Source organism: Helianthus annuus, chromosome 7 (assembly GCF_002127325.2).
Source record: "Helianthus annuus cultivar XRQ/B chromosome 7, HanXRQr2.0-SUNRISE, whole genome shotgun sequence".
Taxonomy (NCBI): Eukaryota; Viridiplantae; Streptophyta; class Magnoliopsida; order Asterales; family Asteraceae; genus Helianthus; species Helianthus annuus.
Genome location: NC_035439.2, coordinates 125,833,988 through 125,906,076, shown reverse-complemented (window position 1 = coordinate 125,906,076; position 72,089 = coordinate 125,833,988). Strand labels below are relative to the sequence as shown.

The 72,089-nt window shown below is 38.0% G+C and overlaps 1 protein-coding gene and 2 long non-coding RNA genes across 3 annotated transcripts; 2 read left to right on the top strand and 1 right to left on the bottom strand.

The window, feature by feature from the left end:
* Positions 1-15,252: 15,252 nt before the first annotated feature.
* LOC110866873 (callose synthase 3) lies at positions 15,253-52,147 on the bottom strand. Its single transcript, XM_022116019.2, has 41 exons — positions 51,982-52,147; positions 30,673-30,773; positions 30,395-30,519; positions 30,183-30,276; positions 29,986-30,096; positions 29,779-29,895; positions 29,537-29,629; positions 29,140-29,231; positions 28,905-29,031; positions 28,672-28,809; positions 28,502-28,578; positions 28,325-28,418; positions 28,118-28,240; positions 26,508-26,625; positions 26,078-26,412; positions 25,909-25,961; positions 25,765-25,825; positions 25,598-25,679; positions 25,449-25,498; positions 25,281-25,367; positions 25,070-25,207; positions 24,808-24,902; positions 24,071-24,155; positions 23,831-23,991; positions 23,629-23,752; positions 23,457-23,545; positions 23,274-23,376; positions 23,052-23,203; positions 21,484-21,593; positions 21,282-21,407; positions 21,149-21,217; positions 20,268-20,605; positions 19,264-19,383; positions 19,070-19,188; positions 18,912-18,995; positions 18,336-18,448; positions 17,666-17,895; positions 16,103-16,900; positions 15,970-16,020; positions 15,700-15,885; positions 15,253-15,605 (listed from the first exon to the last, which is right to left on the bottom strand). The coding sequence occupies exons 1-41, from the start codon at positions 52,121-52,123 to the stop codon at positions 15,357-15,359; spliced, it is 5,760 nt and encodes a 1,919-aa protein (XP_021971711.2). The 5' UTR covers positions 52,124-52,147; the 3' UTR covers positions 15,253-15,356.
* On the top strand, positions 40,776-43,451 carry LOC118480415. The gene is made up of 3 exons (XR_004862636.1): positions 40,776-40,908; positions 41,857-41,946; positions 43,225-43,451. It is a non-coding gene; the product is annotated as an uncharacterized LOC118480415 (long non-coding RNA).
* On the top strand, positions 46,323-48,976 carry LOC118480414. Its single transcript, XR_004862634.1, has 3 exons — positions 46,323-46,455; positions 47,404-47,493; positions 48,750-48,976. It is a non-coding gene; the product is annotated as an uncharacterized LOC118480414 (long non-coding RNA).
* Positions 52,148-72,089: the final 19,942 nt, after the last annotated feature.

Here is a 72,089-nt window from a genome sequence, read left to right as displayed (position 1 = left end):
AAAAACGTACCGGCTATGACATCCGGAATGAGCTCTGCTTCTTGAGTGGTTAGCTGGAATGCTCTGGCATTCTTCTTAGTAGCTCCTTCGGCTGCCTTGGGTTTATTGTCTACTGGGTTAGCTAACTTAGGACATTCTGTTTTGAAATGTCCGGTTTCTCCACAATTGTAATAAATTATGGATTTCTTCCTGCAGTTTTCTTCACGATGTCCTATCGTTTTGCAAAAACTGCAAAGTTTGTTACATTTTCCAAAATGTTTCTTTTTGCAAATTTTGCAGAATGGCTGTGCTGAAGATTGCCCTGCTCCTTTTTTTTTTTTTGAAATTACTATTATTACCCACCCTAAATCCTTGGGTAATTTTCTGGGCTAGTTCCTTCTTCCTATCTTCATCTCTTGTGCGTATCAGTTCATCAGTTAGGGTGTTAGCTAATTCTACTGCATCGTCAATAGTGCGAGGTCTCGCAGCTTTAACGATATTTCGAATTTCGCTAATTAATCCCCAAATATAGCGAGAAATGAGTACCGGTTCTGGCGAAGCCAGGTTAGGTACCACTCTAGCATATTTGAAGAATGTCGAAGTATAACCACGACAATCCACATCTAACATCCGATGAGTTGGGAACTTATTTGCCATTTGTTCCTTTTCATATTCAGGACAGAATTTTCTTTCTACCAGACTCTTAAATTCTTCCCAAGTCATAGCATAAGCCCTATTTCTTCCTTTAGCTTGTAACACAGTGTTCCACCATTCGAGTGCTCCTTCTTTAAACAGATTTGATGCGTACATGACCTGATCATCTTTGGCACACTTACTTATTGCAATTACTGCTTCGGTTTTCTCTAACCAACGCAGTGATGCAGTTGCCCCTTCATTGCCTGCAAATTCAGTGGGTTTACAAGCAAGGAATTCTTTGAAAGTGCAACCAGGTGTTGCAGCCTTCTGTTTCTTAGGAAGCGGCGTGTGCTGGGATTCATTATCATGATTAACATGATTATGGCCACCGTTTATACTATTACTGAAGTTATCTTCAGTAGTACGTTTACTAGGAATGATATGTTGCGGTTCGATTGGACTTTTTACAGCAGCAACGAATGCTGGAATAGCATTGGCTATCCCTTGAGCAACAATATTTTCAATATCTTGTCGAGTCATATATTGATCCCCTGGATGTTGCTCCGACAGATTAACCTCATTTACTGGTTCATTACCACTATTTGCCATCTGATAATATATAATAATTTTTTTATTAGTATTTGATAACTAGCAATTTATACACAAACAATCAGACAATTCACAATGCACGTAAAGTCAAAACTATCGATTTCTCAATTCCATTTTATATCCGTTATAGTATGCATCACTACACACAGATATTTTACAAAGTTTTATTCGAAGTTATGTTACAGACTGATTTCACTATTTACTATACTATTACACAACTATAGTTTTACCACCTTCCTATCCCTCACCATTTGTTGTTCTAAAAACGCATTTCCCTTTCATCAGATTTCCAGGCAATCTGTCCCCCTATCTCCCTGATTCTATTTCCTGCATCCATCAATTCTTCACCGAAATGGCGAAGTTCAGCCATATTCTCAGTGCTCATTGGTGGATTAGGTAGGGGTTCTGGATCGAATTGCGGAAGGAAGGAATAAGGGTCGTTGACAATATTTTGAAATTGCCAATCATTCGTCCACCATTCTTCCATTTCTATAGGTTGAGCGTGAACTATTGGTTCTGGGATTGCTGGTGCAAAATTCATAGGGATTGGATTTTCGATAGGATATGTAAAAATATTAGTATTGACAGGTTGAATAGTCACACAGCTTTCTAATAAAAAAATCTATTTCATCTTGAAAAGTTGTTCCCTTATTTCGATTGGAGCTCTCTCCGATCTCTATCTGAGTTGGTCTAGAACCTTGTCCTACTTCCATTTCTATTTCTTTAGAATATTCCTCAAACTGTATCTCCATTTGCCTAGAATCTTTCTTAACTTCAATTTCCATTTCCGGCTGTTTACCAGTTTCTTTTGCTATTTCTAAAGGATTGTTTATTTTAGGAAGTTTTGGGACTGGCTTTTTCCTACGGATACGATGTTCCCACACGTAATTCTTCTTTTTCTTTCGTTTTGGCTTTGTCAAAGGTGGAGCATGGAATTCTACAGGTTGGTCCACATCAGCGAAGTATCCAGTAAACTCTTGGGAAACTTCTATATTCACCGGGTAAAGATTGAGGTTCTGAAAAGCTTCAGATGTCTCGCTCATGCTGTGTAGCATATATGCAAAATGCACAGAAATGCTAAGTTAAAACTTTGGAACAAAGTTTAACAAATAAACATTGAAGTTTTATTGCACACTATTTGTACAAAATAACAGGAAAGAACACACTCAGATTTATTTATTTATTTACTGAGAAGTGTTATTACTAGACTTAGGGTATTTTAAAGATTTGCATGTTCTGCTACAGTGGCTAGCATATATAAATTTGCCCATTTCTCATCTAGCTTATCTTCCCAAGGTGATTTATTAATGAACTCCTGGGTTTCCTTTTTAATCCTCTTTTCTCGGATTTGCTCTTTACTTTTCTTAATAATCATACTCCTTTTTCTAGGAGAAAGCGGTTTCTCATATTGTGGTTTTCGCACAAATATTCACAGTATTAAGAGTTTTTACATATGTTTATTATCAACCAACTACCCACAGTATTTGTCACTCGACCGGATCTGTGACTGTGGTCATATCACCATTGGCTGCCCCAATGAATGACGTATATCACTTAATTTTAGGTTCGCCCACCTAATGTGATTAAAACTGTAGTAATGTGCACAATACCCCACATACTGGCTGTAATTTGGTGATTACATAAACTTAATCACTGTAATTATAATTCTGAAAATAATTTGGAGTATTGTAAAACATTTGATGAAAAGAGAATGACTCACATTGCAGATTTAACACGGGCAGAATATGATTTAGCCTTGTTTAACCTAATTAAATAATAATGCACACAAAACCGGGTTAGTGATCAATACAGCAGTCACGATAACTCACGAAATCAAATTCTCACAATGAACGACAAAGTGCAATACTTAAACATTCATCGATTTAACGACGAACGACAAAGTATAACCCAATGTGGGCGGCACTTAAACATTCTTTGGATATATTGATCTCGGAAAATGAATTGTAATAGCGATCGAGTAATTACCCTGTTTTGCGGCAGTGATTCGAGTGCAGTGTGTGTTTAATTGTAGTATTTCTGTGCTAATTCGACGTATACAGAAAGTTGGGACGTCGTTTCAACTTCTAAAAGCTACTGCCAAGGTCTGCTATTTATAGTGAATTTTGGGACACTCTTACGGACAGTATGGCATTTCCCCTTACGGTCCGTAAGGGGTGCAGTCTATTTATGTAGACTTGCTGGCTACGGGACTAGCTTAGCTGATTCACTCAAAAATCGAATTTCATCTGTACAACGAAATTTTAAAGATAATTATCACTAGGGTTTAACCCCCCTTGAGTTTTAGGGGCCCTGATCCTAATTCCGATTGTTCCGAAAATTTTAGGGTTAGTGCAGAATTACTTGGGTGTCTCAATTAGGGTTTCCTTATTGACTAATTATCATTCTAATTATAAATTTTAATGAGAGTTGTTACACTAAACACTTGTCTTCACCAAGTGATGTAAGAGACTTAGGCAAACATGGCCTTGATTGTCAAGAACTCTTATGATCAATCTTGGATCCCGAGACGACTCACACACTCTACGATGGACAATGGATGATGGTGGTGGATGATGGTGTTATGGTGGTGGTGGGTGGTGGATGAAGTGTGAGAGAGGTGGTGTGCCAAGGGATGAGTTGAAATGGCTCCAAGCACTCCTATTTATAGGCTGAACAGAAGCCTGGGCATGGCCCCGTGTCCGCTGGACACGGCCCCGTGCCCGTCTGACACTCTCTCTCTTCATTAATTGTAATTCGCAATTACAATAAATGCACCTGCAGCACTCTGACCACGCCCCCGTGTCCGCTGGGCACGGCCCCGTGGTGGGCAGAAGAAGCTTCTACCACTTTGTCTTTTGTGCCAGGGCTGACCATTCTGGACACTGCCCCGTGCTCGCTGAGCACGGCCCCGTGTTGAGCTGGACACGCCCCGTGTCCGCTGGACATAACCCCGTGTTCATCTGGGCACAGCCCCATGCTCAGCTGGGCACAGCCCCATGCTCAGCTTTCTTCTTGTTTTTGCTTTGGGAGATGCTGTCGAGGAGTCGGGCATGCCACGTTTCTTCCTTTTCTTTGTATTTATGTTGGATTTGGCTGCATTTTTGCTTCTTTTGTTCATTTAAGCTCTTTTAACCCTGAAAATACAAAAGGAAGACAAAAGCACACTTTTTCCAACATTAGTACTTAAAAAGGGTTAGTTTTATGCCTCATTTGATGTAATTTATATGTTGCATTTTACACACATCAAATACCCCTACACTTGAATCTTTGCTTGTCCTCAAGCAAAACTCTTTAATATGTGGCTTACACTCCCAAATGGAATGGGTAGAAGAGAAGGTTTTGGGCTTGTCTCTGAGTGTCGGGAATCCAAGATCTTTATTGGGTTTTATTTTTATACAATTTACAATCCTATTCGTTATGATTTATTTAGAACGTTTCATAAGATAAATTACTTATTTGGGCATAGCATGCCTTTTTAAAATTCCATTTATACACAAGTTCACATACCTCACGGGGGATCACTCAACACTCGGCCGAAGGTGTATTTTTAGTGAATCACTCGAGAGCGGCATGGAACTTATTCCTACCATAAGCTTGCCAAGCAATCAATCTTCCTCCTTTTTAACTTTATACCTTTGTAAATATCAAGAGGACTTTTTTGGGTGAAGGGTTAGGCTTGGGCTAAAGGTGGGTGGTTGGGTTAGTGGTTAGTAAAAGGGCGAAAAGCGTAAAAAGCGTCGGTTTTCGTAAGACACTTTTTTTTTGACTTTTTATTTTAATGAAGCAATTTTTTTTTCAAACAAAGTTCTTTTTGATAAACTTGTTTGTTTATTTCTTTTGGCTTCATTATTATCATCATTTTTCTCTTTTTTTTTTTTTTTTTTTTGATAAGGAAGTCATAAGAAAAACCGCGCTTTGTTACTAAAATAAAGGGTTTAAAATGAAAAAGGGGTTTTGGTGGGAAAAAAGGGTGTTTGTTTTGGGTTAAGAAATGAAAAGGTTTAGGCTCAAAGGGGTTAACTAGGGGGATTTTGGGTAGGTGGTAAAAAAAATAATGGTGTAGAAATAAAAAGGGGTTAGTCCTAATGCCTCCATCATTTACTTACTCGGGTTTAAGTTGGTAAGGACCGGGAATGTATCGTCGTGGCAAGTTCTAGAGTCGTAAGAAACCAAGCGGCTATTCACACAAGAAACGAAAAATGAGCATTTAGTTTAAAGATGTATATTTGTATGCTCAATAAAGGCTCAAAACTCAATTTTTGTGGGAATGGGTTTTTATGTGATCAAGTATATATAATCAAATTTTAACTAGATTTGTCATGTCGTTTCATAATTTTCTTATGTTGGTTCTTTTTATCACGACGCTATCGGTTGTAAATTTGTAAAAATATAACCTTTTTAGAACTTGTTATTCCCAAATTAAACCAAGACAAGTAAAAAAAACGAAAAGTTTTTGAAAAAATTTGGGGTGATTAGCGGTTCCAATAGAGTTTTGTGAAAGGCTTGTAATTAGGACTTGCAAAATTCAAGGTTTTAGCATCCCCCCACACTTAAATTACACATTGTCCTCAATGTGTTCCAAAGAATAAGTTTTTCGGTTGATTAAAATGTGTAAAAGTGGGTTAAAAACAAGATTTTATGTTACTGGGTAGCTGAACACGGGGTGGTGTTGGCTGAGCACGGCCCCATGTCCAGACTGCCAGTACCAAAAGTAAACAGAAGGCTGGGCACGGGGGCGTGTTCAGTGAGCACGGCCCCGTGTCCAGGTACCTGAACTGGGCATTTCTGCAGAGTTTTGGGCACGGGGGCGTGTTGGGTTGAGCACGACCCCGTGCTGAACTTGCTGTAATGAAGAAAAATTGTCGAGAGGCTCTGTTTTTGTGCTTGGGGTGTTGGTTCAAGCTTCCCTTAGTGTCCTTCACCATCCCGAGTGTGTTTTATTCCTGAAAATTAAAAACTAAACTAGAAAACATAAAGGTTAATCTAAACTAAACTACGGATAGTTTCGCGGAATGCCTCCGTGGTGCGCCACGTTTATAAGGGTCCTTGGCTAGACCCACCTTATCAGGTGGCTCTGGCTCATCTTCAATTAGGGGGTCGTCATTGCCAAAAGGATATTTCATTGAGTGCTCAAGATCTATGCTCCTTTTGAATGCCCCTAATTAAAGAGGTAGATTGTTGTACTTCCGGTTTTTCAAAGCTTCATGAGTTTTGCAGCACGGGGGCGTGTTCAGCGAGCACGGCCCCGTGTTCAGGCTACTGTAAATGCAAACTAAACTAAAATGCAGAAAAATGTGCGCGCGTTTTGAAAAGGTTTTGAAAAAACTTATTAGGCCGTCGATTTTAAGCTTTCTTAAAATCCTTGTCTCCCCGGCAGCGGCGCCAAAAACTTGATGTGCGTGAAGTGTGTTATATTTTTAATATATATTTTAAGCCCTTTTACACTTTTAGCCAAGTTTTAAATTTATAAAACACGATATTTACTAACACTAAACACACATATGGGCAAGTGCACCCATCCTGGATGTAGTATAGTGTTGGTAAGATACCTAGCAATTTATACACAAACAATCAGACAATTCACAATGCACGTAAAGTCAAAACTATCGATTTCTCAATTCCATTTTATATCCGTTATAGTATGCATCACTACACACAGATATTTTACAAAGTTTTATTCGAAGTTATGTTACAGACTGATTTCACTATTTACTATACTATTACACAACTATAGTTTTACCACCTTCCTATCCCTCACCATTTGTTGTTCTAAAAACGCATTTCCCTTTCATCATATTTCCAGGCAATCTGTCCCCTTATCTCCCTGATTCTATTTCCTGCATCCATCAATTCTTCACCGAAATGGCGAAGTTCAGCCATATTCTCAGTGCTCATTGGTGGATTAGGTAGGGGTTCTGGATCGAATTACGGAAGGAAGGAATAAGGGTCGTTGACAATATTTTGAAATTACCAATCATTCGTCCACCATTCTTCCATTTCTATAGGTTGAGCGTGAACTATTGGTTCTGGGATTGCTGGTGCAAAATTCATAGGGATTGGATTTTCGATAGGATAGGTAAAAATATTAGTATTGACAGGTTGAATAGTCTCACAGCTTTCTAATAAAAAAATCTATTTCATCTTGAAAAGTTGTTCCCTGATTTCGATTGGAGCTCTCTCCGATCTCTATCTGAGTTGGTCTAGAACCTTGTCCTACTTCCATTTCCATTTCTTTAGAATATTCCTCAAACTGTATCTCCATTTGCCTAGAATCTTTCTTAACTTCAATTTCCATTTCCGGCTGTTTACCAGTTTCTTTTGCTATTTCTAAAGGATTGTTTATTTTAGGAAGTTTCGGGACTGGCTTTTTCCTACGGATACGATGTTCCCACACGTAATTCTTCTTTTTCTTTCGTTTTGGCTTTGTCAAAGGTGGAGCATGGAATTCTACAGGTTGGTCCACATCAGCGAAGTATCCAGTAAACTCTTGGGAAACTTCTATATTCATCGGGTAAAGATTGAGGTTCTGAAAAGCTTCAGATATCTCGCTCATGCTGTGTAGCATATATGCAAAATGCACAGAAATGCTAAGTTAAAACTTTGGAACAAAGTTTAACAAATAAACATCGAAGTTTTATTGCACACTATTTGTACAAAATAACAGGAAAGAACACACTCAGATTTATTTATTTATTTACTGAGAAGTGTTATTACTAGACTTAGGGTATTTTAAAGATTTGCATGTTCTGCTACAGTGGCTAGCATATATAAATTTGCCCATTTCGCATCTAGCTTATCTTCCCAAGGTGATTTATTGATGAACTCCTGGGTTTCCTTTTTAATCCTCTTTTCTCGGATTTGCTCTTTACTTTTCTTAATAATCATACTCCTTTTTCTAGGAGAAAGCGGTTTCTCATATTGTGCTTTTCGCACAAATATTCCTTCTTCAGGAATTGTAGGGAGCTTTGAAAATTTAGTTTTGGATGAACTTCCCTCTTCGTAGACTGACCTATCTAATTTAAGATAGATATCTTGCAACTTTTGCTTACCCATACTGTAACTAACAAATAGTCAGTTTAATAAAACACATAATCACATAATAGTAATCAGGAAAAATTAAGTATCTTTTAAATACTTAATTAGCTTAACTCAGTGGCTCTGATACCACCTTATTTCTGTCACGGCCCCCGACCCGGTTTGACCCGTTTCAGGAGTCGTGGGACAGAAATCCCGTGATATTTGTTTATGTGATTTTAGCAGCGGAATTCTTTAACATCAGGATCGTTATAAAGCTAAAAACTTTTCCCGATTATTTTATTTCACAATTTGGGCTAAAACCCCGATAATTTACAATAATAAGATTTTTCTGATAAATCTTTATTTCAAAACATGTTTCTTTATTTTATATTGAGCCACTATCGTAAGCTTGAAATGCTCTCCGGCACTTTTCCTGAATTACAGTAGAGCACCTGAAACATGTTTGAAAAAGGTTTTGTCAGCGGGGAAATACTGAGTGAATCATTCTATTTACTAAAAATGACATATTTGTTATAATTCACAGTATTAAGAGTTTTTACATATATTTATTATCAACCAGCTACCCACAGTATTTGTCACTCGACCGGATCTGTGACTGTGGTCATATCACCATTGGCTGCCCCAATGAATGACGTATATCACTTAATTTTAGGTTCGCCCACCTAATGTGATTAAAACTGTAGTAATGTGCACAATACCCCACATACTGGCTGTAATTTGGTGATTACATAAACTTAATCACTGTAATTATAATTCTGAAAATAATTTGGAGTATTGTAAAACATTTGATGAAAAGAGAATGACTCACATTGCAGATTTAACACGGGCAGAATATGATTTAGCCTTGTTTAACCTAATTAAATAATAATGCACACAAAACCGGGTTAGTGATCAATACAGCAGTCACGATAACTCACGAAATCAAATTCTCACAATGAACGACAAAGTGCAATACTTAAACATTCATCGATTTAACGACGAACGACAAAGTATAACCCAATGTGGGCGGCACTTAAACATTCTTTGGATATATTGATCTCGGAAAATGAATCGTAATAGCGATCGAGTAATTACCCTGTTTTGCGGCAGTGATTCGAGTGCAGTGTGTGTTTAATTGTAGTATTTCTGTGCTAATTCGACGTATACAGAAAGTTGGGACGTCGTTTCAACTTCTAAAAGCTACTGCCAAGGTCTGCTATTTATAGTGAATTTTGGGACACTCTTACGGACCGTATGGCATTTCCCCTTACGGTCCGTAAGGGGTGCAGTCTATTTATGTAGACTTGCTGGCTACGGGACTAGCTTAGCTGATTCACTCAAAAATCGAATTTCATCTGTACAACGAAATTTTAAAGATAATTATCACTAGGGTTTAACCCCCCTTGAGTTTTAGGGGCCCTGATCCTAATTCCGATTGTTCCGAAAATTTTAGGGTTAGTGCAGAATTACTTGGGTGTCTCAATTAGGGTTTTCTTATTGACTAATTATCATTCTAATTATAAATTTTAATGAGAGTTGTTACACTAAACACTTGTCTTCACCAAGTGATGTAAGAGACTTAGGCAAACATGGCCTTGATTGTCAAGAACTCTTACGATCAATCTTTGATCCCGAGACGACTCACACACTCTACGATGGACAATGGATGATGGTGGTGGATGATGGTGTTATAGTGGTGGTGGGTGGTGGATGAAGTGTGAGAGAGGTGGTGTGCCAAGGGATGAGTTGAAATGGCTCCAAGCACTCCTATTTATAGGCTGAACAGAAGCCTGGGCACGGCCCCGTGTCCGCTGGACACGGCCCCGTGCCCGTCTGACACTCTCTCTCTTCATTAATTGTAATTCGCAATTACAATAAATGCACCTGCAGCACTCTGACCACGCCCCCGTGTCCGCTGGGCACGGCCCCGTGGTGGGCAGTAGAAGCTTCTACCACTTTGTCTTTTGTGCCAGGGCTGACCATTCTGGACACTGCCCCGTGCTCGCTGAGCACGGCCCCGTGTTGAGCTGGACACGCCCCGTGTCCACTGGACATAACCCCGTGTTCATCTGGGCACAGCCCCATGCTCAGCTGGGCACAGCCCCATGCTCGGCTTTCTTCTTGTTTTTGCTTTGGGAGATGCTGTCGAGGAGTCGGGCATGCCACGTTTCTTCCTTTTCTTTGTATTTATGTTGGATTTGGCTGCATTTTTGCTTCTTTTGTTCATTTAAGCTCTTTTAACCCTGAAAATACAAAAGGAAGACAAAAGCACACTTTTTCCAACATTAGTACTTAAAAAGGGTTAGTTTTATGCCTCATTTGATGTAATTTATATGTTGCATTTTACACACATCAGCTGGTCGATCGAACGGCAGGTTCGATCGAACGGCCCGTTCGATCGGCCGGTAGGCTCGATCGGTTGAATCATTCGAGTGGATTGTTTCTTCCTCTGGTGTGTTTGTGTTAGAGGATTTGAACTTTTGAAGTTTTTGTTGTAGTATTTGAGAACACTGAAGTGTTCCTACCTTTCAAGTCGATCGATCGAACGGTTCGTTCGATCGGCTAGCTCGCTCGATCGATTAGCTCACTCGATCGGCTAGCTCACTCGATCGGCTAGGACTTCAGAGTTAGCCCTCAACTGAATGTCACTCGATCGAATAGTCTGTTCGATCGGCTGGCATTCCCTACTACAAACGAGTTGTGAAAACGATTAAGTGTTGAAGCATAGTATCTCATGATCCGAACAGTAATGTTCACCGATCGAGTGCCATACTCGATCGAACACTACTTCATCAATACTATACCTCAAAAGGTTGGAAAAGTGGGACGCCATGTGCTAGCCGATCGGCTGGCCCGGTCGATCGGCTGGTGTGTCCGATCGGCTGGGCTGTTCGAACAGCCTAGCCGTTCGGCCAGCATTTCTGACGTGGTCGGCCTTTCGTCTAACACTTGGCTGTTCGTTTATTTGTCATTATATCGAGGTAGTTTGATAACGAGTTGAACTATGATACCTCCGTCCTTACCCGTCTCTCTGGCTCGGACAGGGATCACCCAAATCCGTCCGTTGATTGGTTCGGAACGTCGGCTTAGAGTTTAATCCCGAAATCGATGAACCTTGTTCATAGAACCCGAATCTTGAACCTTTTAACTATTTGAATGATTAGTTAGCCGGTTCAAGCTCCGTTTCTATTGATTTGAAGGCATTGAGTGTAAAAGAGTTGAAAGAAAGTTGGAATTCCTTCTTTCAATCCTTCACAACTTGTGGATGTTTAGATCTTTGATAGATCTTAACTTGTTTATGTGGAAATCGGTTAGATCTAAGCTAATCATAGTGGAATGAGGCCAAAACATGATGTTCTTCAAGAACACCATGATGACATCACCCAAGAACACCTAGATCTTGGTGATTTCACGGTTAGAATTCAAGTTTTGTAGAATCAAGTAATGATCAAGATCGTACAAGAATTAGAGTGAAAACTTACCGGGATTGAGAGAAATCTGAGAAAAGGTGAAGAAGATGGCTGGTTCGGTCAGAGCTTTCTAAAAATGGAAAGTATGACAATGACAGCCTTATTTATTGGCTCCCAAAGAGGAAAGTGGAGCTTTCTAAAAATGGAAAGTATGACAATGACAGCCCTATTTATTGGCTCCCAAAGAGGAAAGTGGCAGCCGATCGGCCAGGAGCTCCGATCGAGTGGGCTGCTCGATCGGCTTGCAAGATGCTAGCCGATCGGCTGGCCTGTTCGATCAGGTTGCCTTCCTGTTCGATCCGCGACACACTTTGGGTATTTTGCGACGATTTTCGACGTTTCGATTTCGATGGACGATGATACGAAATACGATAGGGTTCCTAGTCAAATTACTTTCAGTCCCAACCGCTATATCTAACATACAATCTTCTATAAGTCACATTTCGATGTCGGTTCGATTGAGTTCGATTGCTTTACGAGTTTCGATTTGATTTTCGATTGATTACCACATCAAGCATAAAGTAAACACGCACAAGTAACACATAAGGCACACACACATGTATAACAATACCAAAATTCGCATAATTCGAGTCTCGAGTTCGATTGATTGTTAGACCGGTTTGATTACTGATTAGTTAACTTTATCGCATTGTTACTTCCTACTATTCACAGTCGTAGATCGGTTCGCGTTAAAACACATTCGATTACTTCGATTCTTGCTGATTACAACACTTACTCCACATAATACAATTAAAACATAAAATCGACTATTTACAGTCAAAGAAAGTCAAAGTTGACTTGGACTTTGACTTTGACTTTGACATTCGAAAACACGGGGTGTTACACCTGCATTTAATCTTTTTGGGAAAATACGTCAGTTTACACTGGTAAATACATTCAACCGACACTTTTGTAAAAGGTTTAATAAATTGATTTGAATGCACAAGGTACAAACTCTTTATAACTTGGGATAATTTATAATTTAATCTTGTAAAAGAATTACATGTTTACTATGCGTTCGGTCGCCCGGGTCGTGCCGGGTTAAAGGTTAATAGACACGCCACAAAGCATAAAGCCGTGGCGGGAAAACCAATGGTTATACCTTTAATTATATAGACACATTACGGGTGTACGCCTACACCCGTGTGTCGGGGTCGTGGCCATTTCGTAAAATGATGCCAAGGATATCCGGGACATGGTCATTAAGCTCCCAAAGGCGTAAAGCCAACAAAACAAGTTTTTAAACGGGTCACATTGATAATACCCAACTACTAATGAGTTGGGGTCAATTGCCCGACCAAGCGGTATTTTAAATACCGTAACCCAAGCCCGTATAACGGAAAATAAGTTAAAAGTATTTACCTTTGCAAGTAATATCCTCAATCAAATAAATGCAAGTATCTTTTACTGGTCTCCTATTCTGGAATGAAGGTTTATAACAATCTATTAGAATCCTAACGGGTCTTTAATGTAGCCTTAGCTAGACTGGTTGGTTTCGAAGGATAATTACGGTTTAATCGCGTGAAAGGCGAAAACCGGGAATGGAATGTGGTTTAGACCCAACAAGTTTGAAGACTTGTTTTATATGGGTAATATAACCACACTCTGGATTTTGAGGTCAAAACAATAAGGTTTGACCCATTTCGGCTAGTTTATGTAAACTAGTTACATAAACCGAACCGTGCGCGCAAAAGGCGTAACGGGTAACCGTAAGAGTCCTACACAAGTTTCCTAAGTCAATATGCTTTAAAGAGGTTGTGGTATCAGTAGGATACTTTCCATGATGCCCGTAACAAGTTTTAATCTAATATGTGCCCCGTAGGGGTATTTCGGTCATTTTAAAGATCATAAAAGAGGTTTCTGAGTTCTATAGGAAATCTGAGTTTTCCGAACATTTTATAAAGTCCAAAATACTTTATTTATTATTTAAAATCAGTAGCAACTGGAATCGGGTCAAAATACCTTGTAGAACTCAAGTTATGCTCGAAAAGGGTATATTCGGTATTTACCGAACGATGCCATAACCGCAGGTTATGAGCAGGCTAAAAATAATTAAAAATCTTTAAAAATTCTAAAATATTATTTTACATCAGTGTGTAAAAGGTTTGGTGTCGAAATTTGGGTTTAGATAGGCGTTATGCTAATTGCGCCATTTAATTACTAAAGTTTCCGTAATTGCGCTATTTAGCATATCTCCTATTCTGGACCTCGGATTAACGTGAAATTTTAGGGACATGCTTAGAAATCAGTGACTAAGGTTATTGTCCTTTCACATGTCAAAAATTCTCGTTTTAAATTGAAAAGGGCGTTACGGTCAACTTTTAAGCATTTAACGGAAATGTGCTAAAGACTCGGACAAACAACGAACCGGTCACAGAGGGTTATACCATCATGTAACCTGGTCCTAAGAAAGTCATAAGGCATATCTAAATCATACCTTAACGGGTCAGAACTGAAGTCAAAGCAAAAGTCAAAGTTAGTCCAATATGTATTATGAGAATCTCATATAAGTCATGCAAGGAGGTAGGAGGATAACCTTCCATTTAAGACCTTTTTTGTCTTTTCACCAATGCACAAGCTGTTACAAGAACAACAAGGATGGTCATGAATTTCATAAAAATGAAAATGAAATGAACTAACTACTCAAGGGAAAAATCATCAAGTGAGGTGGTGGATTGAAGGTAGGAAAGCCAAGGCTTCCAAATAATCACACACATCCTACATAAGTCTTGTTTCAAGAAAAAGCTTGGTGGATACAACACTTGTGGATTAAAACCCTTACAAGACAGAAAGTTTGGAGTGATAAACACCTCCGATTTGTATGTAACAACCTTGTTTTTAAGCTTACTAATCATAGACTTGATTAGGAGCATAAGGACATAGGTTTGTTGAAGAAGAACACAAGTTTAAAGAATGTTTTAATAAGTTTTCTTCCAAAACAGAAAGTTGGACCTCAAAAATGGGATGTTTCACCTTGGTTTTCCATGAAAAACCTTGTGAAAACAATCCTAGAGGTGTTCCATACTTTGTTGAGGAAAAATAAGTGAAGAAAGGTAGAAGAAAGGTGAGATTGAACTCACTTTTGCACTTAGAAGTTTCTGCCCTTAAACTGAGATTAAACTGAGTTTTGCTACTGATTTAGAGTGATTAGAGAGTGAGAATGAAGTGTTTGCAAAGTGGAAGAAGTGTGGAATTGAGGTGTGTTATATAGGTGAGGTTTAGGGTGAGTTAGGTGGTGTTTTAATGCAAGAAACACATCAAGGAAACACAAAATTGACCAACCATGGAGCTAGACGCAACTTTCTGTGGATTCTGGATGTTAGCGCGACTTTCCACATGCTTAACTCTCATCTCTTTATTGTATTTGTATTAATGTCAAGCACTATAAATACTAGCTATTGTATTTGTATGATACATCAATAAGAATGAGTTCTTCGATTCTTCTTTCTATCTTTCTCTCTATATGATCTTCTATAATTCTTGTTTACATACATCATATATCGGTTGCTATTAGGCCGTTTTTTTGCAACACAAGATTCCGTTTTTTTTTTTTGAGTTATTACCAAATCAAATTCTAACAAAAGAGTGTTTATGCCTTTATGGATAATTTATAGCAGGCCAAGAGTATAATGTACATCAAAATCACTACTCTTTGTTCCTAGCTGACCGATCTTTCCTATGCCCACCAAGAATACGCGATATTTGCAAACCTCTACTAAACGCTTGGTTAAAGAGCATACGTGTTTGGAATTCTGAAACAAACGGAAACCACGCAAGAAACGCAACTGGTGTGAACAGAAGTAGGCCCATCACTATCTCATAACCTCTTGCAAGTGTCTTCACCGATCCCCAGAATCCAGCTGACTTCACTACCGGTTTGCATGCCTGTGCAATCTGAAAAAACAAAATGAAGACACAAATAGTTAAAAGATAACAAAACAAACTTCTAGAAAACTTCAAAAAGGATAATTATGACACTTGTACTGACCAATAGTAAACCCCAACCAGTTGGCATGAAGGCAAGAATGCACACAAAGATGTCTTGCAAGGTCATATGGGGGAGTGCAATCAGGATCACGAGAATCGAGACAAACATGATGAAGATCGCCCCTTTGATTAACCGGAAAACAAGTTGAAACTTTGCACTGAATTTCATCCGTCCAAATGATATAGCCTGGAAGATTAAAAACAATAAACTTTACTTTCTTGTTTGTGATAAATCTTTAACAATATAATTTTTGTTACTAAAATTCCTCACCTTCACCACTAACAAAATGGCAAAGATGACAACCCATGATATACCATAAACCTGTAATCCAAAAAAAAATCACTTAGCGACAGTTTTTTGAGGTCGCAAAAGAGTCGAGAACACCGTTGGAGAAAACAAATACCAGGACACTCTTCTGATGCTTTGTCATAGTTAGATGATAAACAAGCCCATACTGATAAATGAAAAACCGTAACGATAACAATATCTCGACTATAACACCGCGCTTTCCGGTATAACGTAGATGTTCTTGTTTCTCTTCCCACCAAGATTCCCAACTCTTCTCAGGAGGAACCCCGATACCACCCTGGGTGCTAATCCACTTATTCCAATCAGACCAATCATCGACAATCTTTTGCCACTCAAAACCCGAAGGATTGAAAAGAAACGGAGCGAACAGCCATGTGCCAACCATAAACCATATTGAGATAGTGATCAAAAGGTAAGCGACCGGTCCTCTATATGACTCGCCGAAAATTTGATAAACGAGAAGCAAAATCATAAGCTCGATCCCCTTGACGAAATGACTGCGGGAGTAAAGACGGTAGTTTTCGGCGAACTTCGCGTGAAAGACGACAAACCCACGACCTGTTGCTCTGTACTTTGCACCTCCGTGAAGTAATGTTCTACCGTAGTAGTGAGTCTTTGTTCCAAGCGTGAATGTGAAGAACACCGGGGCGAGTTGTAATTGCATGAGAATGAATTCGCTTAATGCGGTTCGGAAACCTCGTTCGAGACCTATTTCCATCATCATAGGCAATGCCATTAAGAATCCGATTTGGACAAATGATTGTGAAGCGAGAGCCACTTGAAGTGGTTTATTGTGGCGAATGGCGGGTTCAGCACTTAGCCCTTGCTCAAGTCCACTAAGTACAAGATAAAGACGCCCGTAGAGGAACACGTATACGGTCAATACAGTTAACTGCAAAAGAAAATTTAACGATATTACCTAGAGGTGACCCTTTTGTGTAGGGCTGTAATCGAGCCAGGCCGGGTTGACCTCGAGCTCGAACTTAAACGAGCCAGCTCAGCTCGTTTATTTTATCAAGCTGAGAGGTCGAGCTCGGGCTGGGCTCGTAACATGTTTGAGATGGCTCGTTAATTTTTTATTTTTTTTACAAATATTGATAACATAAAAAACAAGAAAAAAATAAAAATTACAAAAATATATTTATGTATTATTTTTATTTTTCTGATATTTTAAAGATCGAAAGGCATATTAAGAGTATTATATGTATAATTTTTGTTTATTTCCCCATATTTTTATATGTTATTGATTAATTAAACTTAAAATATTAACACTTCAACCCCTTCCCACATTTTTTTTTATTTTAATACGTTTAAAATTAAATTAAATCTATATAAAATAAAAATAATTTGAGCCGGCTTGCGAGCTCATGAGCCGAGCCAGGCCTAGCTTGAGCTCGGCTCGTTTACAAATCGAGCCGAACCGACTCGTTTACAACGGAGCTTTTTTCGAGCGAGCCGCGTGCTAAGAGGTTTTTGAACACCCCTCCTTTTGAACTATACTATATATCTTATAAAGGAGATTGTTTGAACTTTAAAATATTTACATTTTGGCCAGCTCAACTCAAGTCTCCATACAAAAAGTTCCTGTTTTGACCGGTTACCCAATTTTCCACCTCTTATACTATATGAAGAGAACGAATACAGTGAGTAGTTTTACCAAAGTACTGAAGTAGAAACCGACTGTAGTGAAGTAACATGATAACATTCTGAAAAAATCAAACCGATGCCCAAGCCGGTATAGATCACGGCTAAGTGTTTGTTCCCCATTTCCATTGGCGATTTTTGCCTCAAACAGAGAAATTTGATTTAGACCGACATCCCGACCTTTACCAACTTGTATATATTCATGATGCGTGACATTGCCTTCACGGAGTGTAGAATTAAAACCTATACACATAGAAAGAAATGGTTAACCGAGTCAAAAAGGGTCCTACTATTTACACCAAACTTTGTGCTACTTACACCACGTGATGTGACATTAATTAACTCAAATTTGTAATTTTCTTTTATAACTTCCGATATATAGTGTTTTATAACAAAACGAATATGGTTTTGTGATGTGCTTATTTTTATCTACGTTTGATATAAATTTTATAAAAAAACGGAGCCGTATCAAATATAACGTTTTATATGTCGTTATAAAATTTTATATTCCATTTTTTATAAAATTTATATCGAAACGTAGATAAAAATAAGCACATCATATATCGAAAGTTATAAAAGAAAAACACAAATTAGAATTAATTTAAATAGCAAAAAGTTGGGTGTAAATAGAATCACCCGTCAAAAACAGTAAAGCATAATTAGAAAACGGAGTTAAAAAATACCAGCAAATATGTCCTCACTGAGATTTATGGTCTTGGAGGCTTTGCTCACACCCCCTCGTGTAAGATGAAAAAGCCTATCAAAGACATCTGGATGACCATAGTGAAAACGAACCCTACAAGATTCAACAAGTGTAATCAGATATTCTGTAAATATGCTATTTTGTCAATATCAAATAACTTTACCCTTCAACTTTAATAATAATAATAATAAGCAACTTTAGCACCTCAACTTTAATAACGACATGTATAGCCCCTCAACTTTAAATAAATACATGTTTAGCCCTTCAACTACATCAAACAGCTTTAGCCCCTCAACTTTAATAATAAACAACTTTAACCCCTCAAATTTAATAATAAACAAGTTTAGCCCCTTAACTTTAATAATGACATGTTTAGACCCTCAACTTTAATGATGACATGTTTAGCCCCTTAACTAAAACATCAAACAACTTTAACTCTTGCGATTTGCTTATTTTTATCTACGTTTCGAACCCGCACCCACTAGTCGACTATTAACAGACAAGTATATATGCAACTCAAGTATGTAGGGGACCAAAAGAATGATCTTAATCTTACTTCAAAGGGTTGGCGAGTAATCTCTGACCAATTGTTACAAAGCTTGTTTCTTGATTGGACATAAACCATGCAAGAGAAGAAACACTGCAGCAAGAAAGTGAATTGATGAGCTTATTGAACAGAAAAAGAAACACAATATTTTACGATTTCTGCTATACCTTCCAGTGAAAATATGCTCCCGAAATCCCAATATCGTAGGATACCTCACATCATCATGCTTTTTAAGAAATTCTTGAAGCAGGTTCCTCATCTTTAAGGCTTCTTCCATGTAATTGTCCTACAAATGGATGTTTGATTAAAGTTAAGGAATTCTCGTTCATTGATAAAAATAAAAGACCATTTGACAACAAACCTGGTTCATGTCTATAGTCTGCAAGCCTTCTCCACGTGTGAAGATGATAGCGTGATTCTGATTCTCAGGCTTTCCTTCTCCCAGAATTGCAGGTCCGGGTAATTTTATCTTGTAAATAACCTACCCATAGAAATCACGTCTATAGTTACCAACCCGGTTAATGTCGCATTAGTGCTTACTGCTTTTTCATAAATTTTGAGGAGTAAAATGCCATTTTCGTTCCTGAGGTTTGGCCAGTTTTGCGACTTTCGTCCAAAGGTTTGTTTTTCTGCATCTGGATCCAAAAGGTTTAAAATCTTGCCATTTTCATCCGGCCCGTTAACTATATCCATTTTTCTCCGCTGAGTCAGGGGTATCTTTGTTCTTTTACCTACTTGTTTTTGTTTAGTAAGGGTATTTTGAGTACTTGATCATTATGCTAAATGTTTGTACATAAAGTGAAAAACACAGAATTGCCCTTTAAGTTAATAAAAAAGACGGAAATACCCTTGACTTAACAGAGAAAAATGGATGGAGATAACGATCTGGATGAAAATGGCAAGATTTCAAACCTTTTGGACGAAAGTCGCAAAACTGGCTAAACCTCAAGGGACAAAAATGGCATTTTACTCGATTTTGAGACTTAAGATATATTCATAACTATATCATTTCCGCCCAGGTTAACGTCGCATTAACACTGTGTTCCAGAGTTTACTAACGGAAGGAAATGAAAGGAAACAAAAAGAAAGTAAAAATATTTTGTGTTCCAGAGTTTCATTTAAGGAAGGAAAAGAAAGGAAAATAAAACATGTCGTGTTCCCGAGTTTCATTTAAGGAAGGAAAAGAAAGGAAATGACAGGAAAACTAGGCTAAATTCTTTAATTTTTCTTTCCTTCCGATTTGGGAGGAAACGGTGGGAAATACATCTTTTTTTCTTTTCCTTTCTCGTCCTTTCCTTTCTCACTTTTGCTTTCTTTTCTTATCCCTCATTAAGTTAACTCGGGAACATAGCGTAAGGTTTTTACCTGATCCAAGTTCTGTCCCGTCTCAGAAGCATTGGAATTTGGCATAGCTTTGACAAGAGCAGAGTAATAAACTTTCTGGTTAATCTTTTTAGTTGCATCTTTGCTAGGCTCCTCAACCTCATCAACATAAGCAACACGAAGAGATGGGTAGTCAGTCATTAGCCTCACAACATTTTGTGCACGAGGATCACCAGATCGCTTATGAATACCATATTGTTGGCATGAAACCACATGTGTAAATTTCATATCAGCTACTGCTTGACACTGGGCCCACAATGACCTTTCGCCCTTCATCTGATCCTCATTCAATTCAATCGCCTTATACCCTTCCATCAGATCTGCTCAAACCCATAACAAAACACCAAATCAACTACTGTTTATGTTAACGTGAAGAGTAAAATGTCATGTTCGTCCCTGAAGTTTGGCCAGTTTTGCGACTTTCGTCCAAAGGTTTGTTTTTCTGCATCTGGATCCAAAAGGTTTGAAATCTTGCCATTTTTATCTGACCCGTTAACTCCCATCCATTTTTAACGTTAACTCGGGGATTCTTTCGACTTTTTACTTATTTGTTTAGTTTATATACATTTATATAGTATTTTCGAATCAACAGAGGTGGATCTTTATTTCTCGTAGTGTTTATTAGTTTAATAAATAAATAGTCTAAAAGGATGGAAATACCCCTGACTTGACTTAACGGAGAAATATGGATGGAGTTAACTAGTCGGATGAAAATGACAAGATTTCAAAACACAAACCTTTTGGACCCAGATGTAGAAAACAAACCTTTGGATAAAAGTCGCAAAACTGGCCAAACCTCAGGGACGAAAATGGCATTTTACTCTACTTGAAACTTCATTTATAATCACAAGACGGCTATGTACCTTCATCTTTAGCCATATCAAGGAATGCCTGAAGTTCCAATGCTTTACGATAATACATCATTCCCCTAACTGTCACAAATTAAAGAGGATTAGTCAAAGGTCCTTGGACTGAGTCAAATGAGGTCAAATTTACCAGTTTTGGTCAACGTTTGTCCTCTATAAGAAGCCCAAAGACGCAGCTGATCTTCTAATTGATCGCTTTCCTTTAGGTCGTCTTCACTGGAGCAATTGACTCTCTCAAGAAAGTTGTTCCACTCATCTATATGGATCATCCATCACTAGTCGGTAATCGATACATTCGCTAGTGCAACGTAAGCACATGAGAATATACATACCTGGGAAAATCTTCTGCAAATAGAAGAGGATTGATACCCCATCCTCATTTGGAACTTCCAAATCATGCAATGAAAAGAGAACCTCCTCTGTGTAAATCGGGGTGAGTACACTGCCATGAAAAAGATATTATGCACAAAACAAGGTATAATGGTCCAGCATATGACAGGTAAGCAAAACTATTAAATTTCGAAAAAAAAAACGACTTGTAAGAAAAGCAAATCAAAGAAATGAGTTCACAAGTCATCGAACTTGTGAGCAACAAGTCTGTATCAACTTCCATGACTATGAAAATAGAGACAGTGGCAGTGTTGTAAGAATCGGTAGGCGCTAGTCGGTCGGTGAGGTACTGACTAGCGATTAATCGGATTGGGATTTTTACATGTAGTTTTTGTTATGTGCCAACCCCTTTGAGTCCACACCCCACGTTGCCATACCATGCGGAAACCATTCCTCCAATGTATTTATTTGCTACCCACGTTTATTTACCTATGCATATTATTTTACATTTGTTCTAGTTAATTGTTACCTCTATTATGTTAGTGGAGTTAGTTAGTAGATTAGTGGTCTTAGTGGGTCAGTAGTTACATTTGATTGTAAGGCTATATAAGCCATGTTTAGTTTAATTAAAGGATATGAATGAAAAATATTAGAGAGTTATCTCAAGTCTTGCTTCTTGCTAATTTCTTTTGAGTTTGATCCACTCAACGGATTATCTATCAACCAATTGGTACATATCAGTTTTTAGTTTTATATATACACACACATTTTTATATGTAATTTTTTTAAGTAGACATGTTTTAGCCCCATGTTGACCCATTTTTTTTAGTAATTGGAGGGAATTTATAAGGTTTGGTCAAAATCTGGCTGGAATCTGGCCATGACTTGGCAAGAATATGACCACCATTGACCGCCTAGCGATTAATCGGGATTTACTCGGTGAACCTCCGATTAGTGATTAATCGGCAACTAATCGGAGCCTAGGCAGGATTTTTACAACCATGAACAGCTGTTCTTATAAAGTATATTATAATTGTCAAGTTAGCCCCCATACAGAAAGGTCTAGAAGACAAGTTAAACAAAGCCAAAAAATCTAAGCAGTTATGCGGTATAAATACGGATATCGGTCAAGGACCGAGATGAGATATTGGTTATCGCGGTGGTATATCCGTAATTTTAATATCATGAACAATTTATATATATAGCAATTTAACAAATATACTCTCCTACCATTAACAAATCAACCTTTTGCAACTTGCAAAACACTAACAATTGTAGCAAGTAGGAACTGATTAAGACTTAAAACACTACTTTTATCACTAACAATAAACACTTAAGACTTAAAAACACTAATAGCAGTAAGAAGAAAGACGAATGGTAGAACTAAGAAGAAAGATACTGATATCGGGAAAACCGGTGATATATGTCAATATCGGTCCAATTTCGGTACCGATATTATGACACTGATATTTTACATGGGGACCGATACAGATATATCGGTGATATATCACGGATATCAACAAAATAGATTGTCCCAATATAAGTGCTCTAAGAGATAAAAAAAACTTACGAGAAGGAAAGCATATTGCGAACTTTGGGGGCTGAGGGCATGTCCATAAATAATGAATTGGAGAAGAAGGATAAACGTCTTCTAGCTTCCAAGTTTGAGGGCACGTCCATAGCAGATTCCTTCACTGTAAGCAACAGGTACAACCTATTGATCTGGAAAAAGACACCATGTAAGAAGAATACTAAATTTGAAATTATATTTAAAAACTTTTATTAAAATTACTTTCTCCTTCCAAGCTTCTGATTCTGGAGTCGGGAACATGATTGCTCCTGCAGGTTGAAATAGCTGAATCTGTTCATCAACCTCGTCTTCTTGCCCTTCCAAACTATTTAAAAAAGAAACAATACACAAATGTAAGAATTAATATTAAGTGATAAAGACAGATGCAGGAAAAGGTTTCACTACCGTTCTTCCATTATGTCTCTTGTCACAACTTCATGCATATCCTGGAAAAGAATTACAACTTGATCCCGGTCCTCCTGCTTATTTGTTAGCTGCGAATAGAAAAGTCGATAAACCACATTGTGTCAGCGTATTCTTACAAACAAGATTTTCAAAGAGCTACTGAAGTACATACCAAGTATTTAAGAAGCTTGACAACATGATCGTAGAGAATAGGCAGGGCACTCATTTTGAAATCTCTAACTAGATCGCCATTATCAATATGTTTGTCAACTTCCTCAAATATATCATCAATTACCCTGAAAAGATTAACCGAGTTATACATATCTTTCCCATGATAACAACTTGTTAAACAAAATATACTAAAGCGGACTTACTTCCTCTCACGACTGCCACGAACCAAAAACTTAATAATATTGTGAAACGAAGCGTAGCATTCACGAACAGCACAAGACATATAACTGTCATTCTCGATCCTCTTTTTCAGCTCACGATCTTTTCCATTGCTGTCTTTCGCCATATCCAATGCAATAGGGATCTATCCATTAATCGGAAAACAATAAGCATTTTCATAAGCTTCTAGAAGGATGTATCAATTCCTATATTTACAGACATACCATGCTAGCAAGCAGAAACGGAGGCCACTGAATTAGGTCCAAGTCTCGGTCAGCCCAATACGGAACAAGCAAGAGGTTCATTTCCCTGTAGCCACAATGAACTTTACATTAGATAAAACTAGTAAATTTCTCCCGTGTGTTGCGGCAGCGTCGAAACATTAACCGTCTAATGAAAAAGTAGTATATTTGACCTGACTCGTTTCAGAACATGATTTACGTCAAAATGTGCACCAACTAAAAATGTACACGAAAATAAGCACAAAAACGTTTTATATTTGACCCGACTTGTTTCCTAAAAAAATTACATCGAAACGTAAGGAAATAGTGTTTTTTTTAAGTTAAAGGATGGTACCGTGTTGCGGCGGCGTTGAAACGTAAAGTAACTCGAATTTATACCGTCTAATGAAAACGTATTATATTTGACCTGACTCGTTTCCAAACAGCATTTACGTCAAAACGTAGACAATTGAAAACGTACATAAAAATATGCACGAAAACGTATTATATTTGACCCGACAAAATTTACGTCGGAAGGTAAACCAACTTGAATTCATACAGACACGTACATACATAAAAATACGCGCTTAAAACTCGAAGTGGTCAAAATGACGCTTCATAAAGTTTTTAGAAAGTTAAGGGGTGTAAGCGTAAAAACTGAAAATTAAGGTGTTAAAGTAAAAAAAAAAGACAAAGATAAAAGAGAGTATTTATAAATATTTATAAAATATCATAATTACCGATTATTAATAAGATCTTCCTCTCGGAAACTTGTGATAATTTTGTTCCATAACTGAGCAAATCTTGCAGCCTCTTTCCCTTTGGAATAGGAAATCTGCAGCAATAATGAGAAGCATTGCCTCAATATATGGCAAAAAATCAAAATTCATCCATTAAAATAGCAATGTTACATTTGGTGTGCACGGTACTAAACTATAAGTTCCAGTAAATATGTTTATAGAAGATATCGTCTAAATTCATCTTAGGAAATTATAAACTTACTGCATCATAGTTACGAGACAAGGTAGCCTTAAGTCCTTTCTTTTTCACTGGATCACTTTTCTCGGGAGGAATCAAGCAACCATTAAATGCTCCAGGTAACGACTCAAAACGGGACCGTAACATCCCAAGGGTTCGAATCTGCATAAAACATAATATTTAGATCATAATGTATATCAGTGAGACGTATTCTTTTCCATATAAAAGCACAAACCTCTCCAAGACGACGGAACGCCCCATAAACACCCCCAAATATTGTAGAGAAAATAGCATACCAAATTTGGGTATCCATAAAATACACCTGTACGCAATTGGGGTGTTAATAGCTATGCAAAAAAGAATTAATGAAATATACATGTAAAGATAAGATGTGTAATCCTACAAGAATAATTGGAGCCCAGAGTGCAACCACCACACCAATATTGTTCCTTGCTGCAAAACCGCACAATCCAATTTCAGAAAACAAATATAAGGGTAACTCATATCTGAGTCTTGAACTTTTCATAATTCATTTAATATTCTCATTATTACCCTGAGGGAAGAACTCATGCCATGCGTAAGTTCTGATATGAACACGCATGATAGCTTTTGTAGGACCCACAAGTGGCTTTATCTGCAATAATAGTTTACAACTGTCATCACAAAAATATAAAATTTGTCCAGTTAGACCAGATCTTAAGAATATGGGAGTACAGAACCTCCAAATAGTAACTGAAAGCCAGCTTAGTGATAATGAGCAGAATCCAAAAGGTTGTGTACCTGAAATATTAAAATCGATAATGTTAACGTATCTGGCCACATGACTCTGATAATTAAATAAAAAATCATTTTTTTAATCTTACTTGAAAAGTGAAAATGTGCTTTCGTGCATTCCCCTCCCAACATAAAGTCGAGGCTGTCATATTTCATTATATATATATATATATGTTAAGGTTAGCAATTTCTTAACCAATAATCGAGTTGTAGACCTCAAAGCAGATGAAAGTTGAAAGGCGTATACAAAAATCATACCTGAGACCACCACATCATGAGCATCATAATTCTGTAGTCTGAACTCTCAAGGTAACGACGTATGAAGGGGAACAGAAACAACACCGCAGCCAGCATGTTTGGTGACAAGTATATAACAACAGCCAAAATGAACAATGATGGGGAACCTTGGCTGTTCCCAAACCAACCTTTAATTGTTTGAGCAAGTCCAGCTGGATCTTTTGACGTGTACGCGTAAGTAACTGGTAAGACTATCACCCAGGCTGCAGCTGATACAACCTTTAAAAGGTATCGCAGTTTGACATAAAAGGGCATGCATTCTCTTGCCTTCCAATTTAGTACCACATCTAAAACAGCTGCAAAACAAATAGTATTTTTTTGTTTGTTTTATATGCACTTATCGACTCAAAAAGCAGAAAAATTACATTACGGAGCTCAACAGTCAACATACCTTGACCAAGCTTCAATATTGAAGCGGTTATAAATACACTAAGTACTTTCTGAAAAACGTCAGAGTTAAATATTGAGGTTGGGTTACCATCACCATTCCAAGCTATAATAATCATAGCCTGAAAAAGAAACAAATTGTTAACAATTGTGTCTCATCGGGTGATCAGAACCGACATGCTAATTATAAATATAAATCATCATCATCATCATCATCATCATCATACTCTGTAAATCCCACCAATAGCAAAGCTAATGTAGGGTCTGAGGAGGGTAGATGTAGACAGCCTTACCTCTACCCTATAGGAATAGAGAGGTTGCTTCCACCCCCGGCTCGATTGTAGTTTTGTATCAAGCCTTGGACCTAAGACACATAACACTCAAACAATCGGAACAGAGACTGACTGGTGCATGTACCCCCGTGTCTTTCAGCTATCAGCGTCACCACATGATGCATGATTAACCATCCGCCGCTTTTAACGTTATTTTCACGAAATTAGTAAAATAACTTTAAAGTTAGTACCATTTCACTTTTGCCCCCCAAGCGCCCACAAATATATACAATATATGTGCACACCTATATACATTAATTATAAATATAAATATATACTGAAATATAACTTGTGTGCTACAGTAACTTTTGTGTTTTTTTATTTTTCAAGTTTCAAATTCACCCCTTGCACTATAAATCATATACGTCTTTAACCCAATAGTTTTATTTTCTCCTATAACTTTGGCTCGTTCGTTAGTTTTTTTTACAAAAAACTAAATACGTGATATATATATTTTTTTAATGGATCGACCCGATAAACTCCAAAAAACATCAGTACTAGTATTGGTATTATTAGAACCGTTAATGTGGTGTATTATGGTTTTCAAACAATGTAAAACACATGTCGACATCCATTTGGCCTTATAAACTAAATCGTTCTAATTGTTTGACTTTCTAAACAACATGCTTTATTTTCAAATCACCTTTGTTTTATATTATCATTTGCTCGGTTTCACCGCAACGCGCGATATAAAAAACTAGTTTAAAATTTATTAACAACCAGGTCGTCCCCGCCGCGGAGCGTTGGTCTAACCCACTGGTTATAATAAATTGTAGATATGATTATGTGAACCTTGGTTTTAAAAAGCGCGCCCTAGGCGCGCCTAGGCGCAAGGCCCAACAAGGCGCAGGGTCTGGGGCTTTTTTGCTTCTCGCCTTGTGTTTTTACAGGAAGCGACCAAAAAGCGCAAATTTTAATGTTTTTTGTGGGCTTTTTGACCTGAGGCACACGCCTCATGTACCTTAGGCATTTTACTGCATAAAAATGTTGTACCTTGGGTTTTTTGACTTGTACATGTAATTAAAATGGTATAAACGCCTTACTTATAGCTATATTTTGGTTAAAGAAAAGCTAAAAACCTATGGGATATGTATGGGATATATAAAAAAATTATATAAACATCTTGCGCCTCGGGTATGAAAAGCCCACCGCTTTTGCGCTTTGCGCTTCGCGCTTCAATTTTAGACCTCGTCGCTTTTGTGCGCCTCTCGCTTTTTAAAACCAAGATGTGAACATTATTAGTAGTAGTAGCGCATCAGCTATCAAATACAATAAATGTTACCTGTAAGCACAATATAAAAAAACTCCACATTCTGTCGAAGCTTCTAAAAACATGCCAATACGATCTTATCTCAACAAAATTGACTTTGGCGACCCGTCGATGTTTATTACTTGGTTTGCCATCCTGAAGCATGAGATAAATGAACAAGTTCTAAACTATGAAGAAAAAAAAGTAGATAGCGCATTAATGCTATTGCTTACTGCTTACCCCATTTTTTTCAGACTCGCGTGACTTCTCAGGATGAGAGAAAAAATCAGCATCAGCACGCATTGGCCAACCTAACCGGAAACAATCTACAGACCTGTGATGCTCAAGTTAATCTTAGTAGCAGTATTAGATAAAACCGATACCTTAAAAAGTCACGGACCCGCTATAAAATCATACCAAAAATACTCATTTAGATCATCATAGTTTCTCCATTGAGAATGTTTTGATCTCCCTACTTTGCTCCAGGCAGCTTCCTATGAAACAGTAGTCATATATAAATAAATAATGAATTACATCACAAGCAAACAAAACTTCCAAATCAAGGTGAGCAAACAGAAGCTGGATACCCTTTTAATGACTTCATAGATAGGAGTAACCACTTTTGTCAAGAATGCTTCCTCGTCTCCTCCATAAGCTGGTTTTACATTCTCGCCAGTCATTAGACTGACATTGCCAGCTAGCATACCGTACAGCTCAAAAGCCATCTAAAAATACAACAATTAATGTCATAACAGAAGTAATCATCTTACGAGGTAGAGTTGAAATAAATCATATACATATTATAATACGCAAAGCATACATGATGATAGATGTAGCAGAGGCACTCGGGCATAAATCTCAAGTTAGCAGCCTCCCCCCAAATGAGAAGATAAAGACCCATATACAGTAATTTACGCTGTTGAACTTCTTGTTGTATGGTTGGCAACCTATTGTTAGCACAAGAGAAAACTAAATGAGTACAACAAAATGACTTCATTTTCACCTAAATAACACCAGGTTATTAAGGCTGAAAAAAGGTGCATGTGAAGCCTCACCAAAGACTGCTTTTTCGGTCCAAGTACTTGCACCATTTCTTGTAGTTCTTGAAAAGTTTCTTCATCACTTCATTCAATGCGCGCTCCTCCAGCTAGTGAAACAAACAAATAATACACAAAAGAAAGTAGCATCAGATAGAATGAAGTATAAAAACAAAGCAACTCAATGTACATTGATGTGCTCTTTTGAGCATTGCCTACACAGTTCTAAGAGCACAATATCATAATGCAACTGCCTATATCATGTTGTGACAGTATATGCTTTTGAGTCAACCATCATGTAATTCTATTTCTAAACATGTATGGCTAATTCAAGTTAAGGATTATATATAATCATTTAGCGGATCCTCATTTTATAACGCCGAGTAACTGCACAGTAATTTAATGTGTGACTGACCTTGGGCTGCTGGTCAGGTTTAGGAATTTGACGAATATGAACATTTGCAAGCAACAAAATCAGATGCTCCCGCTGGTTTGCCACATTATCTTTCTGCGAATGGGAAGAGTCAAGTAACAGTCACAATAGAGGGATTTATTATTCACGTCTTTTAGTGTAGACTTCGTGGAACATAATATGTTTGTTACACTACGATCAAACTTACGTTACCAACATTATAACATCATAGAAATGTATGGTACCTGAAACCCAAACATAGCTTGAAGCCAATCTAGAATGTCTTCTTCATTTTTCTTCTTATATTCCCTGGGCCATGGAAGACCCCTCGTGTTACGAAGAGCAACAACAGCAGCTTGAATCTGCAAACCAAGTAAGCATTTTCACGACACTATTGAAAACAGGTACAGAAAAGAGTAGATACTGATAGAGGTTCATATATAACTATATACCTCCGGGTATCTCATGATGGCCTGATTGGCACTATCAGGATCAAGAGGTAGTATATTATACGGGAGATAGATCTCTGTCTTTTGTGCAACTTTATCATGCGTTTCCAGAATCTGTGACAGTTATTTTATATAAAACCAAAACAACTATTTAGAAATATTCTTAACGAAACAAGCAGAAAATTTTCCTTTGTACCCACCTCCCGGTCAACTTCCACTGCTTGTGTTTGATTAACAGCCTTTAAAACCTCAAAGAGAACATTAGCAGTTTGGTATGCTTTGGTAAGCTGTGCACTGAACATATATAGGAGTCAAGTATGGGTAAACGAGAAAAAAAAAACAAGTTGCAAAAGGCAGCAATGGTGCTGCGTAGTGCTTTGCTTTCAACCACTTTGCATCGTTAAAAACTCACCGGTCTGCCTTGTCAGCAGCACTTTGCAAAGCTTGGATGTACTTTGAGTAGTAGTGTCGATAAAAGCTTTGCATTTCACGCGCATCGCTTTTCTTCATCCTCCCAATCAAGGTCGGATCATTTTCCTGATTAACAATAAAAATGATGATTCATTGATGGAAAGGCAAAACGAAAAAGGAAGGGAACAAAAGGAGTGCCATGAAATGGCCCACAGCCACATCATCACATGAGTGAAGTTATATCCCAACAACCCAAAAAACCATCTAGAGAGTACTCACTCTTTCAAGCCGCTGAAGAAGGGCAGTTTTGAATTGACGAACACCACGTCCACTAGAAGTGGGGTCAAGCCTATGGGCTTTCTCAAATGCGTAAAACCGACCTGCAACAAAACCATCATCGAAGAAATAGGTACTGGACATTATTTGAGTAGGTGTACAACCAATTATTTATTGGGCTGATATGCAATTTGGTGTTTCATTTCAAGTCATTCTGTCACACCCCCAAAATCCACCTGCGGATATCACCCGCTTTGAGGGCGTGACTGACCAGGATCCAGCCACCAATTATACTGAATAATTAAATTTATAACAAAAGTAATACTTACTAGCCATTAGATTAGCAAATATCAAGTTCAGAGTTTAAGGCTTTAAGTTCAAACAGTAATAAGTAGCGGAAGCATAAGTAAAGTAGTAGTTTAACAAGTTCATAGTTCAAAATAAGGTAACACCCAACGCAAGGGTGGACAGACACTACACGTTCCCAAGCAGCAGCTCCTGAGTCACTGGTTACCTGCAAAGCATGCAGTAAGGGGTCAACAATAATGCTGAGTGAGTTCACTAGTGGTCCAGTTTTAGTTTACCAAAAACTTAAGTTGTTTAGATAAAACATTTATAATCACGTTGTGGGGAGCTACCCCATCTGTAAGCTCACTAAACTGTGGATACCGAAACTGTTGACGGAATATAAATATTCGTGCCCCGAGTCAATGTCTATCGTCATTGACCATGTTTGCAAGGTCTACTAGTTCACGCCCGATCCCCCCGGTCACGGTGTGAGGTTGTCAAACCTAATGGCGCTATCAACTAATAACCCGTTCGCCCCCGGCGATTAATCGGTAATGTAAGCAGGGACTTAAGGTGATAGAGTTTCGTTTAGCATGGCTAGTTGTGATCTATAAATAATATCCAAACGTATCTCCCCCGGAGATAGTAATTACCCATTCTGTTTCCCCCGGAGTAATGGGTCCAAAATGTTTTTCCCAAAGTTGGTAGTTTGTTCGTGTCCCTCCGCGGGACGCATGCTTTTAGTGTGTGAACTCACCTTGGGTTGCTCGGCAGATTGGGTTACTTGTCAAACACGTTGGTCACCACGTCCTAACATGGTTACCGGTATAGGTCAGGTTTGGTGTATAAGCAGTCACGTAAAATCTACACATAACTATCACGTTGCATGCATAAAAATATAGACAGTGGGTTATTGGGCCGGCCCTAGTATTTAAACAGTCAAACAGTAACACGCAGATCAGTCAATAGGTAGCCCATATACACATAATGGCCCAATAACCAAAGTGAACAGCCCAGTCGCAACCAGATGGTCTCGAGTCGCAACCAGGAGGTCTCGGCTTGTCACGTTGTGGTTGCGAGTCGCAACCGTGTGGTCTCGAGTTGTCACGTTGTGGTTGCGAGTCGCAACCGTCGTAGTCTCGAGTTGTCACGTTGTGGTTGCGAGTTGCAACCGTCATAGTCTCGAGTCGCAATCGTGTGTTTCGAGTTGTCATGCTATGGTTGCGAGTCGCAACTACGTGGTCTCGAGTTGCCATGCTTTGGTTGCGAGTCGCAACGGTGCGATTGCGAGTCGGAATGCTGTCCCTTTCATGTACACGTGATGATGCAGATGCATCAGTCCAATTTGTACCATGTATTCAGGCCCAAATCGGGAAACAGCCAATGAGGTTCAACTAACAACTTTTCCTAATCTGACTATTAGTAAAAATAGATCAAACTTAGCCATTTTTGAATCTTCAAGTCATATTCAACTAGTTCATCACAAGTTCATAAATTCTAGGGTTTTCATCTTTAACATAATCATGCATTTTGAACCAAAAACTCACATATTACAAGATTATCATGCAAGAACAAAGAAACATACACTTTTGTAGCCGAAATCTTATGTTCAATAACACCATTTTGCAAGAAACAATGAAGCATAGATTGGTTGGCCAAAGTCATTCTTAAACTACCATTTTCTAGCCATTTTAACATGTTACAAGCATTTTACACATAAAAGTTTACACATAGTCAAACTTCACAAATCATCCTAAAGATCATGCATAATACTACTAATCAAGCATTTTCTAGTCCATTCAACATACATAAGTCTTATGCACAAGACAATCACTAACCGGTTGTGAAGAAGGAGCCGAAAACAAAGAGAAAGGAACCGAGAAGATGGAGTGTCCGAGTGATGGTCTTGACCGAGTTTCTTGTCCGAGATCCTTGAGCTTGAACCGAAAGTAGAAGAAGAGAAATGGGTTGTTGTTTGGGGTTTCTAGTTGAGAGAAAGAGTAGAAGTGTTTGTGTGTGTAAAATGAGGGAAGGTGGGGAAAGGTGGGATTATATACCAAGTGTCAAGTTGGCTAAGGGGTTTCGGCCCAAACCGGTTACGGCCCAAAGGCCCACTCGAGACCGAGTGGCCCACTCGCAACCGAGTGGTTGCGAGTCATGGTCTCGGGTCGTGGTCTCGGCTCTCATAAATATATATAATACGTACATACAACACACATTATGCAAATAAAGATCACGTTTTCATTTAATAACCTTTATATACACAAAATATTACAAGGTGTTCGTTCGGAAAAACCTAGAGTGTCACATTATCCCCAAGTTTTAAGAACTTTCGTCTCGAAAGTTAAAGCAGCCACTGTCAAGCTAGAGTGTTTCAACGGGGTGTCACATCATCCCCCCGTTAGTTTGGAATTTCGTCCCGAAATTCAGTTGTAGCTTCAGTGCTGGGGGTTTCGTTTGGGAACAACTGGGGATACTTGGACTTCATCTGGTCTTCCCGCTCCCAGGTAAACTCTGGGCCACGTCGTGAGTTCCAACGAACTCGCACGAGAGGTATCTGGCTACGTTTGAGGGTTTTGATCTCTCGATCCGTAATCTCAATCGGTTCCTCAGTGAAGTGTAGCTGTTCATCAATAGTGAGTTCCTTGAAAGGAATTATGAGTGTTTCATCTGACAGGCACTTCTTCAGATTAGACACGTGAAAGACATTGTGCACTGCACTCAGCTCTGCAGGCAGGTTCAATCTATAAGCAACCTTACCGATTTTCTCGGTAATTTCGAATGGTCCAACATATCGTGGGTTCAACTTGCCTCGTTTACCGAAACGAACCACACCCTTCCAGGGTGAGACTTTAAGTAGAACCCGGTCCCCGACCTGGAATTCTAGCGGTTTCCTACGCTTGTCAGCGTAGCTTTTCTGACGGTCACGAGCTGCCGCCATGCGTTGCCTTATCTGGGAAATCTTTTCCGTTGTATCTACCACCAGTTCTGGGCCTGTGAGTTGACTATCACCGACTTCCGCCCAGCAAAGAGGTGATCGGCATTTACGACCGTACAATGCCTCAAAAGGTGCCGCTTGAATGCTAGATGCTTCTCCCAGTTCTTGCCAAAATCGATCACACATGCTCTAAGCATGTCTTCCAGGGTTTGGATGGTGCGTTCAGACTGCCCATCCGTTTGTGGGTGATAAGCGGTGCTCATGTCCAAACGTGAGCCAAAGGATTTGTGCATAGCTTGCCACAACTCGGAAGTAAAACGAGCGTCTCGGTCGGAAATAATAGAAGTTGGCACCCCGTGCCTGGAGACTACTTCCTTTAAATAGATTTCTGCTAAGGTAGAGAACTTGTCTGTTTCCTTAATGGCCAGAAAGTGTGCAGACTTGGTCAATCGATCTACTATCACCCAAATAGTATCATTCCCGCGTTGAGATCTAGGTAGCCCCGTAACAAAATCCATGGAAATTTGCTCCCATTTCCACTTCGGGATTTCGGGTTGCTGGAGTAGGCCTGCTGGTTTCTCATACTCAGTCTTGACTCTTGCGCAGGTCAAACATTTGCTGACGTAAGCTGCTATGTGAGCTTTCATGCCAGGCCACCAGTAAGTGGTCCTTAAGTCGTGGTACATCTTATCTGAACCAGGATGTACTGAATAACGGGACTTATGGGCTTCGTCCATTACAAGCTCTCGTAGATCTCCGTAAAGTGGGACCCAAATGCGCCCTGCCACATAGTAGGCACCGTCCTCTTTTTGCTCTAGTCGTTGTCTCGATCCTCGCAACGATTCAGCCCTGATGTTCTCCGGTTTCAGAGCGTCAATTTGAGCATTTCGAATCTGGGTAGGGAGGTTAGACTGGATAGTAAGTTGCAATGCTCGCACGCGCTTTGGTATAGTGTCCTTTCGGCTGAGGGCGTCTGCCACGACATTGGCCTTGCCCGGATGGTACTTGATGGCGCATTCATAATCATTCAGGAGTTCGACCCATCGACGTTGTCGCATGTTTAATTCCTTTTGCTTGAAGATATGCTCGAGACTCCTGTGATCGGTGTAGATAGTGCACTTGGTACCGTACAGGTAATGTCTCCATATCTTAAGCGCAAAGATCACTGCTCCTAGTTCCAAGTCATGCGTAGTGTAGTTCCTTTCGTGTGTCTTGAGTTGTCGAGAGGCGTAAGCAATAACTTTGTCGCGTTGCATTAACACACAACCAAGCCCATGGATGGATGCATCGCAGTAGACCACAAAGTCATCTGTTCCTTCAGGTAACGAGAGAATAGGAGCGCTACAGAGGTTATCCTTTAGTGTCTGAAATGCAGTTTCCTGAGCTTCACCCCACTTATAAACCATACCCTTCTGAGTAAGAGCCGTGAGAGGCTGAGCGATCTTGGAGAATCCCATAATAAATCTTCGGTAGTATCCCGCCAGTCCCAAAAATTGGCGGACTTCGGTCGGAGTCTTAGGGGTAGGCCAATTCTTTATTGAGTCAATCTTTGCAGGGTCGACGTGAATTCCATCCTTGTTAACCACGTGCCCAAGGAAATGGACTTCTCGAAGCCAGAAGTCGCATTTCGAGAACTTGGCATACAGTTGCTCATTGCGAAGGAGTTCGAGGATAAGGCGTAGGTGCTGTTCATGCTCTTCCTGACTTTTCGAGTAGATCAAGATGTCGTCTATAAACGTGATCACAAATTTGTCAAGGTAAGGTTTGCACACTCGGTTCATAAGATCCATGAACACTGCAGGCGCGTTGGTCATTTCAAAGGGCATAACGAGGAATTCATAATGACCATAGCGAGTTCTGAATGCAGTTTTGGAGATGTCTTCATTACGGACCCTTAGCTGATGGTAGCCTGATCGCAGGTCAATCTTAGAATAGTAACTCGATCCTTGCAGTTGATCAAACAAATCGTCGATTCGCGGAAGAGGGTAACGATTCTTGATGGTAACCTTGTTCAGCTCACGATAATCGATGCACATTCGGAACGTGCCATCCTTCTTCTTAACAAAGAGTACCGGTGCTCCCCAGGGTGATGAACTAGGGCGAATAAACCCTTTGTCCAATAGTTCCTGTAGTTGAGTAGAGAGTTCCTTCAATTCTGCGGGGGCTAGTCGATAAGGCGCACGAGCTATAGGCGCTGCTCCGGGAGCTAGCTCGATTTGAAATTCAACCTGACGGTGGGGAGGGAGTCCAGGTAATTCCTCAGGAAATACTTCGGGATAGTCGCGTACTACCGGAAAATCTTCAATCCTCTTTCCCTTTTCCTGCGTGTTGGCGACAAGTGCTAAGATAGCGGTGTGCCCTTTTCGTAAACACTTCTGGGCCTTCAAGAAAGAGATAACACCGAAGATTTCTCCGCCTTTGCCACCTTGTACAATGAGAGGCTTGCCAGAACGGCGGGGAATACGAACTGCTTTCTCTTGACAAAGGATTTCAGCGCGATGTTTAGATAGCCAATCCATACCAATAACGACATCGAAGCTTCCAAGAGTAACAGGGAAAAGATCGATACTAAATGTCTGACCAGACAATTCTAGTTTGCAGCCTTTGATAACATGTGAGGCCTCGATGTTTCTACCATTAGCTAACTCGACGATATGGGGAGAACTTAGTAACGAAAGCGGACGCCTAAGCTTCTTACTAATACGTAGAGACACATAACTAGCATCGGCTCCAGAATCAAATAATACAGAAACATAACGATCATCGAGTAGGAACTTACCCGCCACGACATTGGGGTCGTTCCTTGCTTCTCCAGCTCCAATCACAAAAGCCCTTCCTCTAGCACCATTCCCAGCATTGTTGTTCTGATCGTTGTTTCCAGCTCCCTGATTGTTGTTGCGGTTCTGGTTTAGTTCAGGGCAATTCTTCTTGTAGTGCCCCTCGGCTCCACACTGGAAACAACCCTTAGCGTTCCCGTGATGTTGTTGCTGCTGGTTTTGCCCCACGGGACGTGGACTCCTACAGTCCTTGGCCTCATGCCCCATTTTATTACAGCGCTGACACTGACCTTTCACACACTGCCCGCTGTGATGTCGATTGCACTTGTTGCACTTGGGGTGGTTACCGCGATAGCCACCCTGTTGTTGAGTACCCTTGTTGTTTTCAGTTTTCCTTTGCTGTGCTGGGGCCTGAGTGGGGTTAGCATCCTTGCTTTGATTTCCTTCCCACTTACGCTTGTTGTCACTAGAAGTTCCGACAGTAGCACTGATCCTTTTGGGCAACCTGCCTTCTTCTACGGCTTGATCAGTGAGTTTGTGAGCAAGTCGAACGATCGGCTGAATGGTAGTGTGGTTGGCTGAAGTTACATGGCTTCGAATTTCTTGAGCCAAACCCTTGATGTACAGTTCGATTCTTCGATACATAGGTCGAGACATGTTTGGGCAAAGAGCAGCATAGTCGTTGGACAGCTTGGTGTAAGTTTCAATCTCTGACCCAACCATCTTAAGCGCATAGTACTCATTCTCAAGCTTGTGGATGTCAACTCGGTGACAGTATTCCTCCTTAATCATGTCCTTGAAATCCTCCCACGCAGTAGCATTAGCAGTTTCCAAACCAAACATCTGAATTTGCGCCTTCCACCAAGAAAGCGCGTTTCCTTCAAGTGTAGCAGTAGCAAACTTCACCCAATTTGCAGGGGGACACTCACAGACAGCAAAGACAGCTTCAACTTTCTCAATCCAGTGCAGAAGACCTATGGCACCCTCAGTGCCGTTGAAAGGGAGAGGCTTGCAATCCATGAAAGTTTTGAAAGTACACACGGGTGGTTGCGCAGGTGCATGCTGACCTGTTCGTGAGAAGCGAAGCGTATAGACTTAGAGGCGAAAAGACGATGTGGCGGTAGGATCTAAACATCCTAAAACAACGAGCTTACCTATAGGGTGAGCTGCGAAAGCTGCAGCCACTGTGTTGAGCAGGTTAGTGAACTGAGCCTGTGTCATGTTGATGTTTCCTCTTCCGCGTCCACTCATTGTCTTCATAACCAGAAAACACAGTATGAGTGTGAGGTCGTAATGTAGCGAGAATGAGATAGAAGTGAGAGGTGTATCTATCTAATTTAGGCACACTAGTACGTATAGCATAACAGGAAACATAAGGTAAGCAAACAAGTAAACACTGGTCCGAGCTATGAGGTCAAATGTGTCGAGCCTTGCACTTGGAGTGTAGTGTCGTCGCGAGTCACAGGTTATAGTCTGGTTTTCTTCAAAAAGATTTTTCCCCTTTTTAAAACCAAGTTCACTATAACCAATGGCTCTGATACCAATCTGTCACACCCCCAAAATCCACCTGCGGATATCACCCGCTTTGAGGGCGTGACTGACCAGGATCCAGCCACCAATTATACTGAATAATTAAATTTATAACAAAAGTAATACTTACTAGCCATTAGATTAGCAAATATCAAGTTCAGAGTTTAAGGCTTTAAGTTCAAACAGTAATAAGTAGCGGAAGCATAAGTAAAGTAGTAGTTTAACAAGTTCATAGTTCAAAATAAGGTAACACCCAACGCAAGGGTGGACAGACACTACACGTTCCCAAGCAGCAGCTCCTGAGTCACTGGTTACCTGCAAAGCATGCAGTAAGGGGTCAACAATAATGCTGAGTGAGTTCACTAGTGGTCCAGTTTTAGTTTACCAAAAACTTAAGTTGTTTAGATAAAACATTTATAATCACGTTGTGGGGAGCTACCCCATCTGTAAGCTCACTAAACTGTGGATACCGAAACTGTTGACGGAATATAAATATTCGTGCCCCGAGTCAATGTCTATCGTCATTGACCATGTTTGCAAGGTCTACTAGTTCACGCCCGATCCCCCCGGTCACGGTGTGAGGTTGTCAAACCTAATGGCGCTATCAACTAATAACCCGTTCGCCCCCGGCGATTAATCGGTAATGTAAGCAGGGACTTAAGGTGATAGAGTTTCGTTTAGCATGGCTAGTTGTGATCTATAAATAATATCCAAACGTATCTCCCCCGGAGATAGTAATTACCCATTCTGTTTCCCCCGGAGTAATGGGTCCAAAATGTTTTTCCCAAAGTTGGTAGTTTGTTCGTGTCCCTCCGCGGGACGCATGCTTTTAGTGTGTGAACTCACCTTGGGTTGCTCGGCAGATTGGGTTACTTGTCAAACACGTTGGTCACCACGTCCTAACATGGTTACCGGTATAGGTCAGGTTTGGTGTATAAGCAGTCACGTAAAATCTACACATAACTATCACGTTGCATGCATAAAAATATAGACAGTGGGTTATTGGGCCGGCCCTAGTATTTAAACAGTCAAACAGTAACACGCAGATCAGTCAACAGGTAGCCCATATACACATAATGGCCCAATAACCAAAGTGAACAGCCCAGTCGCAACCAGATGGTCTCGAGTCGCAACCAGGAGGTCTCGGCTTGTCACGTTGTGGTTGCGAGTCGCAACCGTGTGGTCTCGAGTTGTCACGTTGTGGTTGCGAGTCGCAACCGTCGTAGTCTCGAGTTGTCACGTTGTGGTTGCGAGTTGCAACCGTCGTAGTCTCGAGTCGCAATCGTGTGTTTCGAGTTGTCATGCTATGGTTGTGAGTCGCAACTACGTGGTCTCGAGTTGCCATGCCTTGGTTGCGAGTCGCAACGGTGCGATTGCGAGTCGGAATGCTGTCCCTTTCATGTACACGTGATGATGCAGATGCATCAGTCCAATTTGTACCATGTATTCAGGCCCAAATCGGGAAACAGCCAATGAGGTTCAACTAACAACTTTTCCTAATCTGACTATTAGTAAAAATAGATCAAACTTAGCCATTTTTGAATCTTCAAGTCATATTCAACTAGTTCATCACAAGTTCATAAATTCTAGGGTTTTCATCTTTAACATAATCATGCATTTTGAACCAAAAACTCACATATTTTACAAGATTATCATGCAAGAACAAAGAAACATACACTTTTGTAGCCGAAATCTTATGTTCAATAACACCATTTTGCAAGAAACAATGAAGCATAGATTGGTTGGCCAAAGTCATTCTTAAACTACCATTTTCTAGCCATTTTAACATGTTACAAGCATTTTACACATAAAAGTTTACACATAGTCAAACTTCACAAATCATCCTAAAGATCATGCATAATACTACTAATCAAGCATTTTCTAGTCCATTCAACATACATAAGTCTTATGCACAAGACAATCACTAACCGGTTGTGAAGAAGGAGCCGAAAACAAAGAGAAAGGAACCGAGAAGATGGAGTGTCCGAGTGATGGTCTTGACCGAGTTTCTTGTCCGAGATCCTTGAGCTTGAACCGAAAGTAGAAGAAGAGAAATGGGTTGTTGTTTGGGGTTTCTAGTTGAGAGAAAGAGTAGAAGTGTTTGTGTGTGTAAAATGAGGGAAGGTGGGGAAAGGTGGGATTATATACCAAGTGTCAAGTTGGCTAAGGGGTTTCGGCCCAAACCGGTTACGGCCCAAAGGCCCACTCGAGACCGAGTGGCCCACTCGCAACCGAGTGGTTGCGAGTCATGGTCTCGGGTCGTGGTCTCGGCTCTCATAAATATATATAATACGTACATACAACACACATTATGCAAATAAAGATCACGTTTTCATTTAATAACCTTTATATACACAAAATATTACAAGGTGTTCGTTCGGAAAAACCTAGAGTGTCACTGTAACGCCCCAAAAACGGGTTTGGTAAATTAAAAACCCGGTTGATGTAAACAAATAAGTTTTAATCTCTTAATTAACCGAAATGAAACTAGAGGGACCAAAACCGTTAAGTGGGAAACATGATTTTATAAAAAAAGAAATTAAACACCACACACACACTTAGAGTGTGTGTGTGTGTCGATGAGCAGGAAGGAAGAAAAGGGTTCAAACCCTAGTTTCTTCAAAATCTTCAAATTAAAAGGGAAATCGAAGGCTAGTTGACTGCATAAACTAAGAATGGTGATCATCTAAGCATTTCCTACATCAAGTAAGTCGAATTTTGCAATTTGGTGATGTTTGATTTAGTGGGTTTAGTGTAATTCATGAATATAATGCTAAATCCAGTATGAATGATGGTTGCAATGGCTGAGTAGACATCGAGATATGTTAAATTTTGAATATGAACATGGATTAGGCTAAACCCACTTGCATGTCAAGGAATGGCTAGAAACATTAAGATTTCTATGTGTTAATTTGATTGTTTTTGGTGATCTTGTTACGAATAATTGGTGTCACAACCATATGTCCGTAGTTAGGGCGAAATATTGTTATGAGCTTGATTGATTGTTAATAAGTTATGTGAAGAATTAGTAGGAATCACGCTTTAAAAGCTTGTACATAATGTTTTACAAATGTGATACCCGCCAAGTGTTCGATGAAATGCCTAAGAGAACAAAATTGTGAAATCGTATGAAAGTTGTGGGTAGTATGTATAGAAGGTGTTTATGGTGTAGTCGTTAGCAAAATAATATGTTAAGTGTGCTTAAGGTGGAGTCCATATGAGAATTTGGATTGAATATATGGTTTGGTAAAATTATGCATTAGGAGTTTGTACCTTGTGCTTGAATAGTGTAATGCTCACCTTGTATTAGATGTGCTTGATATCAAGGTAATTAAGAGCGAAGGTGTATGATATGTGAAAGTATATGTAAGCAAATGTGTATGCGAGTATGATTATGTGATCATGTGGTTGTAGGTACTTTAGCATCATAAGTACGAAATGTACATAGTGTCGTATGGTAGGTGCTAAATTAATATGTGTTTTATGCGTTAACGTGATGGATTGCATGAGTCTAAAAAGATGTGGTTTTTGGATGTATGCTTTATGTTTATTAGACTTGACCATGAAAGTCAAATGTGAGTTACGCTCTTGATATGATCATTTAGATGTGAAATCATGTACACTAACAAGGATGTGATTGCGGTAATATGAAAGCATTAGGGATCATGTGGACATGGACTCAAGCACGAAAGACTAACGGGTCAAGATGAGGCAAGCAAGCGGGTATGAACACGGATGCACAAGGTAAGTGATTCCGTAATCACTTCTTAGTTATTTATGTAAAGTTATATGCAACTTAACTAGGTATGATAATTGAGATCGAATAGGAACAAATGGTATGATATCGATGAAGTATTAAACGGATCTCAGCTTTGATCCGAGCAAGGTATGCGTGATTGAGAATCGTAACTAGGTAGTAGGATTGGTTGCTTATGCAAGGTAGTGCTTGTTGTTAATAATGGGGCAAGGTTGACTAAAACGCCCTTGGTGGGGATTTTGGGTAAACGACCTTAAAAGTCATTTGGAAGTGAGTTATTCGATTAGAGTGATGTCTTGGTTTAGTATGAAAGCGAAGTATAGGGTTATGTATGTTATAGACCTTTTAATGTATAAATGCTCATAACGGGTCGAATAATTCATAAGTGAATAATAAGCCAAGAGCGTGTAAGACAAGTATTTCCTTGATCCGGATGTTGGGTTTTGGGTTCTTATGATAAACGGTGAATTTACAAGCATGTAGAAAGGAACGGGAGGTTAAACGGGTAAACGGGTTGAAAGTTATGCGAATTTTAGTTTATGCGAACAACGAAATAACACTGCAGGAAAATGAATAAACGAGGGGCCGTCGCCGACGCCCAGAAGGGCCGTCGCCGACGGCATGTGGGAATTGGATTTTGGCCGACGGCCTAGTTTCCTGTCTACGGAGCTTTTGGACGACGGAGGTGCGTCGCCGACGGCCATTATGGGCGTCGGCGACGGTGCCCAGAGTTTATGTTTTCTGTTTTCTTCCATATGTGAACCCGGTTGATCCAGTTCGTGTCCCGGCGCTCCGTTAAGCTCCCGAATGGACCAAAATCAAGTTTCTGATGCATTTTTGATAAAGGAAAGGTATGTATGTTTATAACTCCAAGTGTACGTATGTAGTGGGTTATGTAGTTATGCTTAATAATATGCATGAGTGTTTGAATGTATGTCTAGTTATAGGAAGGATATGTAAGTACGTAGCTGTGCATGTAGATATGTATAAGGGTATGTATGAGTGTACGTACGTATGTAGATGTATATGTATGTGGGTATGTAAATACGTATATGTGTATGATTTAGACACATTGAGGATTAACGTTATTAATGGTGTACCTTAAGAATGATAAGTAATACAGGTACATTCATGAAGCCTCGCCAGGAAATGGATACGTAGATGAAATGCTTGAAGTTTGATAAAGAACGAGATGTAAAGTGTATGCGAATGATCTTGTTTATACATCGTGTGCTAATGTTTTTGAATGTATGTGGTGAATGCAGGTTGTGCGGGTCACGGAGGATCATCGAGGAATAAAGATCGAAGAACGAGTCACATAAGGGATTGTACGGGGTTGTCTAAGGATGCAAATTGTTGTACATAAGCTATGATTTATTCTATAATTGAGTCAGTTTGTCGTATTCAATATAAAAGAGTTATTATAAAAGTGAACTTTCAAGTAAGACGTAAGGTTTATAATGAAAGAATTTTTATGGCATGAACTTCCGCTGCAACTTTCGTTAATTACGTGTTAGGGTGTTACAAGTTGGTATCAGAGCCCTGGTTTGAGAGAATCAAGTAATAGAAAGTAAATGCTTGAACTCAAACCGGTGTGCTCTCGTAATCAAGAACCCGTACAATCCAAGACTCGATCGAGGCCTAAATGCAAGGGCGAATGTAAGTATGTATTAGATTATGTACTTGAAGGAAACTAATAGTGTGTTATGTGCAAGGTAAGCTTAAGAGCGTGAAGAGGATGATCCGTGAATACAGAATAGGATGAATGCTAAGGCGGGCAATGGTGCAAATAGGCAAATTAACCCCAGGTACACACTACTAATATGTATGAGTACCGATGTCAAAAGAAAAAGGAAGGGGTCTCCTTGGGAGAGAAATTATTAAACGAAAGACAATGATGTGGTCTTGGGGAAGTTTTAGAAATGTGCACGAAACTGAAACCCATTTCTCGGGCATAAGGCGATGATTACACGAAGGCACGAAACTAGTGTGTGAATTGCGCACCTGGCCAGTACGCAAGAAGCATATGACGTTCGTGAGACCGTGGCAATTATTGCAGGTATGTCCGGTAGAACTGGGTAGCAGGTGGGCGCTATGTTGTAGCGAATGCGAAATAGCAAATCCATTGCGGATTTGGTTATGCTGACGAAGGTTATGAAAAGTTATGCGAGTCGACCGGTTCTGGCGAACAAGTCGAATAAGAATAAGCTACCATCCGTTTTGAACGGGTGATTTTGAATGCTCTAATGAATGTTAGAAGCTTAATCCGTTATACGGATTGAAAGAAGAAGTTATGATTAAATGCGAAAACCCAATTATTTGGGTAGTCGAATGTGTATGCTTAACTCTCTTTGAGAGTGTTTATGCCAAACCCAATTATTTGGGTAGTCGAATGTGTATGCTTAACTCTCTTTGAGAGTGTTTATGCCAAACCCAATTATTTGGGTAGTCGAATGTGTATGCTTAACTCTCTTTGAGAGTGTTTATGCCGAAACCCAATTATTTGGGTAGTCGAATGTGTATGCTTAACTCTCTTTGAGAGTGTTTATGCCGAACCCAATTACTTGGGTAGTCGAATGTGTAAGAAAGAAGAAAGCTCATATGTGGATGGAACTAAAATGAAGTGATTATGATTCGACAACTGAGATGACTAACTTTAAAATCTTGTTGCTGAAGGTAGGTAAAACTTTAAGTTTTTGTTAAAACACATGTAAGGAAGAAAAGGTACGAATGATATGTTTGAAGCCGCTAGATGGATTCAAACATAGAAGGAATGAGGGGTATGGATGTTACATTTAAAACCGTGGGACGGATTTAAAACATGTACCTCGATACGTATATATATATAAATAACAAGAATGATATATTAAGAAATGGCCATGTATTGACCTGTTATGAATAGGTCTAACACACTAATGTCTTAAGAAGGAATTAATAAAGTATTGATGTAAAAACGAGGTCAGGTGATAAACATCATGTTTAAATAAAATCGAATGAAGTGTGTAAACCCTTAATTTTATAATGAGATTGGCAGAAATCATGATGCAATGAATCTACCGAGAACGGTGAAAGAATGCTCATGAATGAAAGCTCGTGATACCAGATGGACAAGATCAACCCTGTTAAGATACGGATTCGTGAAGGAGCGAGTCAACTCGGGTTGTTACACGTTGGACGGTGCCAAATTAGCAAGGTTAGTAAATGGTTTAACTTGTGGATGTTAAATAGAAAGTTACATATTGAATGATGCTTTTATGTGAACTGGTGGTACTGAACTTGAACGATCATAACGGTGGAAATTATGATAGAATATACGAAACGGCAAGTATCGATAAGAAATGCTAACCTTGATGCTCGGCTTGTTGGCCATGTTCATTTGAACAAGGCATGGTAGAAAAGATATGCATGACATAGATAACAATAGTAACCATGGAAATAATGCTTAGTCTTCATATTAAGTACGGATAAGTAGGTGTAAAAAGGGTGACTTGGTTGTAATAATAAGTCTTCGAATGATTGCAGTAGGCGTATGATAATAAATCGACCCTTCCTATGAGCTTAAAGCTAATCAGAGGTAATGAGAGTAATGGAATGTGTAGGATAGCTCATAGCGAACAAAATGAAGGATAGTATATGATGAATGAGTAGTATAAAGTAAATCGATTTATTTTGATTAGCAAATAAATGAATATGATATGCTTAAATAGGGAGTAAGAAACAAGTCGGATACTTAGGTTTGTACAATTAATAATTGTATACAATTGGAATAAATTCGATGAAAGAAACGTAGTAATGCTATGTGTTAAGAGCTAGTAATATAAAGTAAAAGACACTAATAAGAGCTCTGGAGAAGAGTCTGACGTAAGTATAATTATGAAAGTAATTTACTTAATATAAGGGCATGGGAACGAGGTGTACAATTATGTTCATGCACGAATAAAACATTTGCCAAGATCCCGAATGCGTTTAGGTTGTAGTAAGAATGGTGGAAGTAACTTATATAATTTAAGAACGTAAGGACAATGCGTACGATCATGTTTAGGTATGAAACGAACTTCTGACCAAGATCCCGAATATATTCATGTTATGATGAGCATCGTGAATGAATAGATGGAAAATAAGAGTAGTTTTAGTCTACTAAGAATGAGAAAGGTTTCGGGGACGAAACCTCGTTTAAGGGGGGTAGACTTGTAACGCCCCAAAAACGGGTTTGGTAAATTAAAAACCCGGTTGATGTAAACAAATAAGTTTTAATCTCTTAATTAACCGAAATGAAACTAGAGGGACCAAAACCGTTAAGTGGGAAACATGATTTTATAAAAAAAGAAATTAAACACCACACACACACTTAGAGTGTGTGTGTGTGTCGATGAGCAGGAAGGAAGAAAAGGGTTCAAACCCTAGTTTCTTCAAAATCTTCAAATTAAAAGGGAAATCGAAGGCTAGTTGACTGCATAAACTAAGAATGGTGATCATCTAAGCATTTCCTACATCAAGTAAGTCGAATTTTGCAATTTGGTGATGTTTGATTTAGTGGGTTTAGTGTAATTCATGAATATAATGCTAAATCCAGTATGAATGATGGTTGCAATGGCTGAGTAGACATCGAGATATGTTAAATTTTGAATATGAACATGGATTAGGCTAAACCCACTTGCATGTCAAGGAATGGCTAGAAACATTAAGATTTCTATGTGTTAATTTGATTGTTTTTGGTGATCTTGTTACGAATAATTGGTGTCACAACCATATGTCCGTAGTTAGGGCGAAATATTGTTATGAGCTTGATTGATTGTTAATAAGTTATGTGAAGAATTAGTAGGAATCACGCTTTAAAAGCTTGTACATAATGTTTTACAAATGTGATACCCGCCAAGTGTTCGATGAAATGCCTAAGAGAACAAAATTGTGAAATCGTATGAAAGTTGTGGGTAGTATGTATAGAAGGTGTTTATGGTGTAGTCGTTAGCAAAATAATATGTTAAGTGTGCTTAAGGTGGAGTCCATATGAGAATTTGGATTGAATATATGGTTTGGTAAAATTATGCATTAGGAGTTTGTACCTTGTGCTTGAATAGTGTAATGCTCACCTTGTATTAGATGTGCTTGATATCAAGGTAATTAAGAGCGAAGGTGTATGATATGTGAAAGTATATGTAAGCAAATGTGTATGCGAGTATGATTATGTGATCATGTGGTTGTAGGTACTTTAGCATCATAAGTACGAAATGTACATAGTGTCGTATGGTAGGTGCTAAATTAATATGTGTTTTATGCGTTAACGTGATGGATTGCATGAGTCTAAAAAGATGTGGTTTTTGGATGTATGCTTTATGTTTATTAGACTTGACCATGAAAGTCAAATGTGAGTTACGCTCTTGATATGATCATTTAGATGTGAAATCATGTACACTAACAAGGATGTGATTGCGGTAATATGAAAGCATTAGGGATCATGTGGACATGGACTCAAGCACGAAAGACTAACGGGTCAAGATGAGGCAAGCAAGCGGGTATGAACACGGATGCACAAGGTAAGTGATTCCGTAATCACTTCTTAGTTATTTATGTAAAGTTATATGCAACTTAACTAGGTATGATAATTGAGATCGAATAGGAACAAATGGTATGATATCGATGAAGTATTAAACGGATCTCAGCTTTGATCCGAGCAAGGTATGCGTGATTGAGAATCGTAACTAGGTAGTAGGATTGGTTGCTTATGCAAGGTAGTGCTTGTTGTTAATAATGGGGCAAGGTTGACTAAAACGCCCTTGGTGGGGATTTCGGGTAAACGACCTTAAAAGTCATTTGGAAGTGAGTTATTCGATTAGAGTGATGTCTTGGTTTAGTATGAAAGCGAAGTATAGGGTTATGTATGTTATAGACCTTTTAATGTATAAATGCTCATAACGGGTCGAATAATTCATAAGTGAATAATAAGCCAAGAGCGTGTAAGACAAGTATTTCCTTGATCCGGATGTTGGGTTTTGGGTTCTTATGATAAACGGTGAATTTACAAGCATGTAGAAAGGAACGGGAGGTTAAACGGGTAAACGGGTTGAAAGTTATGCGAATTTTAGTTTATGCGAACAACGAAATAACACTGCAGGAAAATGAATAAACGAGGGGCCGTCGCCGACGGCATGTGGGAATTGGATTTTGGCCGACGGCCTAGTTTCCTGTCTACGGAGCTTTTGGACGACGGAGGTGCGTCGCCGACGGCCATTATGGGCGTCGGCGACGGTGCCCAGAGTTTATGTTTTCTGTTTTCTTCCATATGTGAACCCGGTTGATCCAGTTCGTGTCCCGGCGCTCCGTTAAGCTCCCGAATGGACCAAAATCAAGTTTCTGATGCATTTTTGATAAAGGAAAGGTATGTATGTTTATAACTCCAAGTGTACGTATGTAGTGGGTTATGTAGTTATGCTTAATAATATGCATGAGTGTTTGAATGTATGTCTAGTTATAGGAAGGATATGTAAGTACGTAGCTGTGCATGTAGATATGTATAAGGGTATGTATGAGTGTACGTACGTATGTAGATGTATATGTATGTGGGTATGTAAATACGTATATGTGTATGATTTAGACACATTGAGGATTAACGTTATTAATGGTGTACCTTAAGAATGATAAGTAATACAGGTACATTCATGAAGCCTCGCCAGGAAATGGATACGTAGATGAAATGCTTGAAGTTTGATAAAGAACGAGATGTAAAGTGTATGCGAATGATCTTGTTTATACATCGTGTGCTAATGTTTTTGAATGTATGTGGTGAATGCAGGTTGTGCGGGTCACGGAGGATCATCGAGGAATAAAGATCGAAGAACGAGTCACATAAGGGATTGTACGGGGTTGTCTAAGGATGCAAATTGTTGTACATAAGCTATGATTTATTCTATAATTGAGTCAGTTTGTCGTATTCAATATAAAAGAGTTATTATAAAAGTGAACTTTCAAGTAAGACGTAAGGTTTATAATGAAAGAATTTTTATGGCATGAACTTCCGCTGCAACTTTCGTTAATTACGTGTTAGGGTGTTACAGTCACACATTCAAAATCCACAGGTTTAGAACTCCAACACTTAAGAGAAGCTATATAATGCATGTCAAATGGATTGGTAGAAACCTACAACAACTATCGGCATGGGAACCGAGGAAATGCCATGGGAACCTCATTTCAACCTCATAGTGGTTTACTAATTACACGCGTGGTATCAAAACCTGTCAAAAATGAACTCGCTTCGTCCTCAGCCCTAACATCAGTTAAATATCTCTATTAAAACATCACATGTGCTTGGCATGTGAGGGTAATTTAGTCCTTTCAGTCCAGCCTATTATAAAAAGAGTTAAATACCTGGTTGGTTCCACCCCACCCGTTCTTCTTCCCCAAACAACCACCACCATGTCATCTCCTCCACCGAATACCCACCACCACACCACCGCCTTCACCGGAGAAACTCGCCGGAGAAAAACGAAAATGGCAATTGCAGGAAATAAGAAGCACTTATTCTGGTTCTTGTTTTGCTTGATCTGGTTCCTTTTCAACTACTTTTCTGATTCGGTTTTCAAAAATACGTGGAGTGGAAAAGAACAAAGAGCACTTACTCTGGTTCTTGTTTTGCTTGATCTTGCTTGGACCTCTTTCTCCTCTTGTGTCTTGGTACTCCTGTGTTTGGAAATTCAAATTAAATTAAACATAAAAGGAATCCTAGTATGTTGACGAGCTTGAGTAGACTAAATAAGGACTGATAGGTCAATTGACTTACCGCTTGCTACTTGTCGCTTCAGAGGCTTCCCCTGATTCATCCTTCTCCAAAATCTGCTTCTTATTTCCTGCAATTGCCATTTTCGTTTTACTCCGGCGAGTTTCTCCGGTGAAGGCGGCGGTCTGGTGGTGGGCTCGTTTTCCAGCAGCAATGGCGGTGGTGTGTGGGAGTTCAGTGGTGGTGGGTATTCGATGGAGGAGATGAGACGGTGGTGGTGGTTTGGGGAAGAAGAAGGGGTGGGGTGGGACCAACCACAAACATGTATAACCTTTTTATAATGGGCTAGACTGAAAGGACCAAGTTATCCTCACATGTCAAGCACATGAGGTGTTTTAACATAGATATTTAACTGATGTTAGACTTGAGGACCAAACGAGTTTATTTTTGACAAATTTTGGTACCACGTGTGTAATTAGTAAACCACTAGGACCAAGTCTGCAATTTTTGCAAACCACATGGACCAACCAAGCATTTAACTCTAAAAATAAAGAGTAAAATGCCATTTTAGTCCCTATGGTTTGGGCTGTTTTGCTAGTATAGTCCAAAGGTTTCATTTTTCACATCTGGATCCAAAAAGGTTTCATCATTGCCATTTTGATCCAACTGACTTAACCACATCCATTCACCGCTGTTAAGTCAAGGGCAAATTTCTTTTTCTATTTTTTATAATGATTCATCTATTAAACCATCCCCTTTTAACCTTCTTTATCTTCGACCTTAAAAAAAGCTAACACAAATTAATTCACACCACCACCATATTCACAAACTTCTTAATCCCATCTCAACCGTCGTTCACTTCCACCTCAAAACTCAATCATCCATCCATCAAATACATCATCTCTTAACTCATTTAATATCATCATTTCCTCACTCAACTCCATTATCTTATAATTGTTGGATCAATGGCCGCCACCACTCTTCAACAAGCTCCGACGTCACAACCGCCAACCACCATCACCACCACCCGACCACCTACCACCATCACCACAACCCAATTAGATCCAAAACCCGCCACCACAACCCGACCAGATCCAGAACCCAACACCACCACATTCGACTACCATCACCACCACCCAACAACCTACACATTACTTCAACCACCACCACCACCACATTCGATCTGAAGCATTGGCGAAGCTTTGAAGGGGCCGGGAGGGGCGCCCGACCCCCCGAACTTTTCGCTCAGTTGTGTTATACATGTAGTTTTCGTATAGAAATGTTTGGGTATATACGTTTTTAACCGCCCGGTTCTATAGAAATATTTGGGTATATACGTTTTCGACCCCCCGGTCAAACATGTCAAGCTTCGCCACTGATCTGAAGCATAAAACTATAATACGGGGAGGAGAAATCAGATCTGGTATCACCAAATCTGAAACAAAAAAACTGAAATCAGATCCGAGTAGATGGAGCTGCTGGTATGGTGGTTGTTCATCGCGGCTGTGATGGTGGTTGTTCATATCTGCCAGATCTGAAAAAGGGGAAGATATGGGTGGATGATTAATGGTGGTGGGGTTTGTTTGATGATGGTGGTAAGACAGAGAAAGTCATTTGTACAGAGAGAGAGAGTATCGATAATAATCTAGGTTTTTTTTTTAATTTTTATAAGATTTAAAAGCATAGGTTAAGTCAGTTGAATTAAAATAATAAGAGAAATGACAAATTTGCCTCTGACTTATTAACAGAGGTGAATGAATGGGGTTAAGTCAGTTGGACCAAAATGGCAACGATGAAACCTTTTTGGATCCAGATGCGAAAAATAAAACCTTTAAATTATACTAGCAAAACAGTTCAAACCACAGGGACTAAAATGACATTTAACTCAAAAATAAATAGATAATTTACAAACTTTCTGCTAAGATTATAGATGGTATGTTCACATTAGCCAGCCTTCAGGTTAGCAATAATAATAATGACATTAGACCATAGGTAATGGTTAATGCCCACTAAGGGGCATTTTTCACCACATCATCATCATAATGCCCTTTTAAAAAAGGTGTAATGGTTAATCACCATTTCATTTATTACTTTCCATTATTTTTCTTCTCTTTGGGCATTATTATAGAAATGCCCCTCACTCTTCATGCCCCTATAATGCCCATGAGTAATGGTGTAAGGGCATTATCAAAATCTTTTATGCCCTTATAAAGCCCCATTACATATGGTCTTATGCGTCTATCAGGCAGCAGTAAATTAAGCATTGTTAGCATGATTAACAACACATCTGTATCTAGGACAGAAAACTTACAAAGATAAGCAACCCTAGGGTTACTCGGCTCAACTTCATTAGCCACACGAAGAATGGGAGCAATCTCCACCAACGACGATGGCACCACCTCACTATCAAATATCGACTCCCCAAGATTCCCCGCCGTCTGAGTCTGCATCATCCGCCGCTGATCCCACGAGCCACGAGCTCCGCCTCTTGACGTCATTATATATACCTTATTCACTTCCAAATCACCAACTCCTTTTATTTTAGCAACCAAACTTCAACATCAAACTTCAAACCTACTACTTCACATTTCAGTATCAGCAAACAAAACAGCAAGAACTAACTCAGAACATTCACACATTCAGTTACTTCGAATGTGCGATGTGGTGAAAAAGGTGAAATTTATAGAGAGGTGGTGAGATGGGAGTGTGCACTACAACTTCAAGCTCCTTCGAATATAAAATTTGGAATTTACTATTCGTTACAAAATGGGCTTGTTTTTCCGGTAATTTACGAACATGCCATAGTCCTTGGCTTCAACTTGATCAAATCGGCTTCTATGGTTTTAGTTTTGAGTTAGGGGTAGGTGCGTTCCACTAGTATGGAATTTCATTACTTACAACATCTAATCAAGTTCTGTCATGTCATCGAGCATTATTCCATTACTAGTGATGGATTTTAGTGGAAATCTCCATCACTAGTGATGTTTTTTTTACTTAAATATTTAAATAAATATAACAATAAAATTTAAATAAATAAATACAACAATAAAGTTTAAAAAACTTAATAAACTATTGAAATGAAACTAATTGAAATATGAATTATATAATATATTTTGATAAAATAATTAAATTTATATAACATTAAAATATTAAAAAAAAATAAAGAAAAAAGGGCATTTTTAAAAAGAAAAGGGGCATTTTTTAACTTTACATAAACTATAGGGGGGATATGAATATTTTCAATTTTATTTACGTCTTCTTCCTCCCCCAAGAATCTAAATCTCCGACCAACGCCGAAAACATCCCCTCCGGCCAAAAATCCAGATCTCCGACCAAAAATCTAGCTCTCCGGCCAAAAATCCATCCTCTCCGACGAAGCAAAACCAACCACGTGGCTTAGGTAATTGATTTTGTTTTGTTTTACAACGCGTGCTCGTGATCACGCTTATAATTTTTCACACGTGCTCGTGATGACTGACGATGGTGTATAACGCGTTTCCACGCATGATCTTTCGTTCACCACGGGCGCCTCGTCCCCTCCCCCCCTTAATGTTTGTATTTTATGTCAATTATTTTGATTACATTCTTAATTTTTCTTGTGAACTCTTACTTGTGAGGAAAAGGATACAAGAAAAATGACAAAATCCTTCCTATACTCAATAACCCAAATCGTGTTATTTTTCTTTCTTGTTACAAATTTCTAGATACTTTTATGTTTCTTACCATAAATAGCATCATTTGCATAAAATGTATATAAATCTATCATTGCATATATTGTTATTTTCCAGGGAAAAATATGATGTTGCCTAGGTATTATTGACATATCAAACTTACAAATATTTGAACTAAACCTAATCGTAAATTATCATATTTTTATAATCTAGTATCCCATTTGGTCAAACCAAAAAGATATAAAAAAAAAAAAGAAAAAAAAAACAAGTTGTCTGAAACAAAGACATAAAATCCAAACAACGTCATTGTTGTCAATACACGATGCAACCATGTATCAATCACCCATCTGCTAGGCAAAATTCATGCTATAGAGTAGCAAATACACAATTAACAATCGCAGATCAACAATGCCAAACATGACTAAAATACAACTCTAGTAACCATGATGGATATACGCTTGGCAAGCGATTATCGTACCAAATACCAAAACACAAAAGAATCGTGTCAATCTCATGGGTTACAATACAATTGTCACTATTCAAAATACAACTCAGGAAATGAAAAAATAGGAAGAGTCTCTATTATTGACTTTTAAACTCACTTTCCCCATGATTTTTAGACACCCATAATGTTTTTTCATATGTTGTTTAAAAAACAAACCACAAAAGCAAGCATTCTATTATCTTTAATTTTAGTAGGCTATTGCTATAGTTTTTTCTTATTTTTATTTTACAAGCTACGTGATTACGCATTTTTTGTATAACATTACCAGTACGTAATCATCTAATATGCCATTTCCTTTTACTTTAAAACAAGTATAACTTTGTATGTACTAGTACGTAATTACGTAACACTACCTGACTATGTTACATTAAGTAACACTACATAATTACGTACGTACTAGACATACTTTTGTGACACCCTATTAGACTAGAAGGTATGGGGGCCGGCTGAGGCCCGGCTAGGACCGGCGCCGGTCCCCCACACCGCCCCCCTGGGGCTCGGCTCGGCACAACCGGCACCCCACAGCCGGGGTAGCCGGTCCTCTCTCCTCATTCCTTCTCTCACATATACCTATACATACATACATATATATACACAAAGGGGTTCATCCCCCACCCCCCTAGGTCCATCCTCTCCAAGCCACTCCTACGTGACGGCTCATCCCCTCCAAGCCCATCATCTCCATACCCTTTAGGGGATACGGTGTGGCAACTTTTGGTGTCGGTAAACTTGGTTTACCGAAATGGCAAACCATTGCCAACCAAAGTTTACCGATCAGTTTGGTTTCATGCGGTGAAGCTTTACCGATGCGGGAAAGGAGAAAGGAAAGAGAGAGGGGGGTATGGGGTGGGGTCCATTCCAATCTCAACCAATCACACCTTTTTCCTTTTTTTTTAAAAAAATAGTTTACCACTTCACCAAGTGTTTAAACCATTGCCAACATTTTTCACCCAAGTTTAAACACTTTTGCCTAATTGACATGGCGCGCTCTCATTGATCGGTTTTTTGGTTTGCCACTTTAAAGTGTTTAACCACTCCTTATACCCTTAGTCTTATATATTTACATGAACCATTATACCCATGGCTTAAAGTACATGTGTCATCTTTTTGAGGCTCCTACATTGGCACACCTGTTATATATTTCCAAGGACAACCTTTTAAATTGAATGAGAAAATGTTAAAATTTAATTTATTCAAACAATGTCTCACATTCTTCGACTCTTATAGATTAAGGTATATGTATACGTTAAGATGATTTTTAGTAACAAAATAAATAACAAATTATATCTTATCAAAACTATCATTCTTCAAAATCCTTTTTTTTTTCTTTTTTCACCATCAACAGGAAAACGACTTGCTGTTGATTTATTAATTTTAATTGTTGATCCCATAAACTAGAAAAAAAGACATAACATGATCATATTAATGGGCCATATTATGTTCACCTCTTCGAGCACCTTAATGTAAATAAGAAAAATAGACGTGGGCATTATTGGAAACATGAAATTCAAAAGTAAGTAATTAATTACCAATCAAGTAGCCGTTTTGAATATGTTTTTCTTAAAGATACCATGCTTCAATTTTCATTGTAGCCCTTGATCTTTTGTTAAAAATCAATATCAACCCAACCGAGGATTCGATCATGGATTTATTAACCCATAAATACGTGTAATTTTGTCCTTATACAATTTGTTTGATTTTTTTAATTATGTACGAAGACTGTCTTTCTTCAAGTCAGCTTAAAAGATTCAAACTAGTAGTGAGATATTAATAAATTAATTTACATATTTGCAATACAAATATGAATTTCGTTATGTATCAAACTATCAATGTGGTGTTCTAGAGAGAAACTCATGTGAGAAGTTCAATCTACAGGAGTGGGGTAGGTGGAGCCACTATCCAAGTTGTTGGCACTTTTTTACAAATGAGGAAGGGCGTGTGGAAGCAATGTTTTAAAAAAAGGTAAATACCGGCTGGTAATACTTGCATCGAATGTAAATTCAGTACAAAACATCCTGGTAAATTAGTGAAACGTCACAAGAGTTGTACCGATGGTTAAATTCGGATTACTGGTTTGTACCGTAATAACGGTACCGGTCCAAGGTAATCTTATGGTTTGAAACTTTGGATTTTTACGATTTTTAATGGCCCATCTCCAACTTTTAACCCTAAGCCGTTTAGGAGGCTAAAACGCCTTTCAGTCTTCCCTCACGTAAAACCCATCGATGAATAATCAAAATTCAAAACTATCATCACTTCATCTCTTACGACTGAATTATTAGGTTGATGATGATTTTTATATTCGTATTTACTAGGTTATAGGCCCGGGTGTTACACGGGTTTAAGGATAAAAATTATATAACTTAATAACGTATGCACAACTGTTTTTTAGCAGTTTGCTCATATACATGTCTATGATAGATGTTATATTTTTCACTTTTTCTAATCAAATATCGCAAGTATATGATAACCGTACCATATTTAAACATAACTAAAGTCATTTCAATTATAATTTTCAAACCAATTTCCTTCACTACGGGATTTTACTTGTCTTTCCAAATTATTAGTCGTGCTTCTAAAATTTTAGCTCACGAAACACTTCTTATAAATATGTCTAAATCATTTTTAATAAGTCATCCATTATAAAACAATTATGACATCATCTTACTTTCTTATCTATTGTGGAGCTGCTAAGCCACTACAGATCCACGCTCGCTTGGTGCTGCTATATTTTTTACATTGCTTGTCTTTGTTAAAATTTGATTTTGATTATATTTATGTTATACATAACTTTTACATATTATTGTAACTTTTTTATTAGTATGTTTTATTTTTCTCACATATAAAAACTATAATATTAGAGTGATTTTTTTAATTGTACTTATTATTTATTAACATTTAGAAGAGGTCACGACCAAAAATAAAGTTACATTGCTTGCTACCTCTATTACCCCTCAAGTTGTATGAAAATTATTTAGTTATGTAGATTTGTGCATACATTATTAAATTATAAAATTTTTATCGTTAAACTCGTGTAATACCCAATTTTATAACCTAGTCTTCAAACCCGTGTAATTCACAACAGAATTTTAAATAAAACTTATATCGAACGTAAATTAAAATAAACATATTACAACACTATACTCAAAATTTTGTAACATATAATATTTTAAAGTTATAAAAAAATAAAATAGGTTAAACGTTAATTAGAATAATAAAGTAATTTAAAACAAAAACCTAAAGCCACCATGTGTATACTCTACTGCTTCAAGAGATTGTAATTTAATAATTTTCAAATTTCAAATATCAAGAAAAAAGTTGAAATATTGAATAAAATTAAAAAATAAACAATTGTTTAGGTTTAAATAATAATAAGTTAGGATAAACTTTAAAAGTACGTTTGCAAAAGGAATTTAGGATAGGATGATTTACAGATAAATGTGATCTTAAGAATTCAAAATATAAAAATCAAAACTAAATAATATAAATTAATTAGAATCGTTTATCAAAATTTTGATTATTGTAGGTATAAGATTGAGAAAAAGTAGGAAAAATTGACATGTGGCATTTAATGGAGTCTTTTATTAGTATTAGATTGTTTTATTTATAATTTTTAGAGTTAATTGCTCGGATGGTCCCTGTGGTTTCACGTTTTTTCATGTTTAGTCTCCACATTTCGGAAATAGCAGGTATGCTCCCTATGATTTGTCATTTTGTTACTCGGATAGTCCCCTGACATTTACTCAGGGGACTATCCGAGTAACAAAATGCAAACCATAGGGAGCATACCTGCTATTTCCAAACTAACTGACATCTACTCAGGGGACTATCCGAGTAACAAAATAACAAACCATAGGGAGCATACCTGCTATTTTCAAAAGATGGGGACTAAACGTGAAAAAACGTGAAACCACAGGGACCATCCAGGCAATTAACTCTAATTTTTAGAAAATATAGTAACACAGTATGTTTATACAAATGATGTGTTGTGTAGTATGTTTATATAATTGATGTTTATATAATTTTGGATTATCTTTTAATATGTAATCATGCATGTTTGGATTATTATTTGAGTTGATATCGTAATTATGGAATTATATAGTTAACTAGCCAACTTGGTTGAATCACCCGATACAACCCGGTTCAGCTGGTTGAACCATCTTTAAGCCCAATCCGGCATGATTTAAAAACCGGTTTTTAAAACACAAAAGGATTAGGTCAAATGAGTTTCATAGACCGCCTATGATTTTTGGTTTCAGTCCTGGGAATTTGGTTTCATGTTATACAGTTCTTGGTTATCAAAGTTTCCCACCTCTAGGATTTATTAAGGTAATTTAGTTGTTTTTTTTAGCTTAGCTTAAAAATTAAAGATTCTCTTTAACGTTTATTTAAATACTCTCACCTTAAAAATTAAAGAGGTAGTCAAAAGATATACAAAAGATGTAGTTCAAAAGATATAATAGAAACATAACAACCTAGGAGAAGAATCAGGAGAGGATATATCTGAATTTATAACACTCCCCCTCAGATATATATTATTATTTATTATACACGGTTAACAACATACTTCGGGATGATGTTAGATAGGTACTTCAGGACCTAAAATAAATAAATTGATACTACTGGATCAGTTGTACTACCTCATTAAAAACCTTACTAAGAAAACTCATTGGGACAAAACCTAGTTAAGGGAAAAAGAGTACAGTGTGTATAATTTTCCCCCTGAATTCAACAAACATCTTTCAATATGCGGAGACCGATCTTGTGTGATAGTTGCTCGAAACTGCTTCTTGGTAAAGATTTTGTGAACAGGTCAGCTAAATTTTCACTTGACATGATCTAGCGAACGTCAATTTCCCCTTCTTTCTGCAAGTCATATATTGAGAAGAACTTTGGTGAGATGTGCTTTGTTCGATCACCCTTGATGTAACCTTCTTCTCTGATCTGAGCTATGCAAGCAGCATTGTCTTTATAAATAATTGTCGGCTCCTTCTTGATCTGTTCTAATCTGCATATGTCAAATAATGTAATGTCAAATAAGAATCCACACATACAAATTTAAATATGTGAAAAGGCAAAGAAATAAAAAAAATAAATGGGAAGCTTCGATTGAATCACAAAAAGGATCATGCATTCACATATAGAAAATGCCTCTTTATCTTTTTTCTTTTTGCTTAGGACCCCCAATACGGTTTAGCTGTCTCCACAATAAGCCTAAGGGGTTGTTTGTTTACCTCTTAATTGGGCTTTTAATGGTTCAAATCTTTTACTGGTCTAACACTTAATGGTTTAGACTGTTTGTTTCACGAGCATATGTCTGAATGGTTCAGACATTTGCCTCTAAATGGTTAAGCATTATACTGAATCTGAATGGTTAAGACTTATAATCTGAAATGATCAGACATTTGCCTCTAAACGGTTAAGCATTATACTGACTCTTAATGGTTTAGGCATCTTACTGGTTTAGCACTTAATGGTTCAGATCTCTTACTGGTTCAACACTTAACCATTCAGAAATTGCCAAACAGCCCCTAACACATCTAAGAGTTGTATCATATTATTAATTACAATATTTGCCATAATCACATACATATAACTAGGGGTGTTCAAAACCGGATATCCGGAAATTCGGATATCCGAATTTCGGATATCGAAATTTTCGGATACTAGATTTCACTATCCGAATCCGTATCCGAAATTTCGAATATCCGAATTTCGGGTATCCGAAATTTCGGATATCCGAATTTCGGATATCCGAAATTTCGGATACGGATTCGGATAGTGAATCGGATATCCGAAAATCCAACTTTTTATTTAATTTTTGTTTTTTTATTATTTTTTCATATTCGGAAATGGATATTTTGGATAGTTTTGGATATCCGAATATAAGTTTTTGATATTTTTCGGATATTTTCGGATATTTTTCGGATATTTTCGGATACTTCGGATATTTTTTGATATTCGGATATCCGAAAAAAATGAAAATTAAATTTTCGGATATTTCGGATATCCGAAATATCCGAAAATTTTGAAAATCACTATCCGAATCCGAATCCGAAAAATTCGGATATCCGATTTTCGGATATCCGAAATTTCGGATATCCGATTTTTTGGATATTTCGGATATTTCGGATTCGGATATTTCGGATCGGATTTTTGGATACGGATAGTTTTGAACACCCCTACATATAACATCTTCACTATCAACATCCTACCCTTTCTCCCAATAAAAAAATGACAAAGCTTACACCATAGGGTTTTTGTAGGAAAGAACAGGTTTTTTTGGGTTTAAAAAGGTATCTAGAGCCAAATAACGATCGACCTACGTCATAAATCAGACGGTAATGCAACCTTATAAATAGGAGGACTACCAACCCAGCAACCACAGCGATAATAATCGACATCGCCAAGAAACCCTTCTTGGCGTAACATACAAAAAAAAGCTGACACTAAAAACGATTGTCAACATCATCATTGAGAGGACAAGAGTTCCTAGACCAAACATCAGCTTTTTTGGTAGAGTCTGTAGGAAATCACGTTCAGCAAAGCGAGGTGTGTTGATAGATGAGAAGATGGCAATCGAAGCACATAACAACAAAAAAGAAGCGCCATCCGCTAAAACAAAAACCAAAAAAAGATGGTTTTGAAAGAAAGACGGGTAAGCCATTGTATTTGTCTTCTGTTTGGCGATATCCGCCTGGAAAAGTATAAGTTGCAGCAAATACCATGGCTGTAATAAGACAGTCAATAACCATGTAGTGGTTAGCCATATCTTTTAACCATTTCTCCCCTTGATCAACCAAATCTTTGTGTTCTTTTGTGAATAACTCGTATGGTGTTAAACCATCTTTGTTCTTACGTTCCCTATAAGCAGGAGGGATCATAGCCTCAACTTCCTGCAACAAAAAAAAATACAATTTTTAAAAGACTTTATACTCATTATAAGCATGGCCACATGGTCGAGAGATATATATACCTTAAACCATAGTAACTCTCGTTGCACTTTTAAAGCAACTCCTGACACATCCTCAAGTCGTTTTTGCTTTGCACACTTTCCAACTAAATGCAACATATTATTATCATTCCAGTCTCTGAGAGGGGAGATCAAATCTTTCATGGAGCCTATCTCATATAGAAGGTTGTAGATACCTTCATGACGATGCGCCACAGCAACATGAAATATGCTTTGGTTGTTGTCATCTACTTTCCATATGAGATCCGGGTATAGCCGGATGAGCTCAACAACAAATTCACGATTGCCAAATTCTGCAGCAACTAAAAGTAAACGAGACGAGTACGTTGCTTTTTCCAAAGAAACCGGTTCTTTGTCGTCTTGCATTACCACATCTCGAGGACCACGCAGTATATCGTCAATCTCTTTCTTAGGTTTTTTCGCAATATATCCCCAAATCAGTCTTAGCAACTTCATTGCGTTATCTTTCTTTTTCATAGATTCTAAAAAACAACAAAAAAAGCCAAATTAGATCTGGATAACACTAGCGTATGTCGTGTGTAATTTATTTTCAGTACAAATAACGTGTGATGAACATCATTAAATAGAAAAGATCTTTACCTGACTTGATGATTCTATCGATCATGCTAGTACGTTTTTCAAGAAAGGGTTCAAGGCCTAGGGATGAATCTTCGAGTCCACTTTCCCTACCAACTTCCGGATTCTCAATTTGAGATCATTGAGGCGTACTAAGCATCTTGGAGTATAAAATTTTACCCCATCTGATGGTTCTCGAGATGACATTTAGTTTCATTTCGCGGAATGCTTCCGGCTTCCGAGCTAGAACTTCGAGAACACTCCCGGTGCCAAGGTCGGGATAAGTTGTCACAATCTTTAGAGCAACATCTAAGACAAATTTGAAAACAACTTTGTGAGGGGGGGTTTCTCAATAATAATTTAATCACAACATTTATTTTTTAGAATTATGCATATATATACTAAAAAAACCAAACAACACATTGATTTTTTATTAATAAGGATTAAGGTTCATAATCATTTCTTATATGAAAAATAATGTAATCACTATCAATACAAACTATAATGCTTACCAAACATATCATTCTCCACGCATTTCAAAAGCAGCCACCCACGATTCAGAGGCATCCAACCACCATCACACAAATTATTTGAATGATTGTACATGTATTTCACGACGTCCTCGTTTCCATACAAGGTTGCGACATACAAGGGCATCATCTTTCTGTTACCACCGGCAATTGTTAGCAAGGCCATGTTCTTTTCCACCATAATTTTGACAGCTTTAATGTTTCCTGCTGCAGCTGCCAAATATAACGCGGTGTTGTAACTCTTGTTTTGTAGCTCAAGATCAGCCGTTTGCATCCTTTCCACCAGTTTTTTCACAAAGAGCTCAGCATGCTTGTGACCTTTCGAAGATACAGCAACATGCAGGGGTGTTTCCCCATTCTCAGTTATGGAACATGTTTCAAGCTTTAACTCCCTGTTCTTATCAAAAATGGCTTCCGCCGCTTCCCAGTCACATGTTATAGATGCCTCGTATAGAGGGACGCCAATTTGAATGTATGATTCTCTAGGTCCTTCAAAATAGTTCCAATGAAAATAGTTAGTATTGTTTGCGTCTCAATATTCTTTATACTAAGTTACGTCCAGGTGATCAAATTCAATGAAAGCTAGCATATAAGATGTTTTTTTACAAGTAATTTTTTGTGTAATCTTTAGTTTTTTTTTCTTTTTTGGTTGTTCAAAAAGCTTGGAAAGTATGTCATCCTATTTTTTGGATTGAAGATGTCACCAAGTAATAATTTACCATTAATTAGATCTTGACAAGGCAGGTTCGGTGGTGGTAGACTTGAACTTGAACTTGAACTTGAACCAACCTCAATGTTGATTTCCTGTTGCTCATCGATGATGACTAAATGCTCGCCTCTTTGCTTTGTTATCTGCACCGTGACACCATCAATGGTTAATACCCCACACCATAATCAGAGTACATATAGAAATTGGCGAAACAGCTCAACTATTTGTAAGTTAATAGCGAATTAAAGAACAAACCTTTGTAGTTTTCTTCTCCCCGGACCAGTGGAAAATGAACTAGTTTTTTTCTACAATCTGTTGTTATGCTTGCAAGAGCCCAAAGTTAGACGTTAAGCGACGTTTCAAACCCAAACCATAACACAGAACAACTCAATCAATGTAAAAACTTACCAATCTGTGAGTAGGGCCGAAAGCACGACAATCTGAGATATAACAGAGAGATGAGTTCTCAATCTTTCATACATTACATGCTTAAATTCAAATAAATTTTGGGTTGATATAAAGTTAAGGCATCGTAAGATTGCATCTGTTAACTCAATTCAATCTTCCTTATTGTGCATAACTAACAATTTCTCTCATGTCCATGACACTGACTATTAGTTTTACAAAATTAATATTCAGGTTACTGTTAGATTTAGAAAAATCAAAAAGATATATATATATATATATATATATATATATCTCGCTAAACAATGAGCTAAAGTATCATTATTCTATCGCATCTTTTTATCAAACTCATTTAGGCATGTTTATATATTTTCTGTTTTTATCATTTTTATTATAAAGGCGTAACAAGTTCAAACTGTAAAACCAGACCGTTAGTAACGGTTCGGTTTGGTTTGATTTCAACTTTCAACGGTTTGGTTTCGGTTCCAATGATAGAAAACCACAACTAACGGTTTGGTTCATTGTTTAACTTAAAAACCGTTCAAACCGGACAGCCAACACCCCTAACGACAATTGGTGATATAACAAAGAGATGAGTTTTGACTAGGGGTGTTCAAAACTATCCGTATCCGAAAATCCGATCCGAAATATCCGATATCCGAATCCGAAATATCCGAAAAATATCCGAAATTTTCGGATTCGGATAGTGATTTTCAAAATTTTCGGATATTTCGGATATCCGAAATATCCGAAAATTTAATTTTCATTTTTTTCGGATATCTGAATATCCGAAAATATCCGAAGTATCCGAAAAATATCCGAACTTATATTTGGATATACGAAACTATCCAAAATATTTGTTTCCGAATATGAAAAAAACAATGAAAAATAAAAATTAAATAAAAAGTTGGATTTTCGGATATCCGATTCATTATCCGAATCCGTATCCGAAATTTCGGATACTGATTCGGATAGTGAAATCTGGTATCCGAAAATTTCGGATATCCGAAATTCGAATATCCGAAATTTCAGATATCCGGTTTTGAACAACCCTAATATCATATACAAAGTCGAATTTGAAACTAACGTCATCGGTTGATATTTTCACTCTACGTTGAGACTTGTAAAACTAAAATATGTGAAAAGAATCAAGAAACACTAGTATAAAGCCCAAAGCAAGTAAAATAAAGAAGCCCATAGTTTCGTTTGTTTGTTTGTTTGTTTGTTTACCTCTATGTCTCTTAGCCCAATTGTTTAAGCTCTAAAAAAATAATCCTATTGTTAGCGGCAATGTTCCAAATCAAAAACTAAAAAAATAAGCAACCTGCTGCCAATCTACCACCAAATTTTTCAGGTAAAAGTTCATAATTCAATTTAATTTATTTCGTTTTTAACTTGTTATTAATTCCAAAATCCGATTTTCATGTTCTAATTAGATTTATTTCATTTGATTTATTGTAGTTTACTAGTGTATATGCTTGATTAAGGTATAACTTTGGTTATTTTTCATGCTTAATTAGTGAAGAAGTTAGTTATGTTGGTCCTCGTAAACTAAAGTTTCATAGGTTTTTTCTTAATATAATTATTATTATATATATCAATTGATATCGTTGCTTTGCGCCAGTGTAGTCTTCGCCTTTAGACTTTGGCCACAGATTTTTTTTGTTAGTTCACTTCCGGCACCTATATAAACAACATTGGTAAGAACGTGGTTCAGTATTGCCCTTCAAAGATTTTGACGATGGCTACCCAAAAACGACCGGAGCAAAACGCAATCTTGCCGGCGAGGAACCAATAATTACCGGAGTGCACGAACCTGGGTCAGCTAAAGAACCGGGATTTGGTGATTTTGAGGTAATCGAAATACCCTTTGAAGTCGCCGCCGCCACGGTTAAGCACCACAGCCGGGTTTGCGTTGATGAAGCAGACGATACGAAACCAGATCCGCTCTGCTCACGGCGGCGTTTTGCTGGTTCACTTTCCATGTGGTTACAACTTTGGCCCCTTAAGAAGATTACCACTACAAAGCTTAGTGAATAATCTGCATCCGACGGCAAAACATTAGGCCAGTCAACCACCAGTTGAAACCCCCATCTACGACGGCGGCACCAAGCTGTAGCGTTGGCGTCTCATCGTATTAGGTCATGTCATGGTTTTTTTTATGTTTTCCATCTTCAATTACCTGGACATCCCTCGATTCCAACAGAAACGCCGGCAGTGGCTAGGGTTCCGCCGCTAGACGGCGGAGACAAAGGTAGTGTTAAAAAAGATGATAACATCGATGGATTTGAGGTTTATTTTTTTTGTTGTAGTGTGTTGTGGCCTGAAAGTGACAAGAACCGCGATGGGTTGATTGGAGGCGAAAGTTGAGAAGCAGAAGAGAGAGTTTCAGAGTTTCTAGAGAGAAGAAGAAGAAGGTAGGGTGGTTGGTATAGACATAGGAAGTAATAATCAATTTATTTTTTTCTTTTTTAAATATGGTATTTGTATTCAGTGAAAGTAATTATTTTATTGTCTATATGTTTATATTTTGTAAGACCATGTGTAGTGGTAACTTGTTATAATGCCCTCATTATGGGGCATTATCCAACACGTGGCAATCCAGTCAGCATGGGGCATTATAGCATAAAGTGGTGTAGTGGGGATAATGCCCAAATAATGCCCCTTTCAATTATTAAAAAGAAAAAGCAACCTGCCAACTATTGGATAGTCAAACTTGGAAAAAGCAAACATTGGATAGTCAAATTTCATACGGCGTTTTCCTCATAACGCCAAAACCAAATTTTTGAAATTTTTTTTAAAAATAACGCCTAGTGTAATGGTGCTTTGGGCGTTATAGGGCGTTTTTTTTGAAATTTTTTTAAAGAAAACGCCCCACTACATATGGTCTAAAGACAAATTAGATGGCAGATAATCGCCATCACCGCTTTGTGGGGTGGTAGATGCTTTTTGTCTCTTGAGGAGAGATCAGGTTATAGAAGTAGGGATTATCTAATTTTGATGTTAAAAAGGTACATAATCTTTTTAATTCATGGTAACTGATGGGTAACGACACTCATATAGATATCGATAGTACACTGGATTTTTACGAGAATGGTTGGAATACATATGATCATTTATAAAAATGGTTAATATTTCCAAGAAAGTTGTATTGGTTGCATACAAATGTGTAATTAGCGTCGAGTGACATCGTAGCTCGATGGTTGAATCTCTATATCCCTTTTAGCCATATTTCAATTATATTTATTTTTGTGTTTTCTTTTTATATGTTATAACGAGCGCACCAATATGCGATGCTAACCAACAAGGGCATAGTTTTGTGGGGGCGGCCGACCTTCGAACTTTTCACTCAGTAGTGGAGGGTATGTAGTTTTCGTATAGAAATTTTCGAAAATTTTTGTTATATACGTCTTCGACACCCCGGTCGGAAATCTCATGTTTCGCCACCGCTAACCAAATCTCTGTCATAGCACACGGCGCAACGCGCCGAAGGAAAACAACTAGTTGATTATCAATTGTAGAGGATGGTCTCGGGAACACGATGACAAGTAGTGGGGATGTCTACAGTTTTAGAATACTATTACCGGATTTAATGACCAGGAACGACTCAAGACACACGTAATTAAGGCCTTAGCCCCATGGTTAGATAATGTAAAAGATGTTAACATGCTAAACGTCTATCAAGAAGCTGAAGTTACTACGCAAAATGAGGAAGCAAATGCAGAAAAAATTGAAGAATGTCTGGCTTTAACAATCAAGATTCAAGGAAGCCAGTGGCGAAGCTTGAGATTTCCGACGGGGGTCGAAAACGTATATACCCAAAAATTTCTATAGAACCGGGGGGTCGAAAACGTATTTACCCAAAAATTTCTATACAAAACTACATACTCTCCACTACTGAGCGAAAAGTTCGGGGGGTCGGTCGCCCCCTCCCGGCCCACTTAAGTCGCGCCCCTGAAGGAAGCATGATGTTCGATGGATTCCCGTCCTAACGAACGAATATGGAAAGGGTTGTATGTGAATTACAACATATTTTGGATCTACTTTTGAAATATTTCAGGTAGAATGTTATGTGTATTTACTTACGAAATTACCAAATTTGGTATATAAACAAAAGAAAACAAAATACATATTTGGGTGGGGTCCAAAAAGTAGTTATAATAGTTGCGTGACCTTAAAAATTGAGTATTTGAGTGACTTCTTTGTATATTAGCCTTTTAAAGTATAACTTTTTTATTCTGATTTGAACACGCTCCTATAGGGCCATGCTTTCATAAGCTTCGTGTGTATGTTCTTTCAGGTCTAACACGAAGATTCCATGGGGGTGTCGAAAAATATTGCACCTAGGAGATGGTGTATGTGTATTTACGTATTTGTTGCTACGTTTGGCACTCAAATCTCGGTAACGGATTTATAATATGTCCATCAGGAAAAACGCATGCCCTACTCAAATCTAGCTAAACATATTTGAAAAAAGTAAAGACAACTAACCATCAGGAAAAATGCATGCCCTACTCAAATCTAGCTAAACATATTTGAAAAAAGTAAAGACAACTAAAAACAAAAGAAAAGAAAAATAAGAACCAATTTTAAATTTCTTTTTCCAAACTATCAAGTATATAAAATAGTAATATTTACATTTTGGGTGCATTTAAAGATTATAATTTAAGTATGCTACATCCAGTTACAATACACATACCAAATGCGAGTTTATATAATGTCCAATGGGAGAACTGCCCCACTCAAATATAGCTAACATACGTAAAAAAATCAAGCCAATTAAAATAAATATAAAATTAAAACAAACGATTAAAGTCCTTATTTTCAAGGGATCCACTATATAAATTAGTAAAATTTACATGTTTGGTGCATTTAAAGATATTAATAATTTCAGTATGCTACATACAGGTACAATACGTATACGAGTGGTGGATTTATACGATGCCCATTAGGAGAAATGCCTCACTCAAATCTAGCAAACATATGCAGGGGCAGATCTAGTCCTCTTTTGTGGGTTCCTGGGAACCCACTCGGTTTGGAAAAAAAGAAAAAAATTAGTGAGAATCTTGTACGATTTGGAAAAAAAAAATAGTGAGAATTAACGATAATCTACCAAAAGGAACCCACTGGAAAAAGTTCATAGATCCGCCACTAAACATATGTGAAAAAAATGAAGGCAATAATTTAGTTTAGGCCTGTTTGGTTTTGTAGTAGGCCAAGTAGAAAAGATGAAAACTTAGGACAAGCCTTCAATAAAAAAAAAATCAAAGAACAGAAAGATGAAGACAGACAGAGAAGCTTAGGGGAGCAAGGACATAGAAACTTAAGTTGATTTAGAAGAAAAGATAACCTAGTTGATTGTGAACAAAAGAACTAAGTGTATTTTTCTAGTAATGGGTTGCATTTTGTGGGGCAAGAGGTGTATAATTCGGGTTGTGGTCACAAATTATCTTGGGTTAATACTGGTTTGGGTTCATTCAAAGATAGCCAAAACTGGGGGGGGGGGGGGGGTCAAAGCGGATTGGGTTGAAACCAAATTATACGGGAAAAAGGATGATTCGAGTTGGAATTGGTTCATTTCAGGTTTTACTGGTTTCAACCAAGGGTTAATCAACCTTGTCTCAACCAAACAGTTCTGGTCAGGTCCAAACCGGTTATTAAATCGGGTTTGCTTCATATTGTAAACCGTTTCGGTTCCCAACACTTTTTTTTTCATATGGATTTATTTGGAGACAAACTTATAAGTCAACATAAGTAAATAAAACGTTAATTTAGTTTGATAATGATAATTAAGAGTGAATTGCAAGTTTTATCCTTTATTTTTCATTTTTTCTTTAAAATTGATTAGTTTTGTATTTTATGTTTTAAAATCATGCACACTTTGTCCTTTGCTTTAAACTCGATAATTAATTTAAAATCTAGAAGTATTAACACATCAACCTTTTAAATATTATTATTAATTTTGTGTATTTACACTATTCTTCGATGGGTTCCACATTTATTCTCATCGGGTCATCTTTTATGCTTCAGTTTGTGATTGGTTAAACTCACTATTTATATCGACTATTTGTATTAGCTGTCTTCTTCTATGATATTGGATAATGAAAATGATATTTCGAATATCTACTTTCCTTATCTCTAATAGAGTGTGTGACTTATGTTGAATGGACCTACGAGGCATTCGAGCAATCAGTTAAGGTTGTATCAGTAGCGGCTTAACCGCTTTGGACGCATAAAGCCCTTAACCACTTTGGATGCGTAAGCAAGATAAAAAAATTGGGGCGTTTTCTAAATTTCATTGTTATAAAATATAAATCCTTCTACTTTATTCATGTTTGGGACCAACAACAAAGGTTTATATTTGACAGAATAAAAAGAGTTGTAAGTCATAGTTTTTTATGTGTAAGATATGTTTGGATTAAGTTTATTTTTCTAGTTTAATTTAATTTAATGTGTTAAATGTTCGATAAAATATATAACTAAAGAGTGATATGTTACTAGGTTTGATTACTTTAACTTCTAATTCACTAAAAGCAATCTCCTATATTATATTTCACATGTCAGGAAACAGTAAATCGTTGTTATTAGTTAAAAGGGGTGGCAAAGTGTTTTTATTGGTGAAAAAAGACGGCAGCCAACCAGTGGATGACATGTGGCATCCACTAGGTCTTTTGTTAAAAAAAATTGTTCCGTTTTCCGTATCAATATTTATTTAGTTGAAAGCAAAACTTAGCATTAAAATGGTGTCTGGTGGAGTGGTTGATTTATGCTAAAGCTAGAGAAGTGGTCTCGTCGAAACTTGGGAAGGGCAAAGTTTTATCCTTTTTTTTGCTGAAAATGTTATTTAATATCTCTCAACTTTACCCTGTTTTTTTTTAACTCAGTTTACGCTACTACTGCTCGACTTTAATAAAGTTACTCTATAGTTCCTAAAGTTTATAAATGGTTTTTTCCTTTGATGATGGTATTTTTATCTACGACCCCATGTTATTTTATTGAGATCACATTATAAATAGTATGTACAAGTAACCCAAATAAAAACGTAAGTGTCATCAAAGTGAGAAATACTTGGTTTAGCGCCCCACGATACGGACGGGGCATTCCACTACTTGTTTACAATCAAGAGAGTTTATAATAAATTATTTACTCTTTGAAAAATCCAATCATGATACATAACATTAAAAGCTATCCTTTGTTATAACTATTTATCCAACTCAAGCATTATATAGTCAAAATAATTAGTTACAAAATACACATCCAAACACCCATTAGCAACTTGTCATATGTCTTCTCTAGATCAAAAATTTCCATATGAATGTTACCATATCTCATAGTAAGTTTCTACAAACTCGTCGATTCTGGTACATCGTTTTCCAAAGGAATGTGGAGTTTGGAATTGTGAGAGAGGGTGTAACACCTCGAAATTTTGCGTCCAATAATGTATTGACACGTGTCTTGAGTTTACACGTGGTATTAAATACAGAATAAAGGACTAAAGTTGACAAACATGGAAAGTATGTAAATTCGAGGGTTAAAAATGTCAACGAGGGATAAGTACACTGTACAGTAACCCTAAAAGATGCTCGTACCTTCAAACGGATAAATCATGGATCGTACGGAACGAAATACGGAAGAAAGTGAGAGATTACAAACTACAGGGGTTAATGGTGTCAACATGTTTAAGTGATACCTCTGAGTGACCCTTTAACATACCCGAGGCTTTGTAATAGTAAATTTCACTCACTAGAATATACGATATAAATTTCGCGAAGTTCCGTTTTAAAACGAGAAAGTTATGATCAATTTCGTATGCAAGGGGTTATAAGCGTCAACAATGAAAGATAAGGCTTTCCGGATAGTAATTAAACTAACCGGGGACTTAACGGCGCGGGTAAAAGTCACGAGGCCCTTATTCGTAAATAATCGAGGCCCAAATCGCAAAGTTACCCCTTCGAAACCGAAAGGTCAGGCTAATAATGGCAAAAGATTTGAAAATCTTGAATTACAGGCCTCAGGCGGGCCGCATTAGAGAAACAAGGAAGCTCATGCGGGCCGCGAGCCATGTAAAGATCCGGTGTCTGACATAAGGATTCAGGCGGCCCGCGTGAGCGTAGCCTGATCCTTAATGCGGGCCGCGTCAGACCGCCAGAGGCAGAAAACATGCACAGATTCACTGTTTGATGTTTTAACCGACCTTGGGTGCAATTATGGCAGCATGGGCGCCCCCTACAAGTCCCCTAGCACTCAGGGACACCTGCTGATCATCCATGAGCAATCATAGACTTAGTTGTGATGATCTTGTGCTCAAATTTTCACTATAAAAGGCCATGTAGTGCACACATTTGAAACACACCTCAAACCTGCTTTCTTGATCACTTCTGGAGCTCAAGAGCATTCTTCTAACATCTCTGGTCGTGCACCAAACTTCTGTAAGTTTGCCTAACCCTTTGTGGTTTAGTTTTTACATAGTGTAGCTTAAAAGTCAATCCGTCGTTACGATTGACTTTACGATAAATCACAAATGGTCCAGTGGTTTGTCGAATCAAAGGTAGTTATATGTTGGTAATCATGTGGGCTTTAAACCCCTAAAAAGGCACCCTCTGATTCCCACTCTAACTAGTCTGATTGTCCAGTCAAACTTGCTTAGAAAAAGTCAACAGAATGCTATTTTGCGAATTTATGCATAATCAGTAATGTAGATGGCGTGTAACCTGTTTTAACACTCATATAACATGATAATAAGTATATTAACTAGTTTAAGCTTGTTTGATCCGACCATTTACTGTTTTGACCCGGTTCGGAACAGGAAGCTGGCAAGGAGTTTACAGAGAATCGGGGCAAGATGACATACAGGAAAGCCCAATTCATTATTGATAGGAGGATAAGGGAGATCAGAAACTATGAACAACACATGTTCCAAGAATCATAGAAGCTCTCCAAGATTCCACTATTAATGCTTCAAAGTAAGAAAGTATAGAGTGGCTCAAGAAAAATGTCTCTTACCCTGTGAAGTTGCCAGAGTTAAAAAGATGTTGGCTGATCCAACTATA

Excerpts from the sequence above, each read along its gene's own strand:
- LOC110866873 (XM_022116019.2), bottom strand. The coding sequence starts at position 52,123 with ATGATGCAGACTCAGACGGCGGGGAATCTTGGGGAGTCGATATTTGAT. Across the intron at positions 28,579-28,671 it reads TCTATGAAGTCATTAAAAGG|GAAGCTGCCTGGAGCAAAGT; the intron begins GTATCCAGCTTC and ends ACTGTTTCATAG. Across the intron at positions 28,241-28,324 it reads GCGAGTCTGAAAAAAATGGG|GATGGCAAACCAAGTAATAA; the intron begins GTAAGCAGTAAG and ends CTCATGCTTCAG.